The sequence below is a fragment of the Moschus berezovskii genome, chromosome 17 (assembly GCF_049115385.1).
Source record: "Moschus berezovskii isolate FMDL1 chromosome 17, NW_MosBer_1.0, whole genome shotgun sequence".
Lineage (NCBI taxonomy): Eukaryota > Metazoa > Chordata > Mammalia > Artiodactyla > Moschidae > Moschus > Moschus berezovskii.
The window spans coordinates 37,835,429-37,907,364 of NC_142476.1; the positions used below are offsets into that span (position 1 = coordinate 37,835,429).

General features: G+C 43.7%; 2 protein-coding genes, 1 long non-coding RNA gene and 1 pseudogene across 3 annotated transcripts; 1 reads left to right on the forward strand and 3 right to left on the reverse strand.

Moving 5' to 3' along the window:
- Positions 1-21,171: 21,171 nt before the first annotated feature.
- LOC148775128 (melanoma antigen preferentially expressed in tumors-like) lies at positions 21,172-24,039 on the reverse strand. The gene is made up of 3 exons (XM_088845045.1): positions 23,753-24,039; positions 22,747-23,319; positions 21,172-21,745 (listed from the first exon to the last, which is right to left on the reverse strand). Exons 1-3 carry the CDS (start codon positions 24,037-24,039, stop codon positions 21,172-21,174), a joined length of 1,434 nt encoding a protein of 477 aa, XP_088701171.1.
- Positions 24,040-33,285: 9,246 nt separating this feature from the next.
- Positions 33,286-36,061, reverse strand: LOC148775129 (PRAME family member 8-like). Its single transcript, XM_088845046.1, has 3 exons — positions 35,775-36,061; positions 34,846-35,418; positions 33,286-33,838 (listed from the first exon to the last, which is right to left on the reverse strand). Exons 1-3 carry the CDS (start codon positions 36,059-36,061, stop codon positions 33,286-33,288), a joined length of 1,413 nt encoding a protein of 470 aa, XP_088701172.1.
- Positions 36,062-41,619: 5,558 nt separating this feature from the next.
- On the reverse strand, positions 41,620-48,290 carry LOC148775130 (uncharacterized). Its single transcript, XR_016039471.1, has 3 exons — positions 47,858-48,290; positions 46,831-47,108; positions 41,620-41,718 (listed from the first exon to the last, which is right to left on the reverse strand). It is a non-coding gene; the product is annotated as an uncharacterized LOC148775130 (long non-coding RNA).
- A 15,134-nt stretch (positions 48,291-63,424) lies between these two features.
- LOC129550964 (PRAME family member 8-like) lies at positions 63,425-66,316 on the forward strand (annotated as a pseudogene).
- Positions 66,317-71,936: the final 5,620 nt, after the last annotated feature.

The window sequence follows — 71,936 nt, forward strand, 5'->3', positions numbered from 1 at the left end:
TTATATGGCAATAAAATGAATAACCTGGAAGAAATGGACAAATTCCTAGAAAAGTACAACTTTCCAAAACTGAACCAGGAAGAAATAGAAAATCTGAACAAACCCATCACAAGCACGGAAATTGAAACTGTAATCAAAAATCTCCCAGCAAACAAAAGCCCAGGTCCAGACGGCTTCACAGCTGAATTCTACCAAAAATTTAGAGAAGAGCTAACACCTATTCTACTCAAACTCTTCCAGAAAATAGCTGAGGAAGGGAAACTTCCAAACTCATTCTATGAGGCCACCATCACCCTAATCCCAAAACCTGGTAAAGACCCCACAAAAAAAGAAAACTATAGGCCAATATCACTGATGAACATAGATGCAAAAATCCTTAACAAAATTCTAGCAATCAGAATCCAACAACACATTAAGAAGATCATACATCATGACCAAGTGGGCTTTATCCCAGGAATGCAAGGATTCTTCAATATACGCAAATCAATCAACGTAATACACCACATTAACAAACTGAAAAATAAAAATCATATGATTATCTCAATAGATGCAGAGAAAGCCTTCGACAAAATTCAACATCCATTTTTGATAAAAACTCTCCAGAAAGTGGGAATTGAAGGGACATACCTCAACATAATAAAAGCTATATATGACAAACCCACAGCAAACATTATCCTCAATGGTGAAAAACTGAAAGCATTTCCCCTAAAGTCAGGAACAAGACAAGGGTGCCCACTCTCACCACTACTATTCAACATAGTTCTGGAAGTTTTGGCCACAGCAATCAGAGCAGAAAAAGACATAAAAGGAATACAAATTGGAAAAGAAGAAGTAAAGCTTTCACTGTTCGCTGATGACATGATCCTCTACACAGAAAACCCTAAAGACTCTACCAGAAAACTACTAGAGCTAATCAATGATTACAGCAAAGTTGCAGGATATAAAATCAACACACAGAAATCCCTTGCATTCCTATACACTAATAATGAGAAAATAGAAAGAGAAATTAAGGAAACTATTCCATTCACTGTTGCAATGAAAACAATTAAATACTTAGGAATATATCTACCTAAGGAAACAAAAGACTTGTACATAGAAAACTATAAAACACTAGTGAAAGTAATCAAAGAGGACACGAATAGATGGAGAAATATACCGTGTTCGTGGATTGGAAGAATAAATATTGTAAAAATGAGTATACTACCCAAAGTAATTTATACATTCAATGCAATCCCTATCAAGCTACCAACAATATTTTTCACAGAACTAGAACAAATAATCTCACAATTTGTATGGAAATACAAAAAACCTCGAATAGCCAAAGCAATCTTTAGGAAGAAGAATGGAACTGGGGGAATTAACCTGCCGGACTTCAGGCTCTATTACAAAGCCACAGTCATCAAGACAGTATGGTACTGGCATAAAGACAGAAATATAGATCAATGGAACAAAATAGAAAGCCCAGAGATAAACCCACGCTCCTATGGACACCTTATCTTCGACAAAGGAGGCAAGAATATAAAGTGGAGAAAAGACAGTCTCTTTAACAAGTGGTGCTGGGAAAACTGGTCAGCCACTTGTAAAAGAATGAAACTAGAACACTTCCTAACACCATACACCAAAATAAACTCAAAATGGATTAAAGATCTAAATGTAAGACCAGAAACTATAAAACTCCTAGAGGAGAACGTAGGCAAAACACTCTCCGACATAAATCACAGCAGGATCCTCCAAGACCCACCTCCCAGAATATTGGAAATAAAAGCAAAAATAAACAAATGGGACCTAATTAAAATCAAAAGCTTCTGCACAGCAAAGGAAACTCTAAGCAAGGTGAGAAGACAGCCTTCAGAATGGGAGAAAATAATAGCAAATGAAGCAACTGATAAAGGATTAATCTCCAAATTATACAAACAGCTCCTGCAGCTTAATTCCAGAAAACTAAGTGACCCAATCAAAAAATGGGCCAAAGAACTAAACAGACATTTCTCCAAAGAAGACATAAAGATGGCTAATAAACACATGAAAAAATGCTCAACATCCCTCATCATCAGAGAAATGCAAATCAAAACCACAATGAGATACCATTTCACACCAGTCAGAATGGCTGCTATCCAAAAGTCTACATGCAATAAGTGCTGGAGAGGGTGTGGAGAGAAGGGAACCCTCTTACACTGTTGGTGGGAATGCAAACTAGTACAGCCACTATGGAGAACAGTGTGGAGATTCCTCAGAAAACTGGAAATAGAACTGCCATATGATCCAGCGATCGCACTCCTGGGCATACACACCGAGGAAACCAGAATTGAAAGAGACACATGTACTCCAATGTTCATTGCAGCACTGTTTATAATAGCCAGGACATGGAAGCAACCTAGATGTCCATCTGCAGATGAATGGATAAGAAAGCTTTGGTACATATACACAATGGAGTATTTCTCAGCCATCAAAAAGAATGCATTTGAATCAGTTTTAATGAGGTGGATGAAATTGGAGCCAATTATACAGAGTGAAGTAAGCCAGAAGGAAGAACATCAATACCGTATATTAACGCATATATATGGAATTTAGAAAAATGGTAACCTGAACCCTGTATAAGAGACTGCAAAAGAGACATAGGCATTTAGAACAGTCTTTGGGACTCTGTGGGAGAGCGTGAGGGTGGAGTGATTGGAGAGAATGGAGTTGTGGCATGTATATTATCATAAGTGACCAGTCCAGGTTCGACGCATAAATTTTCCTCTGTTAATTTCTTTGCATTTGTGCTTTTTTAATAAAATTCTTTTTTAGAAATAAAAAAAAAAAATGGAACTGGAGGAATCAGCCTTCCTGATTTCAGATTATACTACAAAGCTACAGTCATCAAGACAGTATGGTACTGGCACAAAGACAGAAATATAGATCAATGGGACAAAATAGAAAACCCAGAGATAAATCCATGCACCTATAGCTCAACATTCAGAAAACAAAGATCATGGCATCTGGTCCCATCACTTCATGGGAAATAGATGGGGAAACAGTGGAAACAGTGTCAGACTTTATTTTGGGGGGCTCCAAAATCACTGCAGATGCTGATTGCAGCCATGAAATTAAAAGACGCTTACTCCTTGGAAGGAAAGTTATGATCAACCTAGATAGCATATTAAAAAGCAGAGACATCACTTTGCCAACCAAGGTCCATCTAGTCAAGGCTATGGTTTTTCCTGTGGTCATGTATGGATGTGAGAATTGGACTGTGAAGAAAGCTGATTGCCAAAGAATTGATGCTTTTGAACTGTGGTGCTGGAGAAGATTCTTGAGAGTCCCTTGGACTGCAAGGAGATCCAGCTAGTCCATTCTGAAGGAAATCAATCCTGGGTGTTCAATGGAAGGACTGATGCTAAAGCTGAAACTCCAATATTTTGGCCACCTCATGCGAAGAGTTGACTCACTGGAAAAGACTCTGATGCTGGGAGGGATTGGGGGCAGGAGGAGAAGGGGACAACAGAGAATGAGATGGCTGGATGGCATCACCAGCTCAATGGACGTGAGTTTGAGTGAACTCCAGGAGTTGGTGATGGACAGGGAGGCCTGGCGTGCTATGATTATGGGATTGCAAAGTCGGACATGACTGAGCGACTGAACTGAACTGATAGACACCTTATCTTTGACAAAGAAGGCAAAAAAAATACAATGGAGAAAAGACAATCTCTTTAACAAGTGGTGCTGGGAAAACTGGTCAACCACCTGTAAAAGAATGAAACTAGAACACTCTCCGATGCCATACACAAAAATAAAATAGAAATGGATTAAAGATCTAAATGTAAGACCAAAAATTATAAAACTCTTAGAGGAAAACATAGGCAGAATACTCTCTGACAATAAGTCACAGCAAAATCCTCTATGACCCACTTCACAGAATAATGGAAATAAAAGCAAAGATAAATAGGACCTAATTAAACTTAAAAGCTTTGGCACAACGAAGGAAACTATAAGCAAGGTGAAAGGCACCTTTAAGAATGGAAGAAAATAACAGCAAATGAAGCAACTGACAAATAATTAATCTCCAAAATATATAAGCAGCTCATGCAGCTCAGTACCAGAAAAATAAACGACCCAATCAAAAAGTGGACCAAAGAACTAAAGAGACATTTCTCCAAAGAAGACATACAGATGGCTTATAAACACATGAAAAGATGCTCAACATCACTCATTATCAGGGAAATGCAAATCAAAACCACAATGAGGTGCTATCACACACTCATCAGAATGGCTGCCATCAAAAGGTCTACAAACAATAAATGCTGGAGAGGTTGTGGAGAAAAGGGAACCCTCTTACTCTCTTGGTACAAATGCAAACTATTACAGCCACTATGGAGCACAGTGCGGAGATTCCTTGAAAAACTGGAAATAGAACTGCCATATGAGCCAGCAATCCCACTGCTGGACATACACACCGAGGAAACCAGAATTGAAAGAGACGTGTGTACCCCAATGTTCATCACATCACTGTTTATAATAGCTAGGACATGGAAGCAACCTAGATGTCCATTGGCAGACAGATGGATAAGGAAGTTGTGGTACATATACACAATGTAATATTGCTCAGCTATAGAAAAGAATACATGAGACCCTGGTGGCTCAGATGGTAAAGAATATGCCTGCAATGTGAGAGACCCAATTTGATCCCTGAGTCAGGAAGATAACCTGGATAAGGAAATGGCAACCCACTCCAGTATTCTTGCCTAGAGAATCCCATGGGCTGAGGATCCTGGCAGGCTACAGTCCATGGTGTTGCAAAGAGTTGGACACCACTGAGCGAGTTCACTTTCACTTTTGATGTGTTTGAGTCAGTTTTAATGAGGTGGATGAAACTGGAGCTGATTATACAGGGTGAAGTAAGTCAGAAAGAGAAACACCAATACAGTATATTAATGCATATATATGGAATTTAGAAAGATGGTAATGACAACCCTATATGCAAGACAACAAAAGAGACACAGATGTAAAAAACAGACTTTTGGATGATGTGGGAGAAGGCAAGGATGGGATGATTTGAGAGAATAGCACTGAAACATGCATATTACCATATGTAAAACATATGACCAGTGCAACTTTGATGCATGAAGCAGAACACTCAAAGTTGGTGCTCTGAGACAACCCAGAGGGATGGAGTGGGGAGGGAGGTGAAAAAGGTTTCAGGATGGGCGGACACATGTACACCCATGGCTGATTCATGTTGATGTATGGCAAAAACTACCACAATATTGTAATTACCTCCAATTAAGATAAATAAATGACTTTTAAAAATAAAAAGCAACTAAGTGAAGTGGAGATAGGCAACCTCCCAGAGAAAGAATTCAGAATAACGATAGTGAAGATGATCCAGGATCTTGGGAAAACAATGGAGGCAAAGATTGAGAAGTTGCAACAAATGTTGCTCAAAGACCAAGAACTAAAGAACAAACAGAGATGAATAACACACTAAAAGGAATCAATAGCAGAATAACCGAGGCAAAAGAACAGATAAATGACCTGGAGGACAGAATGATGGAAATCACTGCCACAGAACAGAATATTGATAAAAGAATGAAAAGAAATGAAGACAGCCTAAGAGACCTCTGGGACAACACTAAATGTACCAATGTTCTCATTATAGAAGTCCAGGAGAAGAGAAAGAGAAAGGATGTGAAAAAATATTTGAAGAGATAGTAGCTAAAATCTTCCCAAACATAGGAAAGGAAATAGTCAACCAAGTCCAGGAAGCACAGACAGTCCCAGGAAGGATAAACCCAAGGAGGAACACACCAAGACACATAGTAATCAAGCTGACAAAAATTAAAGACAAAGAAAAAAATATTAAAAGCACCAAGGGAAAGATGACAAATAACATGCAAAGTCCCATCAGGCTATCAGCTGATTTCTCAACAGAAACTCTACAAGTCAGAAGGGAGTGGTACGATATATGTAAAGTAATGAAAAGGAAGAACCTACAACCAAAAATACTCTACCCAGCAAGACTATCCTTCAGATTTGATAGAGAAATCAAAAGGTTTCCAGACAAGCAAAAGTTAAGAGAATTCAGCACCACAAACCAGTTTTACAACAAATGTTAAAGGAGTTTCTCTAGGCAGAAAACACAGGAGAAGGAAAATGCCTACAGAAAATAAACCCCCAAAAAACAAACAAACAAACAAACAAAAAAAACCCCGCCCAAAAAAAAAAAAAAAGAAAATAAACCCAAAACAATTAAGAAAATGGTAATAGGATCATACATATTGATAATTACCTTTAGTGTAAATGGATTAAATGCACCATTTAAAAGACAAAGACAGACTGGGTGGATGAAAACATATGCATGAATTTACTTCCATTTACCACATCACTTGGCTTGATCCCCGCCCCCAAATTGTACTTAATTATTTTATGAATGAACGTGAAGTCGCTCAGTCATGTCTGACTCTTTGTGACCCCATGGAATGTAGCCTGCCAAGTTCCTCCATCCATGGGATTTTCCAGGTACGAATACTGGAGTGGGTTGCTATTTTCTTCTCCAGGGAATCTTCCTGACCCAAGGGTTGAACCCAGGTCTCTGGCATCGCAGGCAGATTCTTTACTATCTGAGCCACCAGGGAATCATTAATCATGTTCGCATTATGGCTTGCAATTGTAATTATCTTTTATTTTTGTCTGGCTATTGATTGTAAAAATAATTAACATCTTTCACTATTATGATTATGTAACTGCTGCTGCTGCTGCTGCTAAGTCACGTCAGTCGTGTCCGACTCTGTGTGACCCCATAGACGGAAGCCCACCAGGCTCTCCCGTCCCTGGGATTCTCCAGGCAAGAACACTGGAGTGGGTTGCCATTTCCTTCTCCAGTGTGTGAAAGTGAAGTCGCTCAGTCGTGTCCGACCCCTAGCGACCCCACGGACTGCAGCCTACCAGGCTCCTCCATCCATGGGATTTTCTAGGCAAGAGTACTGGAGTGGCTTGCCATTGCCTTCTCCGGATTATGTAACTATTACTCACTTAATACCATTGTATCATGATTGGTCAATAGAAAAATGACTCTATTTCACCAAAACTAAGATCTAATAGAAAAACCTGTAATCACTTTTCAAAATCCAGATGCATATCAGAATTATCTTGAAACTTTTTGAAAAATGCAAATGCTCAGGTATTGATTTTATTCTCCAGAGCTCCAGACATGTCTCTAATGGGCAGTCATGTTTAAATATAACTGAACTATATGGATCTTTTACTTTTATCTAGTTTGTTCTGTTTCATATTCAGTGCTCCATTTCATTTAGTTTATGTTCTTCAATTTCTCCATCTCTTTTTTTATGTTCTTTCTCAAGTCTTTCTCAAGGGTAGTAGAAAAGCTTTTGTATACATATATATTAATATGTATATTATATTTATTTTAAATAACTTATGAATTCTTGTTTAACTAAAAAATTATGACATTTTGATTCCACTTATTTGACTTAGTATGTATAGAATGCTAGATTTCTAATTGAAAAATAGATATGCAACAATCAAGCAAATAAATAAATATGGTACATCAGATCTGCAGCTGGTTGAATCTGAAATGGATAGCTGAGGATACAGATAGCCAACTATAAGCCATGTGTTTTAAATTATAGCCTTTTTATTATACATACTGATATGCTTATGTCAAAATATGCTTTATTAGTCATTCTTGATATGAAAGATGAATAGGTGTTTTGGGAATGAAGTGAGTGTCTTACTGACATGACATAGCCTTCAGAAAATAAAATTTTGAAATGTGGCATGAAAGTGAAAGTGTTAATTGTTCAGTTGTGTCTGAATCTTTGAGGCTCCATGGATAGTAGCCCTCCAGGGTCCTCAGCTCATGAAATTCTTCAGGCAAGAATAAGGGGTGCCATTCGTTTCTCCAGGGAATCTTCCTCACAGAGGGCTAAAAACCCTGGTCTCCTGCATTGCAGACAGAAAATCATGTTTCTTGCCTGTATGATTTTAGTATTTTTCCCATAAGAATTTGCATATCAGTTACCACCTATGACAGGGATGTGTTGTTGAGGACAACTGAGCATGTTTCCTTTGTTGCTTGTATTAACCCACAGAAGTTAGTAAGGCGATCGAGAGGAAAAAAATCAGAGGAGTGATGGAGTTTCAGATCATAGACAAGAGTGCTTCTCCCCCACCATTCAATAAATGAAAATTCCAGAGATGTAAACACAGAAACCAGGATAGCATTTATTCATTTACACTGAAAGCCTCTTTATTTCGGATCATTTCCACAACTGTGTACACAGAAATAACTCAAACTGAATCCTCTTCTGGGGAAGACAGACATTAAAGGCTTTTTCTTTAGTTGATATTGAGAAAATAAACAGATGTGGCTAAGAGGAGACAGTCATCTTTGAGGGTTTTCCTCCCAGAATGTTGAGATAAGGACAGCAAACTGACCTGAAAAGCTAAATCTGAGAATGTGAGTGGAGGGAGACATGACTAGCTCTAGGAAGGGGGACATTTTCACATCTGAGTGCCACTCAAGGTGGTCAGTGTGGACTTTTTGTGAACTCAGGGTGAGGGGTGAAGTAAGTGTGGATCAGTCCCATCTAGCCTGTCCTCAATGTGGCCGCTGCTACCAGTAAACATTGTCTTTGCAGTTCTTCACACAGAGGATGCAGCTGCGATGGAAATTAACCCCAGGCATATTCTCAGGACCCTGGAAGCTGAACTATAACCATACTTGCCCCTTTTCTATGTAATTATTCATATTACCTTGATAATATTTGACTTACTTCGATACTTATTTTTTGAGTAAAGACATGACTTGCTACCCATTTCCCAGTTCCCCTAGTTGCTGCTGGACCATATTGGGAGGGTTAACAAGGAATCATGGCACCAGTAAGAGACCCTTTGCTGCTCCAGTCAGGGAGTCAGTGACAGCACTTGAGTGGCCCTCAGGACAGCTTTGAGGATGTTCTGGGGAAGAATCAGAAGCACGTTTCTCTTGCAGGGAAGTTGAAGTGGAAGGATTAAGGAGACTTCAAAGAACTTCCTAGAATTTGATTGTGCCTTAGTGAGATTGGGAAGGATGAAAAAGGAGCAGGTGTGGAAAAAGAAAGTAAAGAATCTATTCAGTTCAGGTCAGTCACTCAGTCGTGTCCAAATCTTTGTGACCCCATGGACATGCCAGCCTTCCCTGTCCATCACCAACTTCTGGAGCTTGCTCAAACTAATGTCCATTGAGTCAGTGATGCCAGCCAACCATCTCATCCTCTGTCATTCCCTTCCCTTCCTGCCTTCAATCTTTCCCAGTCTCAGGGTCTTTTCCAATGAGTCAGTTCTTCACATCAGGTGGCCAAAGTGTGGGAACCTCAGCTTCAGCATCAGTCCTTCCAATGAATATTCAGGACTGATTTCCTTTAAGACTGACTTGTTTGATCTCCTTGCAGTCCAAGGGACTCTCAAGAGTATTCTCCAACATCACAGTTCAAAAGCATCAATTCTTTTTTGCTAAGCTCTTTATGGCCCAACTCTCACATCCATACATGAGTACTGGAAAAACCATAGGTGTGACTAGATTGACTTTTGTCGGCAAAGTAATGTTTCTGCTTTTTAATATGCTGGCTAGGTTTGTCATAGCTTTTCTTCCAAGGTACAAGCATCTTTTCATTTCATGGCTGCAGTCATCATCTGCAGTGATTTTGGAGCCCCAGAAAATAAAGTCTGTCACTCTTTCCATTATTTCCCCATCCATTTGCCATGAAGCTATGGGACCAGATGCCATGATCTTATTAAGGAATCTATTATGTTACATTAGATTTAAAATGGTGGCAACATTAAGTTAAAAGAGATATCAAGTGCCAAATAGCACCTGCAACAAAAGATTATTCACATAGAATCATATACATACTCACTCAAGAGCTAATTGTAAATGTCTCTTATGAAATTCAAAATTTGTATTTGGTGTGGCAGAATCACGGGAGTGCAAAGGCAATTCCAGCCCCAGCAACATTACCACCAAGCCCACAGACCAAGAGAGGTCTCAGGTCTAGAACAACAAAGACATGCATTTTCTCTTCTGATATTATAAAGGTCATTGTGGGACAGGTTAGAGTTCCGTGCTGGACATTTTTCTTAAAGTGGAGTCTAGAGGGTGGCCAAATATATCCCCAACACTATGTTTTAAATAATATTTGTGGCCAGAGGCAAAAATTATTTTTTAATATTGCAATTTACTCTCCAATGTCCCTTAGGGGAAAAATATTTAAAGAAAAATGTAGCAACCCTGAACCCACCTTTCTAAAGGGCATCACTCAGCATTAATTCAAAAGCAGCTCACTGATGTGGGGTCTCGTGCCTTCCAGGTTTCCTTGCTCACCAGCCATCCTTCATGCACCCCCAACTTGGCCCTGGAGGTTGTGGGGTTCCTGTTTCATGTAGGAAGATGTCAAGCAATTTGGCTTGAGGCTGGAGTATTATATCAGGGAAAGAAGAATATGGTTCTTCCACAACTGCAGTGGGCAGTGGGTAGAACCCTAGGTGTGAGTTGGGGTCTTGGGTTTCAGGAACCATGTGTATCCAAGCTTCTTTCTCCAGCAGCTGTGGAACTCCAAATTAAGGATAAACAAAACTCAGCATAAAAGCCAGACTCAGGAGTAACCCAGGGAACCTAATATGTCACAAGAACCTCAAAAACAATTAATTTTTCCAAAAAGAATTTGAGGCCCAGGGCATAAAATGAGCTGTCAGAAAGTTAATGGGAGCTCCCAATGAGCCTCAAAGGGTTATAGGTCAACAGGGCTTAGCCTTCCAATTCAGGCATGAATTCTCTGAGCATCCCTACACATACAATCACCAACAGGACCCAGTTTTCCAAGGAAAAATGAAAAGTCACTGGATAGGGAAATCTAATTAAGATTTTCTTTTACCACTGATCCCTGGAGTCAGTGCTAATCAGAGAAACCTTGAGCCTGAAGCCAAAGCCAACATCAAAGAACTGTCAAATTGACCATCAAAGGATAGCCTCGTCCTAGCCAATAGGCTGAACTCCAGGCAGAGACACCCAGGGTGGCTGTTAAAGTGCTGACTTGCATCGCATCTTGGCAGAGGGAATGGCTGGCTTGTGAGGCTCTCCCTCAGGTTCTTGTCATTGCTGTGGCCTTAGTTATTTCTTGATTATTCCTGAAGACTTTGTGTCAATCAACTGCCCCACCATTTATGGAGGATTCATTCTACACCAAGCTCTGGGCTCAGTGCTTGTTTTCTGAGTTAGAGATTATATGGTAGTCATTCAATAGAGCGAGAGATAGCTGAAGCTCCAATACTTGGCCACCTTATGCAAAGAGCTGACTCACTGGAAAAGACCCTGATACTGGGAAAGTTTGAGGAGAAGAGAAAAATGGGATATATAGAATGAGATGTCTGGACAGCATCACTGATTCAATGAACATGAGTTTAAGCAAACTCTGAGATATAGTGAAAAACACGAAAGCCTGGCATGCTGCAGTCCATGGGGTAGCAAAGAGTCAGACTTGATTTAGCAATGGAACAGCAAATAACTTCTTTCAAGGCACACAGCCTATATGTGGTGGAATTGGAAGTTCTATTTGTCAGTGCTCTTGAATATTACACTGTGCTGTCCCAGAGCCCAGCATTGTGTTGCCTACTTTGAGCTTTGTAATAAAATACTGGAGTCATAGGTTCCTCTCTTCTAGTAGGAAGCATGAATGAGCATTAAATTCAGATATTTTCCAGGTTGTTTTCTCTGAAGAATTTGTTATTCCAAAAACTGGGCAAGTAAAATAAAAATGGAGTGTTTCCAAATGTCTATTCCTGGGATCAGCAGCACCAGCAGAACTTTAGAACATTTTTAAAAGTGATTTTCCACTAAAGACCAACTGATTCAAAAACTCAGAAGGTGGGACCAACATCAGTGTTTTAATAAGCACCTCCCCCAAACCTCACCACACCTGTCAAGGATGCTGATGCTCCTTACTTTGAGGGTCCAGGTGAAGCAGGGATGTGGGAAGAAAATCCTTTCTGGCTTGATTCCTCCCTCTTTTCCACTTTTTTTAGAAAAGTAGGGAAATCTTCCACCAACAAGGCCACTGCAACATTTGGGGAAGCCCAACTGTTAATCTCGGAGAAGGCAATGGCAATCCATTCCAGTACTCTTGCCTGGAAAATCCCATGGATGGAGGAGCCTGGTAGACTGCAGTCCATGGGGTCGTGAAGAGTTGGACACTACTGAGCAACTTCACTTTCACTTTCACGTTTTGGAGAAGGAAATGGCAATACACTCCAGTGTTCTTGCCTGTAGAATCCCAGGAACGGCGGAGCCTGGTGGGCTGCCCTCTATGGGGTCGCACAGAGTCGGACACGACTGAAGCGACTTAGCAGCAACTGTTAATCTGGTAGCAATGTTTTAGTCTGAGTTTTGAACCCTTAGTAAGCTGGCTCAAGTACTTCTGGTTACTGCAATGTTAACATTCACCTTTTAGACTCTATGAGTGTGTTAGTGTGTGTGTGTGTGTGTGTGTGTGTGCACGCAGAAAGGTCATGGAACACTGACCAGGTGCAGATAGTCATAGGCTCTGACATCCACTCAGTTCCACCTTCACCCTCAACACTTCCCTCCAGCTTCTCAACTGCCTGGAAAGGACTAGATGGGTTGAAAGCTAAGTGATGGAACATGTACTGGGCCCAGAGAACACCTTCTTTCCATGCTAAGAAATATCAAGTACAGAATAGCTCATGCAACAACATCCTATTCATAGAAAATCATTCATATACTCATTCAGAAGCCATTGACCAATGCCTCCCATGGAATCTGCAGTTCAAACATATTGTTACAGGATTGTGGGGGTGGAAGAGCAATTCCAGTCCCATCAATTTCAAAGTCAGTCCCACTGATCAAGGTGAGTCTTAGGTCCAGAAGATCAAAGGAAAGCAGTTTTACTTCTGATGTCATCAGGTGCCCCATCCAGCACAGTGGGTTAGAAAGACCTGAAATGGGAGCAAACGCATAATGAAAAGACAAAACACATATAATTTGTCAAGCGGGGACTCAGGGGGCCCTCCTGCTCTCCATGGCAGGAAGACAAAATGGCTCCTTTCAGCCTGCACTTTTATTGTCAGAAGTCACCTGAGATCATTAGGGAATAGCTATAATGGGGAGTTTGATTAGTTGCAAGCTCTGCCATTGATCAGGAATATCTTGTTTTGTTTCCATGTAGACAGATGCAGGGGTAGGCAGTGAAGTAGAGCAGAAAGCACGGCCTGCCCCAAGAATGTCTGATCGGCATGCATACTAGGATGATCACAAGGGCACAGTTTGCTGCACCCTCCAGTCGTGGGGCAGGTTCTGGTCTCTGTTTCACCCGGCTGCAACAATCAGGGTCATTGTGGGCCAGGTCAGAGTGCCATGATCACACCAGGCTTCCCTGTCCATCACCAACCCCCAGAGCTTGCTCAAACTCATGTCCTTAGAGTCGGTGATGCCATCCAGCCATCTCATAAAACATACTATTTTAAACAATATCTTCTAAAGTACGGTCAGCAGGGTAAATTGAACAGCTATGTGTTTCTGGCTTTTGACCTCACCTATTCAATCTTCCTGAATGCTTGGTGGCTCAGCAATAAAGAATCTACCTGCAAAGCACGACACCTGGATTCAATCTCTGAAAGATCCCCTGGAGAAGGATATGATAACACACTCCACTATTCTTGCCTGGAAAATCCCATGGACAAAGGAGCCTGAAGTGTTACAGTCCATGGGGTCACGAGTCAGACATGACTTTAGAGAGTAAACCACTACCAACTGTACATTTCAGTGACACTAATTCACATTGTTGTGCGACTCTCAACATCATTCATCTCCAGAATTTTTCACCTTCCTAAAAAATCATTGTGGATGCTGATTGCAGCCATGAAATTAAAAGACGCTTACTCCTTGGAAGGAAAGCTATGACCAATCTAGATAGCATATTAAAAAGCAGAGACATTACTTTGCCAAGAAAGGTCCGTCTAGTCAAGGCTATGGTTTTTCCTGTGGTCATGTATGGATGTGAGAGTTGGACTGTGAAGAAAGCTTATCACCGAAGAATTGATGCTTTTGAACTGTGGTGCTGGAGAAGACTCTTGAGAGTCCCTTGGACTGCAAGGAGATCCAACCAGTCCATTCTAAAGGAGATCAATCCTGGGTGTTCTTTGGAAGGACTGATTATAAAGCTGAAACTCCAATACTTTGGTCACCTCATCTGAAGAGTTGACTCACTGGAAAAGACTCTGATGCTGGGAGGGATTGGGGGCAGGAGGAGAAGGAGATGACAGAGAATGAGATGGCTGGATGGCATCACCGACTCGATGGACATGAGGTTGAGTGAACTCCGGGAGTTGGTGATGGACAGGGAGGCCTGGCATGCTGTGATTCATGGGGTCGCAAAGAGTCGGACACGACTGAGCAACTGAACTGAACTAAACTAAAACTGACTCTGTCCCCATTAAATACTAAGTCCTTCCCCACCCCCACACTCCACACCCCCAACAGTGTCCTTTCTGACTCTCTGAATTTGCCTATTCTAGGTACTTCATATAAATGAAATCAAGCAATATGAGATGGCTGGATGGCATCACCGACTCTGTGGACATGAGTTTGAGTGAACTCTGGGAGTTGGTGATGGACAGGGAGGCCTGGCGTGTTGTGATTCATGGGGTTGCAGAGAGTCAGACACAACTGAGCGACTGAACTGAGCTGAACTGTATTTTGGAATGTATTTTAAAAGTTAACTTAATATACATCCTACAGGCTGTACATTCTTTTTTATCTCCTGTGCTATACAGTAGATTCTTATTAGTTATCTATTTTATACATAGCAGTATACATATGTCAACCCAAGCCTCCCAATTTATCCTTCCCTTTTCCTTTCTTGATGTCCATAAGTTTGTTTTCTATGTCTATGTGTCTATTTCTGCTTTGAAAATAGATTCATTTGTACTATTTTTTCTAGAGTCCATATATACTTTGCTCCTGGACATATACTCAGATAAAATCATAATTCCAAAAGATAAATGTATCCCAATGTTCATTGCAGCACTATTTACAGTAGTCAGGACATGCAAGCAACATAAATGTCTATCAATAGAGGAGTGGTTAAAGACAGTGTGACATATATACACAAGGTAATATTATTCAGCCTTAAAAAGGAACAAAATTATACCACTTGTATACACATGGATGAAGCTAGAGACTGTCATACAGAATGAAGTATTTCAGAAAGAGAAATCAAGTTTTGTTGCACAACTTACTCCCAATATCCCCCGGGGAAAAACAGTAAAAGAAACGTAGCAGCACTGATGCACATCCCTAAAGGGCATCACTCAACATTAACTCAGAAGCAGCTTCCCTGATGTGGGGTACAGTGTCCTCCAGGTCTCCCTGGTCCCTGCCTACAGTCCTTCACCCACCCCCCACTTGGCCCTGGGGATGTGGGCTTACAGTCTCATGAAGGAAGAAGCCAGACAGTTTGACCTGAGACTGGGGATTTGAGTGAAGGAAACTACTCTACAACTGCAGTGGATAATGGATGAGAAGAACCCCAGGTGGCAATTGGGGGCTTGGGGTTCAGAAACTACCTGAAGCCAAGCTTCTTCTCCAGTGACTGTGGGAGTCAAATTCCAGGATAAACATGACCCAGCAGGAAAGTCAGACTCAGAGGTAAGCCTGGGTACCTAACATGTCACAGGAACATCAGAAACAATTTCTTTCTCAAACAAAGAACCTGAGATCCAGGGTATGAAGTGAGCTGAGAGCAAGATAATGTCTGGCTTGAAACTGGGGCCTCGGAATCAGTTCCAAATGTAGGGCAACAAGGCTTAGTCTTTCAATTTAAGCATCACTTCTAGCATCTGTACACCTAAAAACACCAATAGGCCTCAGATGGTTTCCAAGAAAAAAAACAGAAAGTCACTGGACGGAGAAATCTGATTCAGATTTTCTTTCACATCTGCTCCCTGGATTAGTGCCAATCAGAGAAACAATGAACCTAAGCCTTATAGGTGCCTGTGTGCTCAATCGATTCTGACTCTTTGCCACTCAAAGGACTGTAGCCCAACAAGCTGCTCTGTCCATGGAAATTTCCAGGCAAGAATACTGGAGTGAGTTGCTGTTTCATACTTCAGGGGGTGTTCACAACCCAGGGATCCAACCCCCACCTCTTGGGTCTCCTGTATTGCAGGCAGTTTCTTTACCACTGCCCCACCTGGGATCCTAAGCCATAGCCAACTATAAATAATTGTCTAATGGGCTACCAGAGGACAGCCTTGTTCCAGCCAGTGAGCTGAATTTGGCTCCCAGGGTTTTCTTTTAAGTTATTGGCTTCCAGAATCAAAGCATCATAATTTGTAAGAGGGGATGGCTGACATGTGAGACTCTGCCTCAGGTTCTGTTTGTCGCCATGGCTATTTCACCCTGTGGTCTTTGAATGTTGAACAACAGCCCTGCCATTTATGGAGGATTTATTTGGCACCAAGCTCTGGACTCTGTGTTTTTATCTGAGTTAAAGATCATATGGTGCCCATTCCATAGAGGAAGAGATAGATTCAGAGAGGAGCAGTAACTTCTTCGAAGGCACACAGCCTGTAAGTAGTGGAACCGGAAGTTCTGTTGGTTGATGTCCTTAAATACTGCTCTATGCCAGCTACGTTCTGCCCACTTTGAGCTTTGTAATTAAATACTGGAGTCATGGGCTGTTCTCTTCCAGGAGGAAGTATGAAAGAGAATAAGATTAAGATTTTTCCACATTGCTTTCTCTAAAGAACCTGTTATCCAAAAACTGCACTGATAAAATAAGTGGAGTGGCTCCATCTACTACAGGGGTTCCCAATGTCTGGTCCCCCAACTAGTAGTATCAGCATCAATTGAGAACTTATTTGAAATTTATGTTTAAAGATTTTATTTATTTTATCCATTTATTTGATTTTGGGCTGTGGTGGGTCTTCACTGCTGCTCTCAGGCTTTCTCTGGTTGCAGAGAGAGGGGCTATACACTTCTCATGTGGTGGTTTCTCTTGTGGAGCACAGGCTCTAAACAATCTGGCTTCTGTAGTTGTGGCTCTCAGGCTCTAGAGCGCTGGCTCAGTAGTTGTGGTGCAGGGGCCCACAGCTCCATGGCATGTGGGACCCTCACAGACCAGGGGTCAAACCAGTCTTCCCTGTGTTGCAAGGAGACTTCTTAAGTACTGGATCATCAGGGAAACCCTGAGAACTTTTCAAAAAGTGACTTTCCAGCCCCATCCGAGACCCACTATTCAGAATCTCAGAGGGTGAGACCAACATCAGTGTTTTAATAAGCACCACCCCCCAATACCTACCACATCTTCCAGAGATGCTGACCCTCTTCCCTTGGAGAGACCAGGTGAAGAAGAGAAGAAGGATAAAGGTCCTCTCTGGCTCAATTCCGCCCCCATTTCCACTCTTTTAGAGAGAGTAGGGAAATCCTCCACCAACCATGTTAGCATTTGCTATTGGTCAAGGAGCCCAATTATTAACCTGGTAGCAAAGTTTTAAACTTACATTGGAACCCTTAATAATCTGATTCAAGTACTTCCGGTCAATTTAGTGTTAAGAGCCAATTTTAGACTCTGTGTGTATGTGTGTGTGTGTGTGTGTAAGGTTATGGAGCCCTAGGATTCATTCAGTCCCACTTCCACTCTCAATCTCTGTCCTCTATGTTCTCAATGCCCAGAAAGGACTACATAGATCGAGGGCTAAGTGATGGAACATGTACTGAGCCAGAGGACTCCTGCATGGTTCTAGGATACAGATGAATCATGCCCTCCCTGATCAAAGTATCCACATCCTCAACCCTGGAATATGTGAATAAGATTGTTTATATTCAAGAGGAATTTTTCAGTTGTGATGAAGGATTTTGAGATGTGGAGATGATGCTCCAGGTGATTGACACTGTGCTGTGGTGGTGTGGCAGTTTACAGAAGTGTGGGACATCCTGGGAGCAAGAGCTAATATAGGAGTTCTAAATGTGGCCAGATTCCAAGTGGGCCATTCGAGGATGTGGGAACATGGAGGGTATTCGGGGGACCTTCCTTGCCTGAGCAGTAATCAGCTGTGAAGTTGTGACAGAGCAAAATCAGAGACAGACACAGGTGTCAGTGGTAAAATCACATTTTATTCAAAACTATACAATACAGGAAAATATACCCCATTATGAAAATGGACTTTATTTGTAATTCAAAAGGCACTAGTATGGATTTAGTGCCAAGAAACAAGGTTTTGCTGGGTGTAAAATTTCTAAGAGGAGACATCAGATCTGGGAGGGATTCTGGATGAACCAATTTAGAAGATTTCTTGCTGAAGGGAACACAACATTATCAGATAACAAGAGTGGGCTGTGAGGAATTTTGATCAGATTTTGGAGATGATCTGATGGTTTCTTCCTGAACCTGAAAGAGTGTGGTTTCTTCCTGAACAGAGTTACAATTCTTATTCAAAGTGAATTTTTCATGAAAACCCTCAGACCCTCTTGGAAGAAGTTCAAGAACCTGAATAATTGTTGATCAAACAAAGAATGCTTTTATTTATTTATTTTTTATTTATTTATTTTAATTGGAGGCTAATTACTTTACAATATCGTAGTGGTTTTTGCCATACATTGACATGAATCAGCCATGGGTTTACATGTGTTCCCCATCCTGAAATACATTTGAATCAGTTCTAATGAGGTGGATGAAACTGGAGCCTATTTTACGGAGTGAAGTAAGCCAGAAAGAAAAACACCAATACAGTATACTAATGCATATATATGGAATTTAGAAAGATGGTAACAATAACCCTATATGCGAGACAGCAAAAGAGACATAGATGTTGGGAGAAGGCAAGGGTGGGATGATCTGAGAGAATAGCATTGAAACATGTATATTATCATGTGTGAAACAAATAATGCTTTTAATTAAGGGGCTTTTGTTGGGTCACTGGGTGGACTGTGCAAACACTGATGTTGTGAAGTATATAGGTAACTTGGGGAAAAATGAAGGTCACTAATGCTGTGCAGGGAGGGTTCAGGCAGGTCACGTGGGGCTTGGAATAAGCTGGAAATACTTTGTAAGGTTTCCATGATCTGAGTAATATTCTCTCTCTCTCTCCAGTGGTTGCAGGCAAATGATTTTGTCAGCCAACAAAGGAGCAGGAATGGAGAGTGGGGAGAGAGCACAACCTTCAACCTGTCTTGATCATAGCAGTTGTACTGGACACACAGGAGGCACCACAGCCTTGGCTGTTTGCAGGCAGCTTGGGGGTGGATATGGCAAAAACACAGAGAGGAGGATGACCACTGAAATATTGACGGGTTCACTGTAATCTTGCTTTCTCTTCATGGTGATGGGTTTCTATGAACTGAATGTTTGTTTCTCCATCTCCTACCCCACTTCCCATACCCCTCATACCCCACAAATTCACATCTTGAAGCCTTAGTCCCCAGGGTGATAGGATTTGGAGTTACTTTAGGAGGTAACTAGCATCTTGGTGGCTCAGATGGTAAAGTGTCTGCCTGCAATGCAGGAGACCTTGGTTCGATCCCTGGGTTGGGAAGATCCCCTGGAAAAGGAAATGGCCACCCACTCCAGTACTCTTGCGTAGAAAATTCTATGGATGGAGGAGCCTGGTGGGCTACAGTCCATGGGGTTGCAAAGAGTCAGACACGATTGAGTGACTTCACTTTCACTTTAGGAGGTAACTAGGTTTGGCTGAGATCCTGGAGCTGAAGATCCTTGACCCATTTAGTGCCCTTAGAATCAAATGAAGAGACTTGAGCTCCCCTTTCCCCACGAAGTGAGGAAACTAGGAAGCTTGTTCCCTCCGTAACCCAACCTCACTACCTCTCTGATCTCAGTCTTCTAGCCTCCAGAATTGGAAGATGTAAATTTTCTTTGTTTAAGCCCCTCAGCCCACTGGATTGTTATAATGGCCTGAATTGACTCAGACACACACGAATAGGATAGAAAGATTGTACAGGAAGGTGGAAGATATTTGTGGGTTCATGATTTTCTTTTTCTTGAAAAATCACACAGCACATAATAATGTAATCCACTTTTGCAAAAATTCGCTGTGGCTATAACAATCGTTCATTATTTCAGGTCATAGGCAATTCATGTGAAAATATATACTGCCCACAAGTGTTATTTGTTTTATATCCTATGCATTTATATTATTTGTTGTTCAGTCCCTCAGTTGTGTGTCCTACTCTTTGGACTACAGCAAACCAGGCTTCCCTGTCCTTGAAAGAATATAATTTTAATGAGTTATAGATGTACTAAAACCATGCTATATGCCTCTATGATTTGTGAGTTTTGCTAAAAGATATTTATATAACTTCCCTAGCCCAGCAGATTAATTAAGAAGGATCATTATCCACCTGGGTAATGAACTGTCAAAGTCCAGAAATTCAGCTTATCTGAAGACCAGAAGTCCCCTTCTAGAATTGGTACCCATGCCTTTTGTAGGTAAACCCTTTCCTCCCACAAAGAAAGGTCAAAAACTGAAACTTATGGAGGGACCAGGAAATGATGAGGACTGCTCATGACCAGGGTCATGGCCTGTCAACTGTAAAGGTCCTGCATGGGCTTTCATGCAAGTGGCTCAATGGACACTGAATATGCTCATCTCTGTGTGTATTAACCCACTGAACAGCCCCAGAAGTAAAAATGGACGTCAGAGATGCCCCCACAGAATAAAGAACTGGTGGGAATGGTAAGGTTTTGAATCATAGACAACTCAGTGCCTTAAAAAAAAAAAAATCAGTGTCCAGAGATTCCTATGGTATAAACTGAAAAATTAAGATAATACATCATGGATGACAGCAATCCATTTACAATGAGGGTCTCTTATTTCTGACCATTTCTTTACAACTATTTACCCATGTGAGTCTCAAGCTTGAATCCACCTAAAGAAATTTAGGTTCTTAGTTCTGACACTACAGGACACGTGTCCACAAGCATTCCTTTACCAGGGAGACTACATTTCTCCCTGCAGTCCTGTTCCCCCTGCAGGATCACCTTTCCTTTTCACATTCACATTGAGCAGATGTCTGAAAATGGCTCTATTTTCTCTTCATGATGTATCTTGTCTTAGATCTCAGTTTCTAAGTGCTCAGAAGAAAGCTTTGACCAATGCACCAAACTAGGCAAGGGTGTTACCACTGTATATGATGGGCTTCGGACGATGTAATGTGTTATCTCCACAGTGTGGGCAGGGTGTGAAGCTAATCCAGATGGTCCTGGGAAGTCTCAAGTGCTTCAGAATCTCAAGCAGTTCAGTCTGACACTGGGCAAGTCTCCCAGGTCGGAGGATCCCATCAGAGCTGAAACTTTCCTGAGGGACAGGGTACAGCTCTTGACTTAACCTGGGCAGCCCAGAGGTGTGTTGCAGCAGCTTCTCCATGATAGCCAAGGAGAGGAGGTTGCCACAGAGACTGAAGCACGTGAGCTGGATGCAGTGGCTCAGGGCTGGCAGGATGGCTTCAAGGTGGGAGTCCCTGATCCCACATTGCTCTAAGTACAGTTCCTGGAGGGTAGATGCAATTTTCTCCAGCAGGGCTGAGAGGAGCTCAGAACTAGAGTAGGTCATGGTAACCCCACTCAGATCTAGGCTCCTTAGTTGACTGATATTCGGGCTCTGGGATAGATGGGTCAGGTCTGAATCTGTAAGCAGGCAGTGAGTTATCTCAAGGTTGTCCAATGGGGTCATCAGGCACCTGGGGAGAAAGAGAGGAATTAGGTATTGGAAACTGAGGTGGAAGTTGATCGCAAGTTGAGAGACAAGTGATCTGCCCAAGCCCAAGTTTGGTCTGATCATCTAATAAGATTAATACTTAGAATGGCTAATCTCATTGTAGACAGTCATTTCACCTTCTCTGTGGGACTGGGTCAAGTACACAGAGTTTTAAAAGCTCTCTATCCTCAGTACTCAAGTAGAGAAAAAGGTACCACACTTCCTTACAAAGAGGAATGAAGATAATAGAATGTACCAGGTAAACTTAGAGGAGAGCCTGACATCTTGTCTCAATAGAGTGGACATCACTGAACGTTAATAGTAAGAGATATACTTACTAGGCAGGCTACCTTCCAATCCCGCTTGGGCCCCAGACATTCATCTCAGGCAAGTGAGGCTTCTGGGTGACATGCATAGAGGACCAACCTGGGCAAAATCCCACAGCATCCACAGAGGATGCCAGTCTGCAAGGGCTCATTTACATCCCTGCTTTATCTGCAAGTCATCTACCAATTTTTATGATCCCTTTGACACCTGCCCTATTACCATCATCTCCATAATCATGCATTTCCCATATATTATTTACCATATCTGGAGCAAAAAACAACCTTTTACAGACAGGGAATTTGAGATAGGTTCGTCATGGTCACAAAACTGGAGAACACAAAGCATCAGTTTAGAAATGCTCAGGGATAGAGGAGTTCTCTGTGTTCAATGCCCCCTTTCCTTACCTATTTTCCTAAGTCATCTAGGAAAGACATCTCTTCCTAAGAAATCAAATACCCACCCCCTAGATTCTAACCCCTAGTCTAGAGCTTCCTATCATAGTGCCCCTTTCCAGAGCTTCTCTCCCAGTTTGGACCCCTAGCTAGATTTGGGTGGTTATGTGATATCACAGTTCACAATGGAGCAGCAGGGGAGACAGTGCATTTGATATTCTAGTGTTGGGTTCATTTTACCTGGTCAGTGGTGCATTACACTCACCCAAGCATCTGGTCCAGGCAGCCTTCGAGGTAGAAGGGGGATTCCAGATGGAGATCCCGGAGGCAGTGCAACCTCAGGAACTGAGAAGTAATTTTGACAACGTGCTCTTCCTCCTGCTCCTCGGGATCAGACATGTGGATGTGGGAGATGAGGAGTCTCTGCAAATTGCTCATCTGGCCCAGGAGAGGAGCAAACGTGGCCAGGGTGGACAGATGCCAGGTGCAATTCACATGTAACTCCTGGATACAGTCCAGCTGCACCATGCTCAGGACCTTCATAATATTATCCATGGAAAATGAAAGAATCCTCAGCTTCTTACAACATAAGTGTATGGAAGCTTTCCTCTGTTGCACCCATTTCATAAGGTAGGTAAGGAATCCATCCATGCTCCTTTCCTTGAGGTGAAGTTCTATGAACACCTCGAAGGGAGCCAAGGGCTGCTCGGTACTCGACCTGTCCTTAGACCCTGGTGCCATTGAAGAGCTTGAGGACACATGGACACTGGATACAGACCACATTCTCCAGAAGTCCTGGCCAGTATTCCTTAAATCCAGCACATGCAGCTTGCACCTCCTGTGGGTAAACAGCAAATTGGCAGTGATGGTTTTAAGATCCTCAGAAAATTTGGGCAACACTCTGACTTCCCACCTGAGCTTTTATTTCACATTCCAAATGTCACAAGCTGCCTTGCCCTCCTCTTCCCTCCCTGCCTCACCTTCCTCCATCTCCTTTTCCATTTCAATTTTCCCTAACTTTCTATTCTAGTGCACTTGAGCATCCCTGTGAGGAGGCTGGCACAGGTACTTTCATGTTTTGTTGCATCTTAAGTGCTCCTACACTGCTGGAAGGCATTTCCCAAAGTGAGCTCAGCAATGGCCAAGTCTCTGCGTTTCTTCATTGGCATCACCAGAAGCAACTGATCCATACATGTGCCATCTACTCTCCTGATGTCAGCTGTCTCTTCTTGACTGCTCATAACCTATCAGATTACCTGCATCAGACTCACCGGGGCTGATCCTTCTGTGCAAGCAGGACATCAAGTCCATCCAGCACTGCTTGTAAGGTTTCCAGATGAGGCGTCTGCATCAGGCCCCCCAGAGGCAGGCGAACAAAGGGCCAGGCTTGCACCAAGGCCTTTAGGGTCTTTCTGCGTCTTCCACAGAATGCTTCCATGAAGAGTGGGGGGAAGAGCTCGATGGGCAGATGCTCCAGAGCAGAAATGGACAAGGTCTCATCAGTTAGTAGGCTCTTTCCTGCCAGGTTCAGGAGTCTCGGGGGGTTCCGGACACTCATCCTGAATCTCCTCCTAAAGGAATCCTGTGAGAACTTGCAGGAAAGCAGGCATCATTCTCAGGTAAGCATGAACACCCCTTCATCTGTCTCCCCACCCTTCAAAGGAACCATCTCTGAGCAAAAGTCTCTGCTCTGATAGTTGTGGAATAGCCTCAGTTTTGCACAATTTCACTCCAGTCCAGGCTAAGTGAGGAAAAAGTGATAGCTATGCCCCACAGACACCAAAACAAGCATTTCATAAGGACTAAGGAGGAAAAAGGGCTTCCCTGGTGGCTCAGAGGTTAAAGCATCTGCCTCCAATGCGGGAGACCCGGGTTCGATCCCTGGGTCGGGAAGATCCCCTGGAGAAGGAAACGGGAACCCACTCCAGTATTCTTGCCTGGAGAATCCCATGGACAGAGAAGCCTGGTAGGCTACAGTCCACGGGGTCGCATAGAGTCGGATACGACTAAGCGACGGAACGGAAGGAGGAAAAAACCCAACCCACTAGTCCATTCATATCCGTTCACTGCTTTGTTCAATCAGGTTTCAGTGGGAAGTATTTACCATGAGCTGGAGGTTAAGTTCCATCATTTTGAGGGGAAATATTTAAACCATCACTTACAGCCTTAAAACTATGGGAATAAGAGCATCATGTAGCCCACCTCCATCCTCAGTTCCCACAGTTACTGAACTGAGAAACATGAAATAGATACTCCTTAAATAAATATCATTTGCACAAACTGGATATTTTTAATGTCAAGAAATAAAATGTCAAAAATTTAGATGTTTTCATTAAAAAATAAAATCTTATTTGTTAAGATATTTTTAAATGATATAAAGGAAAGCACATAAAAAAATGTTTGGGATTAACGCAAAGTTACACTTAGAGGTAAAACCAAAGGCTTACATGTATACATCTGAAAAGAAAGAAACCTCCCTGACATCCCCGTTGCATGCCACCAGTGGAAACCCGCTGACCATAGGAAAGAGGAGGGGTCTTTTGCTGACGTCTGTAACTTACAAGCTCTGCTGGGGTTGGCACGGTGCTCAGAGGTCAGATCTGATGAAGAAACCAGGCAGTGACTCCAGAGGAAGAAACTTCTACACCTCTTCCTGATGCCTCAGGTTTTTAGTGGCTTTTCTGATCACATCTTTCCTCTGTCCATCCAATCAGAAAGTGAGGCTTGATTAGATTTCCAAACGTCCACCAGGTAAATCCTGATTGGATCTTTGCTTATAATCAGATGATTTGACTGAATCAGATATTCATTCAGGAAGGAATACATGGCAGGAAGGGAGTCAAATATTCAACCATGGATTCACTTTATGAACGCTGACTGAGTTCTACTAATAAGGTCACTTATGGGGGCTCCCCAGGTGGCTCAGTGGCAAAGAATCCGCCTGCCAATCTTTTGATTTCCCTTTCAATTTCATCAGTAACCTGTTCATTATTTAGAAAAGTACTAGTTAATCTTCATGTATTTGTGCTTTTCAGAGTTTTTCTTGTAATTGATACCTAGTCTCATAGCATTGTGGTCAGAAAAGATGCTTGATATGATTTCAATTTCCTTAAATTTACTGAGGTTTGATTTGGGACCCAAGAGGTGGTCTATCCTGGAGAATGTTCCATGTGCACTTGAGAAGAAGGTGTATCCTTCTGCATTTGGATGGAATGTCCTGAAGATATGAATGAGAGCTATCTCGTGTAATGTATCACTTAAGACTTGTGTTTCCTTATTAAATTTCCGTTTTGATGATCTGTCCATTGGTGTAAGTCGGGTGTTAAAATCTCCTACTATTATTGTGCTACTGTCAAGTTCTCCTTTTATGTCTGTTAGTGTTTATGTCTTATGTATTGAGGTGTTCCTATGTTTTTACAATTGTTATGTCTTCCTGTTGGATTGATTGCTTCATCATTATGTAGTGTCCTTCCTTATCTCTTGCAATATTCTTTATTTTAAGGTCTATTTTGTCTGATATGAGGATTGCTGCTCCAGCTTTCTTTTGCTTCCCATTTGCATGTAATATATTTTTCCATCCTCTCACTTTCAGTCTATATATGTCTTTAGATCTGAAGTGGGTTTCTTGTAGACAGTGTATATATGGGTCATGCTCTTTTATCCATTCAGCCAGTCTGTGTCTTTTGGTTGGAGCATTTAGTCCATTTGCATTTAAAGTAATTATTGATATATATCTATTTATTTACTGCTGGCAGAGTAGAAGGACATGCACTCATCTTCTCTTTAGAGAGATCTCACATGCTAGCAAAGTAATGCTCAAAATTCTCCAAGCCCTGCTTCAACAGTACATGAACCATGAGCTTCCAGATGTTCAAGCTGGATTTTAAAAACATAGAGGAACCAGAGATCAAATTGTCAACATCCATTGGATCATCAAAAAAGCAAGAGAGTTCCAGAAAAACATCTACTTTTGCTTTATTGATTACACCAAAGCCTTGGACTGTGTGGATAACAAGAAACTATGGAAAATTCTTAACGAGATGCGAGTACTAGACCACCTTACCTGCCTTCTGAGAAATCTGTATGCAGGTCAAGAAGCAACAGTTAGAATCGGACATAGAACAGACTGATTCCAGATTGGGAAAGAAGTATGTCAGTGCTGTATATTGTCACCCTGCTTATTTAACTTCGACACAGAGTACATCATGCAAAATGCCAGGCTGGATGAAACACAAGTTGGAATCAAGATTGCCAGGAGAAATATCAATAACCTCAGATATGCAGATGACACCACCCTTATGGCAGAAAGCAAAGAAGAACTGAAAAGCCTTCTGATGAAGGTGAAGAAGGAGAGTGAAAAAGTTGGCTCAATATTCAGAAAATGAAGATCATGGCATCCCATCCCATCACTTCATGGCAAATAGATAGGAAAACAATGGAAGCAGTGACAGACTTTATTTTGGGGGGGGCTCCAAAATAACGGAAAATGGTGACTGCAGCCATGAAATTAAAAGACACTCCTTGGAAGAAAAGTTATGACCAACCTAGACAGCATATTAAAAGGTCCATCTTGTCAAAGCTATGGTTTTTCCAGTAGTCATGTTGGGATGTGAGAGTTGGACTATAAAGAAAACTGAGCACTGAAGAATTGATGTTTTTGAACTGTGGTATTGGAGAAGACTCTTGAAAGTTCCTTGGACTGCAAGGAGATCCAACCAGTCAATCCTGAAGGAAATCAGTCCTGGTTGTTCATTGGAAGGACTGATGCTGAAGCTGAAATTCCAATACTTTGGGCACCTGATGTGAAGAACTGACTCACTGGAAAAGACCCTGATACTGGGAAAGATTGAAGGCAGAAGGGGACGACCGAGGAAGAGATGGTTGATTTCAGGAGTTGGTGATGGACATGGAATCCTGGCACGCTGCAGTCCATGGGGTTGCAAAGAGTCGGACATGACCGAGTGACTAAACTGACTGACTGTGTGATATATATGTTCCTATTGCCATTTTCTTAATTGTTTGGGGTTTGTTTTTGTAGATCTTTTTCCTCTCTTGTATTTCCTGACTATATAAGTCCCTTTAATATTTGTTGTAAAGCTAGTTTGGTGGAACTGAATTTTCTTAATTTTTGCTTCTCTGTAAAGCTTTTTATTTCTCCACCAGTTTTGAATGAGATCCTTGCCGTGGAGAGTTATCTTCATTGTACATTTTTCCCTTTCAGTACTTTAAATACATCCTGCCATTCCCTTCTGGCCTACAGTTTCTGCTGAACGATAAGCTGTTAAACATATGGGGTTTCCCTTGCTGCTTTTAATAGTCTTTCTTTGTGTTTAATCTTTGTTAGTTTGACTAGAATTTGTCTTGGTGTGTTTCTCTTTGGTTTTATCCTGTATGGGACTCTTTGCATCTCTTGGACTTGATTGACTATTTCCTTTCCCATGTTGGGAAAATTTTCAACTATCAGCTCAGTTCAATCACTCATTCATGTCCGACTCTTTGTGACCCAATGGACTGCAGCACACCAGGCTTCCCTGTCCATCACCAACTCCCAGAGCCTGCTCAAACTCAACTATAATCTCTTCAAACATTCTCTCATACCCTTTCTTTTTCTCTTCTTCTTCTGGGACCCCTATAATTCAAATGTTGGTGCATTTAAGATTGTCCCAGAGATCTCTGAGACTATGCTCAGTTCTTTTCATTCTTTTTACTTTGTCCTGCTCTTCAGCAGTTATTTCCACACCATTTTATCTTCCAGCTCACTAATCCATTCTTCTGCTTCAGATGTTCGGCTATTGATTCCTTCTAGAGTATTTTTAATTTCAGTAATTTTGTTGTTTGTTTCTGCATGTTTATCCTTTAATTCTTCTAAGTGAAGTCGCTCAGTCATGTCTGATTCTTTGCGACCCCATGGACTCCTAGCTGGCTCCTCCATCCATCCACAGGATTTTCCAGGCAAGAGTACTGGAGTGGGTTGTCATTTCCTTCTCCAGGGGATCTTCCTGGCCCAAGGATTGAACCTGGGTCTCCTGCATTGTAGTCAGATGATTTTACCATCTGAGCCACAAGGGAAGTCCTTTTAATTCTTCCAGGTCTTTGTTAATTGATTCTTGCATTTTCTCCATTTTATTTTCAAGATTTTGGATCATCTTTCTATCATTATTCTGAATTCTTTTTCAGGTAGTATGCCTATTTCCTCTTCATTTATTTGGATTTGTGTGTTTCTTGTTTGTTCCTTCATTTGTGCAGTATTTCTTTGCCTTTTCATTATTTTTTTTTAACTTATTGTGTTTGAGATCTCCTTTTCCCAGGTTTCAAGGCGGAACTCTTTCTTTCTTTGGTTTCTGCCCTCTTAAGATTGGTCATTGGAAGGACTGATGCTAAAGCTGAAGCTGCAATACTTTGGCCACCTCATGCGATGAGTTGACTCACTGGAAAAGACTCTGATGCTGGGAAAGGTTGGGGGCGGGAGGAGAAGGGGACGACCGAGAGTGAGATGACTGGATGGCATCACCAACTCTGTGGACATGAGTTTGGGTGAACTCCGGGATTTGGTGATGGACAGGGAGGCCTGGCGTGCTGTGATTCATGGGGTCGCAAAGAGTCGGACACGACTGAGCGACTGAACTGAACTGAACTGAAGATTGGTCCAGTGGTTTGTGTAAACTGCATGTAGGGTATAACTTTGTGCTTACATTCTAAGGGGAGGAGGTGAGTTTTATTTTTCCCTCTGATGGACAGGGCTGAATGAGCTGATAATCCTGTCTGCTGATGATTGGGTTTGTATTTTTGTCTTGTTTGTTGTTTGGATGAGGTGGACTGCAGAGGGTGCTGCTGGTAGTTGGATGATACTCAGTCTTATATACAAGTGTTTGCCTTTGTGGGAGTTCTCACTATTTGATACTTAATAGAGTTAGTCAAGGCTATGGTTTTTCCCGTGGCCATGTATGGATATGAGAGTTGGACTGTGAACAAAGCTGATCACCGAAGAATTGATGCTTTTGAACTGTGGCGCTGGAGAAGACTCTTGAGAGTCCCTTGGACTGCAAGGAGATCCAACCAGTCCATTCTAAACGAGATCAATCCTGGGTGTTCATTGGAAGGACTTATGCTGAAGCTGAAACTGCAATACTTTGGCCACCTCATGCGACGAGTTGAATCACTGGAAAAGACTCTGATGCTGGGTAGGAGGAGACGGGGACGACAGAGAATGAGATGGCTGGATGGCATCACCGACTCGATGGACATGAGTTTGAGTGAACTCCGGGAGTTGGTGATGGACAGGGAGGCCTGGCGTGCTGTGGTTCATGGGGTCGCTAAGAGTCGGACACGACTGAGCGACTGAACTGAACTGAACTGAAGAGTTAGTCTAGGGTCTTGGAGTCAGCACTCCCACTCCAAAGGCTCGGGGCTTGATCTCTGTCCAGAAATGGAAATTTCACAGGGGGTTTGTTATGACATTGCTGCTGCTAACTCACTTCAGTCGTATCCGACTCTGTGTGACCCCATAGACAGAAGTCCACCAGGCTCCCCCATCCCTGGGATTCTCCAGACAAGAACACTGGAGTGGGTTGCCATTTCCTTCTCCAATGTGTGAAAGTGAAAAGTGAAAGTGAAGTCGCTCAGTCGTGTCCGACCCTGAGCGACCCCACAGACTGCAGCCTACCAGGCTGCTCCATCCATGGGATTTTCCAGGCAAGAGTACTGGAGTGGCTTGCCATTGCTTGGGTTTAAAACAAATACCCAAAAACGAGAAACCAAAGGCAAATCCCAGACAAATAGCAATTACAAAATCAGGCAAATAATAATTAAAATAATATACACAAAGCATATATACCCATAAGCAAAATAAAATAGTCCAACAAAAATAAAGTACAATAGATTGACCCAGTGAGCAAAGAAAACCAAAAATGATATCCGTCAATTAAGAACAAAACTAACTAAAACACAAGCTGGAAAACAAAACTAAAGCAAGGTACCAAATTGGAAATAAAAAAGCAGTGAAAGCAAAATGAACAAATACGGTGAGAAAAAGAAAGAAAAGAAAGAATAGAAATGTAAAGTTAAATAGAGGTAGATAAAGAAGATATATATATATATATATATATGATTAACTGCAAGAGGAAAAGAACAATAGGAAAAGCAAACAAAGGAATAAATGTAGAACAATATAATAAAAAAATTAAAATATATATAATAAGCTTAAAAATGTTAAAAATTTAAATTAATAAAAGGAAAAAAGTACAAAAGGAAAACTTTATAGAACTGCAAAAGGGCAGCATAGAGGCAGAAGTTTATAACAGAAACAAAAAGTGTGATTAAAAAAAATCTCAAAAGCTTAAATAGATTTCATAGTGCTAATAAGATTGACAACTACAACAGAGGGAGGAGAAAGGGGGAAAAATTCAGAAGAAACTACAGAAAAAGTCAAAATATAAGATTAATAAATGCTTTTCTTGAGCTTTTGCTGTCAGTGTCCTTTCCCTTGCTGGGAGTCACAGTCCACTTTGCCTCCCTAGGATTCCCTCCAACACTGTGCTGGACTCTGAATATGCTGTGGGGCCAGCTCAGACTCTAATCTTGTCTTACTCCTATGTGTTCTTGCCCCCACTGTCCACAGCTGTCAGAACTAGTGCATTTCCCTTTGTGGGAGCTCTCAATGTCCTTTTATATATTTCATAGACAGAGTCTGCCTAGTCGATCTTGTGGATTTAACCTGCAGCTTGTACAGCTGGTAGGAAGGTTTTGGGTCCTCTTCCTTAACCACACTGCCCCTGGGTTTCAATTGCGGTTTTATCTTCTCCTCTGTATGTGGGTCGTCCACTGGGGTTTGCTCCTGGGGCTGTCCTGGAGGACTTGGGTCTGTCCCAGTGAGTGTCAAGTGTGGAAGTGGAGTAGGTGTTTGGGTCGCCTTGGCAGCACCAGGTACTCAGGGGAGGTGGTGGCTAGAGAAGCAGGAAAAATAGTGCTCTAGAAGGGTAAGACAACCCACTCCAGTATTCTTGCCTGGAGAACCTCACTGACTGAGAAGCTTGGCAAGCCACAGTCCACAGGGTCGCAAAGAGTTGGACACAACTGAAGCAACCCCACATTTATAGAAGCAAGACTTTTCTTACTTATGGCAGCTCTGCCCCAGTGAGGGCTGAGCCTGAAGGTGGCACAGCTGCTTGGGTCATGGGAACCCTGGCGGCGCCAATTGTGCAGGGACACGGACTGCCTCAGCTGCAGGAGTTATGGCCCTAACAGAGTCTTTTGGAGCCTTTGGCAACTGGTGATCAGGCCTCTTTGGCTAGTCTTTCTCCATTGCTCCACTGGTTCAGGCACTTAGAGGGTTCTCTTGCCTGGGGTCCTTCTCTGTTGTTCGGCGCCTCAGGCACATAAAGTGGCCACCCTGGCTAGGGTCCTACCCTGTTGTTCATTGCATCAGGCACCCTGGGTGGGGTCCGACTCTATTGTTCCATGCATCAGGCGCTTGATGGGCAGCCTTTTTATTGTCCAACTGCCAATGCTGACAGGTGGGGAGAGAGGCTATGGTGATGGCCCCACCCCCTATGCATGACTCAGCAGTATTGTCTTGTTTCCGTGGCTGCCTGGCTTTCCTCCACAGGCATTTCTCACCACAATCTCCTCCGTCACATCCCCTTGGTCAGTCTCCCAGCAGTCAACAGCAGCCTGGGCTTGTTCCACAATCCCTAAGCTCCAGCTCCTAGCTATTTCACCTTCTAGGTGACCTGCGTCCCTGTCTGGAGTAAATAAGGCTATGGCAAGGATTGTCTGATTCTCATTCCATTTAGGCTGTCAAAGATCAGCTTCTTCATTCTTGGCCTCAAATATTTCCCCTCTGACCAAGACAATTGCCCTAATATAGGGATCAGACCCCTGCTTCAGTTCCCCCACCCACTGAGGGCAGGTCCAGTCCTACTAACACTCCGGTTTTTCCCCCTAGTTCCTTCATCCTACTGAGTTTTGGGTGGTTCTATATAGTCTTTTCCAGTGGTCAGGTACTCCTGCCTACTCTCAGCTGGAGTTCTGCAAGCACTTCTGTGTCTGAAGGTGTATTTCTGATGAACCTGTAGAGAAAGATGTACTCCACATCCACCTACTCCTCTGCCATCTTGTTCCCAACTGGGATGTGTTGTTGAGGACACTGAGTATGTTTCCTTTGTTGTTTGTATTAATCAATAGAAGAAAGTAAGGAAATCAAAAGGAAAAATATAATAAGGGAATGATGGAGTTTCAGATTTTAGTCTATGAAGTGCTTTTCATTCGCATCAGTAACTGGAGATTCCAGAGATGTAAACACGGAAAGCATGATGATGTCATGGACAACATTTTTTCGTTTACAATGAAGGTCTCTATTTCTGATCATTTGTACAACTGTGCATACAGAAATAACTCAAACTGAATCATCCAGAATTTCAAGTTCATATTTGACTTTATAAACATGTCTCTAAAAGTCCCCAGCAACTACCCAAAACACATCCTTCTAGAATCATTCGCCCCTGCTGGATCACATTTGCTTCTCTTAATCACACTGAGCAGATATCAGAAACCAGGGGTACATTTTCCCTTCATAATGGACCTATGTCCTAGATTTCAGTTTCCAAGTATCCAGAAGAAAGTTTTTGATAGAAGGAACCACCTAGGTAGGGTATTTGGAGAAGGAAATGGCCACCCACTCCAGTATTCTTTCCTGGAGAATCCCAGGGACAGAGGAGCCAGGTGGGCTGCTGTCTATGGGGTCGCACAGAATCAGACACGACTGAAGCGACTTAGCAGCAGTGGCAGCAGGCAGGGTATTACAGTATTATGCACTGGGACTCAGATGATCACACATGTCATCACCACAGTGAGGACAGGGGCTGGGGCTAACCCAAATCTTCCTGGGACGTCCTAAATCTGTAAGGATCTCCAAAAGCTCAGCTTTTAGCTGGGCAAGTCTCTCCTGGTGAAGAATACCTAGAGAGCTGTAACTCTCCCGAGGGGCAGGATAAAGCTCTAGACTTAAATCAGACAACCCATCAGTATGACGCAGGAGACTCTCCAGGACAGTCATGGAGATGAGGTTTCCACATATGCTGAGGACCCTGAGCTGGGAGCAGCTGCTCAGGACAGGAAGGATGGCCTTGACGTGAGAGTCCATGATCCCACACAGGTTTAAGTCCAGCTCTTCAAGAGTGCCTGCAACTTTCTCCAGCAGAACTTGGAGGAGCTCGGGATGAAAGTTGGTCAAGGTAACACCATTCAGATTCAGGCCCTTTAGCTGACAGATGTTCCAACACTGGGACAGATGAGTCAAGTCTGATTCTGTAAGCAGGCAGTTGGTTATTGAGATGTTGTACAAGGAGGTCCTCAGGCATCTGGAGGAAAAAAAAGAAAAACAAGTAATTAGATCCAGAAAACCAGAGTGATAAGCGATCTCCACTTGAGAGGTAAATGATTGGCCTGAAGCCAAGTTTGTTATTACCATCTGATAAAACTCAATACCCAGAATGTCCAGTCTCATTTTACCTAAGTCCTGCCATTTTCATTTTGTGACTGGATCAAGCTCAAAGAATCTTGAAAATTCCTTTTCCTCACATGTCAAACAGAGTAAAACATACTCCACTTCCTTAGGAGCATGAATGAAGATAATGGAATGAACTAGAAATGCTCAAAGGAGAGCCTGAGACAGTCACCATCAAGTGTGGACACCACTGAATTTTAGTACTGGGAGATGAGATGAATATGCTTTTAATTCAGATCCCTTCAGTCGATGCTTGGGCTCCAGATGCCTGTATCTCTGGCCAGGTCAAGCACCTGGAAGACGTGTAGAAACAATAAGACCCCATACATTGCTCTGGGGCTGCCAAACTTCAGCAACTTCCAACCGGGCATCATCTACAAACCTTCTACCATTGTTCACTCTCCTTTTGCTTCTGCTTCGTTACCATTAACTTCAGAATCATGCACTTCCAGAATATTACCTTATGTGCAACACGAGACCACCTTTAAGGGCTGGGACTTTAAGACAGGCTCATTGCGGTCACAGATTAGTGACCACAGAGTTTCTTTTTAGAAATGCTAAGGTCTGATGTGGTTTTTCCTTGTCAATGCCACCTTCACTAACCTGTTTACCTAACTCATCCGAACAGAGATATCTCTTCCCAAAGAAGAAATCACATATGTGTCCGCACTACATTTATGCCCCCCTAATTTGTGGATTCCTAACCTGATGTCCCTTTTCAGAGCTTCTATACTGGTTTTCTCACACTTTGATTGCTCCACTTATGTGTTACCACACTTCACAGTAAAGCAGCAAATGAGACAATGCATTTGATATTTTATTATTGTGTTCACTGTTGCTCAACCAGTGCTGATCCCCTACCTGAGCATCTGGTTCAGGCGGCCTTCAAGGAAAGATGGACCTTCCATACGGAGATCCTGGAGGTACTGCAGCCTGAAGATCTGAGAGGTAAATTGCAGAAGAGACTGATGGTCCTGTTCCTCAGCAACAGACCCATGAATCGGGGAGAGAAGGAGTCTCTGAACATTTCTCATCTTGCCCAGGAGAGAAGCAAACTTGGCCAGGGTGGACAGCTTCTGGGTGAGACACAGTTCTACCTCCTGTACACAGTTCAGTTTCACCATACTGAGAATTTTCTTAATATTTTCCTTGGACCTTGAAATAATTTTTATCTTCTTACAGCATAAGTGTATGGAGCCTTTCCGTTGCTCCACCCACCTGAAGAGGTAGGTGAGGAATTTGATCAAGGTCTTTGTCTTGAGACAAAGTTCTATGTACACCACCAAGGGCGTCAATGGGTGCTTTGTCCTTGACATGTCCTCAGCCACTGGTACCATCAGTGAGCTTGAGGACACATGGTCCATGTCTCCAGACCACATGTTCCAGAAGTCCTGGCCAGTATTTCTCAAGTCCAGCACCCGCAGTTTGCATCTCCTGTGGGGAAACAGAAGATTGAGTGGGATTCTTTAAAATATACACTGAATGAAACTACAGCCTCAGAATTTAAGCAACATTCTAACTTCCCATCTGTGCTTTTACATCACATTCCTGATATCACCTTCTGTCTTTTCTCTTTCCTCTCTTGCTCACTTTCCTCCAGCTCCTTTTCCTCTTCCATCCTTCTCATTATACTTTTGTAAGGTATTTACCAATGTGATCTCAGCAATGCTCAAAGCTTCTGAGCATTTTCAGAAGTCTCTGGTCCACCCCTTGGTCATCCACTCTCCCTGACACCAGCAGTCCCTTCCAGGACACCCAAGATCCTACCAAGCTACCTGGTTTGGACTCACCTGGGATGAACCTTCTGGGCCAACAGGACATCAAGACCATCCAGCACTGCTTGTATGGTTCCTTGGTGAGGCTTCTGCATCAGGCCTCCTAGAGGCAGGCAGGCAAAGGGCCAGGCTTGCACCATGGCCTTCAGGGTCTCACTGTGTCTGCCAAAGAAGGCAGCCATGAATAGTGGTGAGTAGAGCTCCATGGGCAGATACTCCAAAGAGGAGATGGCCAAGGCCTCATCTCTCAAGAGGCTCATTGCTGCCAAATTCACAAGTCTGGGTGGGTTGTAAGCACTCATCATGACTCTTCTCTGAATGGAATCCTGTGAAAATGCAAGGGAGCAAAGCATTCTTCTCAGGTCAATCATACCAGTAAAGGTGGTCTCTCTCCCCATCCTTCAGGGAAATCAAATCAGAGCCAAAGTCATTACCTTGGAAATGATGAACCAGAATGGAAGAAACTCAGTTTGGCTTCCAGTCTGGATTTGGTAGGCACTAAGCCATAGGTCTGCCCCTCCTGGCACTACAGCAAGAATCTCTCCAGTATGAAGAATGAAGAAAGGCAACCAGTAGCTCATTCATTTCCTTCCACTGCTTTGCTTAATGTGTTTCCCTGTTGTGCATTTGTATCAGGAGATTGAACAAGCTGACTCCCTTTTTCAAGAGAAAACATGTAAAGTATTACATAGGGCCAAAGTTATGGGGTTAGAAGTTCATGTGGAACTTGAGCTTCCATCCTCAGTTCCCAAAGTTAGCTTTGATTGGAAGGATTACGGAGATACCTTAAAAGAAATGCTATTTGTGCATAGATTAAAACTTTAAATGTCAAGAAATAGCATTTCAAATGGTTAGATGTCTTTTATTATCCAGAAAAACTGCTTGATAAGACATTTAAATGATATAAATCAAAGCTAAAATCAAAATGTTTAGGATGAAGGCAAAGCTACACTTTGAGCCAAAAAGAAAACCTAAAATTTGTTTAACCAAAAGAAAAGAAAGAGGAAAGCTCTTCCTGTCATGTCAAACTGCTTTCCATCTTTCATACATGCTGGCATTGGCAGAATATCTTCCCTGAAGTTGGTAACTTACCAGATCTGATGCGGTTGCAGGGCTGCTCAGACCAAACCTGGTGGAGAACACAGGCATAGACTCTAGAGTGCAAAGCTTCTGTGTCTCTTCTTTGGTGCTTCAGACTTTTATAGAACTTTCTAATCATATCTGCCCTCCTTCTATCTGCTAACTTCCAATCACAAGACATTACCTGATTAGATTCCAGAGTGTCCATCAGGTTAATCCTGATTGGGTTACTGTCAATCTCCTGGTGAATTGATTGAGTCAGACTCCACTCTTTTTTTTTTAATTGGAGGCTAATTACTTTACAATATTATATTGATTGGTTTTGCCATACATTGACATGAATCTGCCCCAGGTGAACATGTGTTCCCCATCTTGAGCCCCCCTCCCACCTCCCTCCCCATCCCATCCCTCTGGGTCATCCCAGTGCACCAGCCCCTAGCATCCTGTCTCATGCATCGAACCTGGACTGGCGATTCATTTCACATATGATAATATACATGTTTCAATGCCATTCTCCCAAATCATCCCACCCCCGCCCTTTCCCACAGAGTCCAAAAAACTGTTCTATACACCTGTGTCTCTTTTGCTGTCTCGTATACAGGGTTATCGTTATCATCTTTCTAAATTACATTTATATGCGTTAGTATACTGTATTGGTGTTTTTCTTTCTGGCTTACTTCAGTCTGTATAATAGGCTCCAGTTTCATCCACCTCATTAGAACTGGTTCAAATGTATTCTTTTTAATGGCTGAATAATACTCCATTGTGTATATGTACCAAAGCTTTCTTATCCATTCATCTGCTGATGGACATCTAGGTTGCTTCCATATCCTCGCTATTATAAACAGTGCTGCAATGAACATTGGAGTACATGTGTTTCTTTCAATTCTGGTTTCTTCAGTGCCCAGGAGTGCGATTGCTGGGTTGTATGTCAGTTCTATTTCCAGTTTTTTAAGGAATCTTCACGCTGTTCTCCATAGTGGCTGTACTAGTTTGCATTCCCACCAACAGTGTAAGAGGGTTCCCTTTCCTCCACACCCTCTCCAGCATTTATTGCATGTAGACTTTTGGATAGCAGCCGTTCTGACTGGTGTGAAATGGTATCTCATTGTGGTTTTGATTTGCATTTCTCTGATCATGAGGGATGTTGAGCATTTTTTCATGTGTTTGTTAGCCATCTGTATGTCTTCTTTGGAGAAATGTCTGTTTAGTTCTTTGGCCCATTTTTTGATTGGGTCCTTTATTTTTCTGGAATTGAGCTGCGGGAGCTGCTTGTATATTTTGGAGATTAATTCTTTGTCAGTTGTTTCATTTGCTATTATTTTCTCCCATTCTGAAGGCTGTCTTTTCACCTTTCTTATAGTTTCCTTTGCTGTGCAGAAGCTTTTGATTTTAATTAGGTCCCATTTGTTTAGTTTTGCTTTTATTTCCAATATTCTGGGAGGTGAGTCATGGAGGATCCTGCTGTGATTTATGTCGGAGAGTGTTTTGCCTATGTTCTCCTCTAGGAGTTTTATAGTTTCTGGTATTACATTTAGATCTTTAATCCATTTTGAGTTTATTTTGGTGTATGGTGTTAGGAAGTGTTCTAGTTTCATTCTTTTACAAGTGGCTAACCAGTTTTCCCAGCACACTTGTTAAAAAGACTATCTTTTCTCCATTTTATATTCTTGCCTCCTTTGTCGAAGATAAGGTGTCCATAGGTGCGTGGATTTATCTCTGGACTTTCTATTTTGTTCCATTGATCTATATTTCTGTCTTTATGCCAGTACCATACTGTCTTGATGACTATGGCTTTGTAGTAGAGCCTGAAGTCCGGCAGATTGATTCCCCCAGTTCCACTCTTCTTCCTCAAGATTGCTTTGGCTATTTGAGGTTTTTTGTATTTCCATACAAATTGTGAGATTATTTGTTCTAGCTCTGTGAAAAATATCGTTGGTAGCTTGAAAGAGAAAGAATGGGGTTTGGTGAGGGGTGAAGAATCCAGGACTTATTCCTTGATTCACACCATACAATTGGATTGAGTTTTGCTAAAACGGACAATTGTGTTTCTGAGCAGGAGAAAGGTTATGAGTTCCAGACATCATACAAAAAACAAAACCAAAAGCACTGTCCTGAGTACATTATTGTTGGGAGATCTTTGGCCAAATAAATTTATTAAATATAAAAATCAAACAGCTTCATGAAAGTAGGGGTGTCATTTCCAAAGGAAACAAAATTAGCTCCTTTTGCTTCCAAGTTATCTCTTGGGGATTATATGGGAAACACAGCAGATTGTGAGTGTAATCAGAGAGCAAGGAATGTGCAATTGGAGATGTGGTTGACCATTCAGACTTAAGTCCTGACTTTTCTAAAGGACATCTGGTCAAAATCTTAGTGAGAACTAAGGGTGCTTGCTGGGCAGTGTGGTAGTGGCCATTCCTAAAGGGACCCTGTGAATGACTCAAACAGCCTCATGGATGCTTTTTATTTTTTATCTGGGGAAGACAGACATTAAAGGCTTTTCTTTGGGTGATATTTAGAAAATAAACAAGTGTGGCTGAGGAGACAGTCTTCTTTGAGGGTTTTCCTCCTAGAATGTTGAGATCAGGACAAGAAACTGACTTGCAAAGACTAAATCTGAAAATGTGAGCATAGGGAGACGTGACTAGTTAGTTCTATGAAGGAGTACATTTTCACGTCTGAGAGCCAGTGAAGGTGGTCAGTGTCAACTCTTTGTGAACTTAGGGTGAGGAGTGAAATAAGCATGGATCAGTCCCATCTAACCTTGTCCCCAACGTAGCAGCTGCTACCAGTAAACACTGTCTCTGCAGTTCTTCCCACAGAGGATGCACCTGAGATGGCAATTAACCCCAGGCATATTCTCTGGACTCTTGGAGCAGAACTGTAACTACATTGGCCCCTTTTCTAAGTAATTATTGATATTACATTGATAATACTTGACTTACTTTGATACTTGTTTTTTGAGTATGGTAAAGACATGACTTGCTGTCCATTTCCCAGTTCACCTGGTTGCTGCTGAACCATGTTGGGAGGGTTAACAAGGAAACAGGACACCAGCAGGAGACCTTTTGCTGCTCCAGGCAGGAGGTGAGGGACAGCATTTGAACAGTCCTTGGGACAGCTTTGAGGATGTTCTGGGGGCAGAATCAGAAGCACCTTGCTCCTACAAGGATGTTGAAATGAAAGGATAAAGAAGGTTCCTTGGAACCCCCTACAATTTGATTGTGGCCTCCTGAGACTGGGAAGGATGAGTCAGGAGCAGGTATGGAGAAATAAAATAAGTAATCTATTAGGTCACATTAGATTTGAAATAGTGACAGCTTTAAGTAAAAAGAAATACAAAGTACTGAATAGCACCTGAAACAAAATCCTATTCATATAAAATCATACACATACTCACTCAAGAGCTAATGGTAAATGTCTCTTATGAAATTTAAATTTTGTATTTGGTGTGGCAGAATCATGGGGGTGCAAAGGCAATTTCAGCCCCAGCAACATCCCCACCAAGCCCACAGACCAAGGGAGGTCTCAGGTCTAGAACATCAAAGACATGCATTTTCTCCTCTGATATTGTAAGGGTCATTGTGGGACAGGTTAGAGTTCCAAGCTTAACAGTTTTCTCAAACCAGAGGCTACAGCGTAGCCATATATATATCACACACAAGATTTTAAATAAAATTTGTGACCAAACACCATATTTTACATCACAATTTACTCTCCAGTGTCCCTTGGGGAAAAAATATTTAAAGAAAAATGTAACAACACTGAACCCACCTTCCTGAAGACCTTCTCTCAGTATTCATTCAAAAGCAGTGCACTGATGTGAGGTCCCAGGCCCTCCAGGTCTCCCTACTCACCTGTCATCCTTCATTAACCCCACAACTGGCCCTGAAGGATGTGGGGCTCCTATCTCCTGAAGATCCCAGACAATTGGATCTGAGACTGGGGATTTGCACCAGGGAGAGAAGAATTCTGTTCTCCCACAACTTCAGTGGGAAATGGGAGCTGGGGGTGATGGTGTTAACTCCCAGGTGGGAGTCCTGGGTCTCAGGAACCACATATACCCAAGCTTTTTCTCCAGTGGCTATGGGAGTCCATATCAAGAATAAACAAAACCCAGCATTAAATCCAGATTCATGAGCAATCCAGGGCACCAACAGTGTCACAAAAACCCCAAAAACTATTTTTCAAAAAAAGAACTCACTCAAGGCCCAGGGCATGAAATGAGTTGCCAGAAATTTAATGGGATCTGACAGTGAGCCTCAAAGTGTTTGTAGGTCAACAGGGCTTAGCCTTCCAATTCAGGCATGAATTCTCTGAGCATTCCTAAACCTACAATCACCAACAGGACCCAGAAGATTTCCAAGAATAAAGAGAAAGTCATTGGATGGGGAAATCTGATTTAGATTTTCTTTCACTCCTGCTCCCTGGAGTTAGTGCCAATCAGAAAAAACCTGATTCTGAAGCCAAAGCCAATGTTAAAGAATTGTCAAATTGGCCATCAGAGGACAGACTTTTTCCAGCCAATAGATTGAACTCCAGGCAGAGATAACCAAGCTTGTTTTTATTTTTATTTTTTTAATTCATTTATTTTAATTGGAGGCTAATTACTTTACATCATTGCATTGGTTCTGCCACACATCGACATGAATCTGCCCCGGGTGTACATGTGTTCCCCGTCCTGAATCCTCCTCCCACCTCCCTCCCCATATCATCCCTCTGGGTCATCCCAGTGCACCAGTCCCAAGCATCCTGCTTGCTTTTAAAGTGTTGGCTTTCATAATCTAAGCATCGCAACTTGGCAGAGGAAATGGTTGGCATGTGAGGCTCTCCATCAGATGTGGCCTTCGATATTGTCTTGATTATGCTTGCAGCCCTATAATTTACAGAGGATTTATTCTGCACCAAGCTGTAGGCTCAGCGCTTTTTTTCTGAGTTAGAGATTATATGGTAATCATTCAATAGAGCGAGAAGATGAGTGAAGCTCCAATATTTTGACCACCTGATATGAAGACCCGATTCATTGGAAAAGACCCTGATGCTAGGAAAGATGGAGGCAGGAAGAGAAGGGTGCAACAGAGATGAGATGGTTGCATGGCATCACTGAATCAATGGACATGAGTTTGAGCAAACTGCAAGAGATGGTGAAGGATAGGGAAGTCTTTGGGGCTGCATGCAATCCATTGGTTGCATTTTTAAGGTTAATTAATATACATCCTACAAACAGACTGTACATTTTTTATCCCTTGTGTTATACAGTAGGTTCTCATCAGTTATCTACCTTATACATAGTAGTGTGTCTATGTCAATCCCAGTCCCTCAATTTATCCCTCCCATTGTCTTCCTTGTTGTCCATATGTTTGCTATATACATCTATGTCTCTATTTCTGCTTTACAAGTAAGTCCATTTGTACTATTTTTTCTAGATTCCATATATATTTGCTCCTGGACATAACCCCAAGGAAAATCATAATTCAAAAAGCTACATGCATCCCATTGTTCATTGCTATTTACAATAGCCAGGACATGGAAGTAAACTAAATATCTATCAATGAAGGAGAGGTTAAAGAAGATGTGACATATATATGACAGAATGTTGCTCAGCCTTAAAAAAAGAGCAAAATTGTACCACATGTATAGATATGGATGGAACTAGAGTCTATCATACCGAATGAAGTAATTCAGAAAGAGGAAAATCAGATTTTATTTTAAAATTTATTCCCTAATGTCCCTTGGAAAAAAATAGTATAAGAAACATGTAGCAGCACTGATGCACCTTCTTAAAGGGCATCACTCAGCATTAACTCAGAAACAGCTTCTCTGATGTGGGCTTCCCTGCCCTCCAGGTCTCCCTGGCCACCACCTACAGTCCTTCACTCATCCAACACCTGGCCCTGGTGAGAGGGTAACAGTCAGGAAGGTCAGGGGTCTCCAAACGGAGGAAATAGCCTGCAAGTGTCAGACATTTTTATCTCTCTTAAGCCACAGGAGGAAACAAACGAGCGATATTTTTTTCTTCTCTATACAAATTTAAAAGGAAGTTTCTCTTAAAATACTGTGTTGCCATAATGACACCTGGTTTCACCTGAAGTTAACTATTCTCAAATCTTGAGTTAACTAATGCATTTTTCTAATGGAAATGTTGGTCTTAATCTATGTTAATGTACTACACACTTACCCCAGACTCTGTCTTCAAGTCCCTTCTGCCAAATGGCTCAGAACCTACTTGACAAACCAGTATGTTATACTCAGATATTGTTCCCCTAATCTATGTAAAGGGCTTCCCTGGTGGCTCAGAGGTTAAAGCGTCTGCCTCCAATACGGGAGACCCGGGTTCGATCCCTGGGTCGGGAAGATCCCCTGGAGAAGGAAACAGTAATCCACTCCAGTATTCTTGCCTGGAGAATCCCATGGACGGAGAAGTCTGGTAGGCTACAGTCCACGGGGTCGCATAGAGTTGGACACGACTGAGCGACGGAACGGAACGGAATCTATGTAAACAAAACTATTTGTATGGTAATCTGCCCTTCTATAATATTCAAGTTAATCATTTTATGTCCTGGGATGAATCGTCTGGTGTCAAGGTTATCCCAAAATGCATCTTATGGGTGAGGGACCTGGTGCCATTCTGAGCTTTAAGACATCCCTTTCTTTCATTAACAGACTGCTAGTGACTATATAACATCCAGCTGAAGACTAGCAGAGGGATACTCTTTCTGCCCCTTTCTGATGCGTATGTCAGAAGCTTTCTCTATCTCCTTTATACTTTAATAAAATTTTATTACACAAAAGCTCTGAGCGATCAAGCTTCATCTTTGGCCCCGGATTGAATTCCTCTCCTCTGGAGGCCAAGAATCCCGGTGTCTTTGTGTCATTCCACAACAACCTTTCACTGGGGATATGAGATTTCTGTCTCTTTCAGGAAGATGTCAGAAAGTTTGACCTGAAACTGGAGGTTTATACCACAGAGAGAAGAAAACTGTTCTCTGAAGTGGGCAATGGGTGAGAAGACCCCCAAGTGGGGGTTGGGGGCTTGGGTTTCAGAAACCACATGCAGCCAAGCTTCTTCTCCAGTGACTGTGGGAGTCCAAATCCAGGATAAACATGACCCAGCAGGAAAGTCACACTAAGGAAACACCCAGCATACCTACTGTGTGACAGGACCCTCAGAAACAATCTCTATCTCAAACAAAGATCCTGAGGTCTAGGATGTGAGCAAGGTAATGTCTGGCAAGTCTTTCCATTTAGGCATGACTTATCCTAGCGTCTGTATACCTACATCTGTACACACAGATGGTTTCTATGAAAGAATAGAAAGTCGCTGGATGGAGAAGTCTGATTCAGATTTTCTTTCACATCTGCTCCCTGGATTAGTGCCAATCAGAGAAATCCTGAGTCTAAGTCATATAGGAGCATGTGGGCTCAGCTCTGTCCGACTCTTTGCCACTCCATGAACTGTAACCTGCCAGACTCCCTTGTCCATGGAATTTTTCAGGCAAGAACACCGGAGAAGATTGCCGTTTCCTATTCCGGGGGTCTTCCAAACCCAGGGATGGAACCTCTGCCTCTTGGGTTGTTAGGGTCCGGAGTTGCCCTTCCCTCAAAGGAACAGAGGACACTCACGATAATGTAAGACACACAGCGAGGTTTATTTCCAGCTAGCTGGGGTCCAAGTGTCTGCCCGATGCAGCGGGTTTCAACAAGGACCCCAAGCACTCTAAGCCAAGGGTTTATATAGCATTTTCAAACCATATTGGTTTCAAAGCATCCACACATAGTAATATTTTTACACACAGTAATTTCCCACACTCTACACACAGCTGTATATCTCTGGCTTGCATCACCTCCTGGTGGTTTAACGAGATAAGCCCACCCTGGCCCTTTGACCTATTTGCCTGATCTCTGTGTCACAACCGCCCACATTCTGGTGTTTAAGATTAACTTGTTCTTTAGGTTGCTGTCTTCCTAGGAATCCTCTCTCATCCTTACTCAGCAAACAATTCTAGGGATCTTTACACAGCCTTACTAAAAAAACAATTCTAGGAATCTTTACTTAAAACAACCTTATCTAAAATGGAGTAACTTTGGTTCTACAAGCAGCAAGCAAAGTACAGAAGCAAAAATGCATTACAGGAGCATTAAGTTCTACATTAGGTTCTACATTCCCCCCTTTAGTTGTTCATAATGAGGAATCCTGCTCATTTGCAGGGCAGCCGTAGGGGTCTTCGGGAATGGGTAACCTTACATATTGTTGTCTCAAGACCATGAGCTGGATGGTATTAACACGATCTTTTACAAACTTATAAGCTTATTCAGAATGCAAGGGCCAAGTGTTAAAATAAGCACAAACAACACAACTGGGCCAACTAAGGTGGAAACTAGGGTGGTAAGCCAGGGAGATTTATTAAACCAAGCCTCAAACCAGTTCTCCTGTGCCTCTCTTTCTTTCTTTCTCTTGGCCAATCCTTCTCTAACCTTAGCCATAGATTCTTTTACTACTCCCGTGTGGTCAGCATAAAAGCAGCATTCTTCTCCTAATGAGGCACATAGCCCCCCTTGTTGGAGGAATAACAAATCAAGCCCTCTTCTATTTTGGAGTACTACCTCGGACAGGGAGGTGAGAGATTTTTCTAGATGACTAATAGAGGTCTCTATCCTTTCTAAATCTTCATCTATGGCCGCCCTCAGGGAAGTCATACCTGTATGTTGAGTAGCCAGGGAGGCTATGCCGGTCCCGGCTCCAGCCATTCCTAAACTGAACAGGGTGGCAATGGTTAATGCAGTGATGGCCTCTCTCTTACTTTTCTCGCTTGTGCCTTTGCTCCAAAGAGAATACATGCTTTCCTCGGGGCGGTAAAGAATGCTAGGCATCACAGTTACCAGGACACAGAATTCTCTAGATGCGTCAAAGACCGAGGTTTCTCAACCTCACGGGGTGAGGCCAGTCCTGGTACATATCCACCACCTGTCACTCTTTGGAATTAGCCACTTTGAGTTACTTTTCCAACTGGGGCGCTGTTTATGGAAGCACATAAACCTTGTTTATTCTGTGGTACTTTTCCTAGACAGGTCCCGCTACCGCTCACGTGCTGCAGGGTCAAGCCAATTTTGCAGTCCCCCCAAGAACACTGAGAGGGGCTTGTATCAGATGATACATCATAGGTGATATTTAATCCCATAGCTTCATAAAATGGTGGCTTTACATCATAACATAGCCAGCATGAGGCTGTGAGGTTAGGGCTGGTAGCATTAAGGGTCTCATACATAGTGTGCATCAACTTCCACAAGGGGTCCTCGGTGGCCTGCGACCTTTGGAGTTGGGAGGGACTCTCAGCAGGCGTTTCCGCCTTGGGCGGTTGGGTGGGTCCGGTGACCTCCCCAGGGCTTTGGGGTTTTATAGTCTTTTTTGAGGTGTCCTTGCTACCTGGGCTTTTGGTGGGGGTGGGAGGAGAGGGAGGAGCTAACACTTTATTTGGGCCCACTGGAGCACCGCTTGTCTGGGGTGTCTCAACCTTTAATCTGATAACAATAGTGGATCCCACACGCCCTCCGTATTTATAGAACACTATTCCCCACTGTTTTCCTTGAATCCAACCCTGAATCCCCTCCTGCCTTCCTTCGTCAGTGAACCGAGCCCGGATCCTGTCTGAATCTCGGGGGGAACAGGGGCCTCGAGGGAGAGGGACGGTCGCCCCTCTAGGCGCCCCTTAGTTAACAAAAGCAAATTTTAGGAAGTCTGGTCGTGAAACTGCCCACCTCCAATCCCCGTCATTAGAGGTGACACAGGCCCAACTCTTACAAAAGGAATACTGGACCCCCCAACATTGCTGGCCCTTGGAGTGTCCCAGGCAGGCATAAAATCCATAGTTACGGGCTAGATTGGACGCCGTGGACTGGTAAGCAGGGTTAATGTCTCTGAAACAGAAGGTTAAGTCTGGCCACCATGTGGATAGTGGGGCTACGTGGGAGGTCTCGTAGAGAATCTTACCAGTTTCTCCATCAGTCAGGATCCACGTCTGCTTGTAAGGTTGATGAGGATTGGTTTCTGCGCAGTTCCTTCTCCAGTCGTTGAGCAGGGTCAGGACCAGTAGCCATTTCATCATCGGGCCGGGCAGGAGACTCGATGTGTCCCTGGGGTCTGGACAGCTGTAGCTTCAGGGGGTTATCAGGATGTTGTCGCACAGTCCACTCCCTGGCTTATCTCTGCTCCAGCTGGGTGGCTCAGCATACATTAGAGTGATGGACCCAAGGCCCAATGCCGTCAACCTTTAGGGCGGTTGGGGTGACCAGAATAAGCACATAAGGACCCTTCCATCTTTTTTTTAAGGTTCGGGTCTTGTGTCTCCTTACCCACACCCAATCCCCTGGGATGATGCCATGTTCCGGGTTCGGTGTGTCCTTTGTCTCATACAAAGAGCGCACCAGGGGCCAGATCTCAAGTTGGACCTCCTGTAGGGCCTTTAGACTGGCCAGATAATTTGGGGCCACATTAGGGTCTCAGTCCGGTAGAGTACAGACAATAATGGGGGGTGGTCCCCCATACATAATTTCAAATGGAGTCAATCCGTGCACATATGAGGAGTTTCGAACCCGGAAGATGGCATAGGGTAGGAGGGTCACCCAGTCCCCTCCAGTCTCGATGGCCAATTTAGATAAGGTCTCCTTCAGGGTCCAATTCATCCTCTCTACCTGGCCTGAGCTCTGGGGATTATATTCACAATGTAGCTTCCAATCAGTCCCCACCACTTGGGCCAGTCCCTGTAGGACCTTGCTGATGAAAGCCGGGCCTTTATCAGACCCTAAACTCTTGGGTACACCATATTGGGGTATGATTTCTTCTAGTAATGTCTTAGCAACAATCTGAGCAGTATCTCGTTTTGTGGGGAAAGCCTCTACCCAGCCTGAGAAAGTGTCAACGAATACCAGCAAATACTTATACCCATACCTCCCGGGTCTTACCTCAGTAAAATCTACCTCCCAACTCCGTCCCGGTGCCCTCCCCCATACCCTTGTACCTGTGTGTAGGGGTCCCTTTTTACTGGGTCTCATAGCCTGGCACCCAACACATTGGTTCACGATTTCCTGGATCTGGGTAGTTTGTCAGGGGAACCTGAGGCGCGCAGACTCGAGAACTGTCAGCAACTTCCTTTTTCCTAAATGGGTGGCCTGGTGCAGGTTAGAAAGGAGGAACAGTCCTAGTTTTTCCGGCAGTAGCAGTCTTCCTTCTAGGTCCTGGTGCCACCCATGCTGATCAGGTTTTGTGCAATGGTGGTTCTGGATCCATTGTAAATCCCCTGGGGTGTAGTCAGGTCACCGGGGCAGGTGCGGAAGCTCGGGTGCCGGCAAGGCGAGTGCCAAAGCTGGTGAGGCTGCTGCTGCCTTTTTGGCGGCCTCATCTGCTCGTCGGTTTCCCTCAGCCTCCGAGGTTCGGGCGGACTGGTGTCCAGGGATGTGGACAACTGCAACTGCCCGGGGCTTTTGCACAGCCGCCAGCAACCTCCTTACTTCTGGGAGATTGCGTAGTTCCTTTCCTTCCGCCGTAACAAAGCCCCTCTCCCAGTAGATGGCGCCATGTACGTGGACAGTGCCGAAAGCATAGCGGCTATCGGTATAGACAGTCACCGTTTCCCTTCAGCCCTTTCCAGCAACTCCGCCAGCGCAATCAGTTCAGCTTTTTGGGCCGAGGTCCCCGGGGGAAGCGAGGCACTCCAAACAACATTCCCGCCTTGGTCCACTACCGCCGCGCCCGCCCTTCGCACCCCGTCCATAATAAAGCTGCTTCTGTCCGTGTACCATACCATCTCACTGTTGGGAAGAGCGGTGTCCTGGAGGTTGGAGCGTACCTGGGTGATTTCTGCCACGATTTCCTGGCAATTATGCAGGGGGGCTTCTAGATCTGGGGTCGGCAGCAGGGTGGCTGGATTTAGAGCGGCTGGTTCAGCAAAGGTGATCTGGGACGCATCTAACAAAAGTCCTTGGTAATGGGTCAGATGGGTGTTGATCATCCACTTACCCGGGGGATGCTTTAGGACCCCCTCGATCGCATGAGGGGTCACCACCTTCAGATTTTGCCCAAAAGTGAGTTTGTCTGCGTCCTTCACCATTAGGGCCACTGCCGCGATGATCCTTAGGCATGGGGGCCATCCTGCTGCGACTGGGTCTAGTCTCTTGGATAAATAGGCAACCGGATGCTTCCATGGCCCCAGGCCCTGCATTAGCACCCCTTTTGCTATTCCCTTCCTCTCACTGACAAAGAGGGTGAAGGGCTTCAGGAGGTCTGGCAATGCCAGGGCTGGTGCTCTTAGGAGGGCGGTCTTGAGTTCGTCAAAGGCCCTCTGTTGTTCTGGTCCCCAGGCCCAGGGAGCCTTATTCTTGGTTGCCTCATACAGAGGCCTCGCTATCTCAGCATACCCCAAGATCCATAGCTGGCAGTAGCCCGCCATTCCTAGAAACTCACGGACCTCTCGGGCTGAGGTTGGGACTGGAAACCTAAGAATAGTCTCTTTCATGGCCTTGGTTAGCCACCTGGTCCCTCCCTTCAGTTCATACCCTAAGTAGGTGACTGTCTGCCTGCATATCTGGACCTTCTTTGCACTGGCCCGATAGCCCAATTGCCCCAGCTCCTGGAGGAGGTCTCCAGTGGCCTGTCGGCATTCAGCCTCGGTGGGGGCGGCTAGAAGCAAGTCATCTACGTACTGCAGGAGTGTAACTGAGTCATGGTTCTGGTGAAACAAGTCCAGATCCTGATTTAAGTCTTCATTAAACAGGGTAGGAGAGTTTTTGAACCCTTGTGGTAGTCTAGTCCAGGTCAACTGTCCAGGGGTTCCAGTGTCGCCATCATGCCATTCGAAGGCAAAAATGTGTTGGCTGCTGGGTGCCAGGGCTATGCTAAAAAAAGCATCCTTTAGGTCTAGGGTGGTATACCAAACATGTGAGGGGGGTAAGTGACTTAGTAAGGTATAAGGGTTGGGGACTGTGGGGTGGATGTCCTCAGTCCTTTTATTTACTTCCTTCAAGTCCTGGACTGGCCTGTATTCCTTTCCCCCTGGTTTCTTTACGGGAAGGAGCAGGGTGTTCCAGGCGGAGTGGCAGGATTTCAGTATTCCAGCTTCTAAGAGGAGATTAATGTGTGGGGCAATCCCCTTTCGCGCCTCAGTGGACATGGGGTACTGGCGGACCCAGATAGGCTGGGCTGAGGCCTTAATTTCGACCACTACTGGTGCTCTGTGGGCCACCAGACCCATGCCCACTATTTCTGCCTATGCCTGAGGGTATGTTCTAAGCCAGTAGTCCATCTCATGGGGCCACTCTGGGGTGGAGGAGGAGCCCTGCAGGGCAAATAGGCGATGCTCATCTGCGAGGGACAGGGTCAAGATATGAAGGGGCTGTCCTTGGCCGTCCATCACCTTGATGCTGTCCGGCTCAAAGTGGATACGGTCCTGGACCTTGGTTAGGAGATCACACCCCAGCAAGGGAGCCGGGCATTCAGGGTCTTTTGCATTGCAGGCAGATTCTTTACCACTGCGCCACCTGGGAGCCTGAGCCGTAGCCAACTATAGGTAATTGTCCAATTGGCCACCAGGCTTGTCCCAGTCAACGGGCTGAACTTGATTCCCAGGGTTTTCTCTTAAGGTACTGGTTTCTAGAATCAAAACAACACAGTTTGGAAGAGGGAATGGCTGGCATGTGAGACTCTGCTTCAGGTTCTGGTTGTCCCTGTAGCCTTGGCTATTTCAAGGCTTGTGGTCTTTGAATGTCAGATAACCATGCCATTTATGGAGGATTTATTCTGCACCAAACTCTGGGCTTAGTGTTTTTCTCTGAGTCCAGTATGGTACCTATTCAATAGAGGAGAGAGATTCAGAAAGGGGCAGTAACTTCTTCCAAGGCACACAACCTGCAAATCATGGAACTGGAAGTTCTTTTTGTTGATGCTCTTAAATACTGCACAGTGCCCACTCTGAGCTTTGTAATAAAATCCTGGAGTCACAGGCTTTTCACTTCCAGGAGGGAGTTTGAAGGAACATGAGATTCAGATGTTTTCCACATTGTTTTCTCTGAAGAATCTATTATTCCAAAAACTGTACAGATAAAATAACAATGGAGTAGCTCCACCTACCACAGTGGCTCTCAATATCTTGTCCCCCAACCAGCAGCATCAACACCAATTGAAAACTTTTTAAAATTTTATTTTTAAAGATTTCATTTATTTTACCATTTATTTTCTTTTTGACTGTGGTGGGTCTTCACTGCTGCTCTCAGGCTTTTTCTAGCTGCAGAGAGTGGGGCTACACTCTAGGTTTTGATGTGCTTGCCATTTATGTGGTGGCATTCCTTGCTGTGGGGTACAGGCTCTAAGCAATCCGGCTTCAGTTGTTGTGATTCGTTGGCTCTAGATCACTGGCTCAGTAGTAGTCAAGGAAAGGTGGGACCTTCTCAGACTAGGGGTCTAATTAGTGTCCCCTGCATTGGAAAGCAGGTTCTTAACCATTGGACCATCAGGGAAGCCCTGAGAACTTTTTAGAAAGTGACTTTTGAGCCCCACAACAAACCTACTGATCCAGAAACTCAGAGGATGAAACCAACATCAGTGCTTGAATAAGCACTTCCCCTAATCCCCACCACATCTGCCAAAGAGGCTGAGCTTCCTCACTCTGAGAGTCCAGGGGAAACAGGGATGTAGGATGAAGGTCCTCTCTGGCTCAGTTCCAGCCTCATTTCCACTCTTTTCGAACTATTGGTCAGGTAGCCCAATTGTTAACCTGGTAGCAAACTTTTAGTCTTATGTCTGAATGCTTACTTATCTGACTCACATACTTACAGTTAGTGCAGGGTTAGCAGTCAACGTTAGACTCTGTGTGTGTGTGAGTGTGTGTGTGTAAGTTCATAGAGCACTGGGATCCATTCAGTCCCACCTCAACCCCCAACCATTGTCCTCCACCTTCTCAACTGCCCAGAAAGTAATAGATGAGTTGAGGTCTAAGTGTTGGAACAGGTCCTAAGCCAGAGGACTCCTGCCTGGTTCCAGGATGCAGACTGATCATGCCCATCCCCTAAATATCCACATCCTTATCCCTGCAATGTGTGAATTAGGTCGTTTGTGTTGAGGGAGAACTTTGAAGTTGGGATGAACTTTTTTGAGATGTGGAGATGAGGCTGATTATCCAGTGAGCCAGATGTAATCACAGTGTCCTTACAGAGAGGGAGACAGGAAGGAAAGAAGATGCTATACTGCTGACTTTGGAAATGGAGGAAGAGGCCAGGAGACAATGAATGCAGGTGTTTCCTGGAAGACAAGCAAACAACTCACTTCTAGAACCTCCAGAGGGAGCACAGAATGTCCTGTGGACTTTTCATTTCTAGAGCTCTAAGGGAAAAACCCTGTGTTGCTTTAAGACCCTGGAGCTTTTGTTTTTTGTTACAGCTGCAATTGGACTTAATACACCATCTTTCTGGGACTTCAGCAAACATTTGAAGCTTCTTCCCAACTCTGCCAACACATGCCATTTCTACAGTCTGCATCACCCAGTCCTCCCTCCTAACTGTCCCTGCACCTGGATGGTCCCTCTCAGCATTCTAGTCTCAACATAAATGTTTCCTCTTCAAGGAAGCTGTCCTGGATTAGGTCATGTTCTTATAACCCCATTGCTGCTATCATGTGCCCTTCATTCAGCACACCCCCAGGGAACTCCCTTGGGACCCACTGACCTACAAAGTGCCCACTTCTGTAAACCTGACCCCTGACATCACGCTTTCACATCAGTATTTACTTAACATCCCTTTCCTTCTGGGCTGAAGGCCAGAGTCTGGCTTGACCATGGCTCAGTAGATGTTTGTGGAATGAATGGATGATGCAGGAGGTGTGAGGAGGTCAGCTGACTCCAGCTCAGCTGTCACTGTGTCTTCACCTTAACCTTTCTCTTTCTTATTCTCCCATCAGTCATTCATTCAATGAACATTACTCATTGAGGGTCTGTAACAAGTTTTGAGAACTTGGAGTCATGTTATATCTCTGGGTCTAAGTTTTCTCTTGTGTGAAATGGGGGTAAAGCAGGTCCCTCCACTTTCTCCTGACATTCAAGCTTGTCTTCTGCAAACTCATGATACTCCTTGTTTGACACTTCTTTATTGGTGGGCTGGTAAAGAAAGGAACCTGTAGGTTTGAAGGAAGTGGGTGCATGCATGCATGTTCAGTCATGCCTGAGGGGTGTAGCCCAACAGGCTCCTCTGTCTATCAATTTTCCAGCAAGAATACTGGAGTAGGTTGCCATTTCCTCTTCTAGGGGAATTTCATGACTTAGGGATCAAACCCAAGTCTCTTGGGTCTCCTGTATTGTCAGGCAGCTTCCTTACCACTGCATCAACTGAGAAGATTTGGAGGAGGGGCAGGAACAATACAACACAGACCATGATTCCAAGACTTCAAAGATGGTCCTCTTTAAAAATGGGAGTGTATCTGCAGCCAATTGCTCTCTGACAGTGTGATAGCCCTCCAGGTGATTCACACTGTGCTGCGATGTGGCAGTTTTTAGAAGTGTGGGACATGCTAGAAGCAGGGACTGATAGTGAAAAATGAAAGTCATTCCATTGTGTCTGACTCTTTGTGACCCCATGGACTATACAATCCTTGGAATTCTCCAGACCAGAATACTGGAGTGGGTAGCCTTTCCCTTTTCCAGGGGATCTTCCCAACCCAGGGATCGAACCCAGGTCTCCCACATGGCAGGCAGATTCTTTACCAGCTGAGCCACAAGCGAAGCCCAAGAATACTGGAGTGGGTAGCCTATCCCTTCTCCAGCAGATCTCCCCAACCCGGGAATTGAACTGGGGTCTCCTGCATTGCAGGTGGATTCTTTACCAACGAGCTATCAGGGAAGTCCCGCATGGACTGATATGGAAGATCTAAATGTAGCCAGATTCCAAGTAGGCCATTCAAGGAATTGGGAACATGGAGGGTATTCAGGGGACCTTTCCTGCCTGAGAAGCAATCACCTGTGAAGTTGTGACAGAGAAACTCAGACACAGGTGTCAGTGGTAAAGTCAACTTTTATTCAAAACTATACAATACAGGAAAATATACCCCATTATGTAAATGGACTTCATTCACAATTCAACAGGTACAAGTATGGATTCAATACCAAGAAGCAGGGTTTTGCTGGCTGGTAAATTCCAAAGAGATGATATCACTTCTGGAAGGAATTCTAGCTAAACCAATCTTCTTGTTGAACACCCTATCAGATAACAAGAGTGGACAGTGAGGAATTTTGATAACATTTTGGGGGTGATCTGATATTAAGAGTGTGGTTTCTTCCTAAACAGAGTTACAATTCTTATTCAAAGGGAATTTTATGTGAAAACCTTCAGACACTCATGGGAGAAGTTCAGGAACCTGAATAATTGTTGATCAAACAGAGAATGGTTTTAGTTAAGAGGATTTTATTGGGGCACTGTGTGGACTGAGCAAACACTGATGTAGTGAAGTGTGTGGCCAACTTGGGAACAGGTGAAGGTCACTGATGCTGGGCAGGGAGGGCTCAGGCAGGTCACATGGGGCTTAGAATAAAGAGGAAACACTTTGTAAGATTTCCATGATCTGAGTAATATTCTCTCAATCTCTGCAATGGTTGTTGGGAAATGATTTTGTTGGTAGACAGAGAAGCAGGAATGGAGAGAAAGGAAAGGGCACAACCTGCATCCTGGCTTGATCAGAGCAGTCGTGTTGGACACACATAGGTGGACAGACACAGGAGATGCCATGGCCTTGGCTGTTTGCAGGCAGCTTGGGTGTGGATGTGGCAAAAACCTAAAGAGGAGGATGACCACCGGAATATTGATGGCTACACTGTAATCTTGCCTTTTCTTCATGGTGATGGGTTTCTATGAACTGAACATTTGTTCCCTATCTCCTACTCTACCTCACACACACACACACACCCACAGACACACCCCACAAATTCATACCTTGAAGCTTCACTCCCCAGGGTGATGGAAGTTGAAGTTACCTTAGGATACAACTAGGTTTGAATGAGATCATGGAGCTGGAGATCCTTGAGCCATTTAGTGCCCTTTGAATCGGAGCCTGGTGGGCTTCCGTCTATGGGGTCACACAGAGTTGGACATGACTGAAGTGACTTAGCAGCAGCAGCAGCAGCAGAATCAAATGAAGAGACTTGTGCTCCCCTTCCCACACCAAATGAGGAAACTAGGAAGCTTGTTCCCTCTACAACCTAACTTCACTGCCTCTCTGATCTCAGACTTTCAACCTCCAGAATTGGAAGATGTAAATTTTCTTTGTTTAAGCCCCTCAGTGCTTATGGTTATAATGGCATGAATTGACTCAGACACACATAAATGAGATAGAAAGAGTGCACAGGAAGGTAGGAGATACTTTTGGGCACATAGTTGTTGTTTTTTTTCTTGAAATATCACACAGCATACAATAAGAAGCTGGAAAAGGTGGAAATCAAACAGCCCATATTACACTGTCAGCTCAGGGGCACAAAGCGATACCTCTTTCCCTACTGGATTTGGCACAAGCATCTCACAAGTACTGATGAGGAAAAATGCAACCACTAGCCCACTCAGGTAATCCACTGCTTTGCCTAATTCACGTCTCACCTGGAAGTCAGTACCAAGGAGCCTGAAAGCTCACTCCAAACTTTATTTACGGAAAATATTCCAACTATGACTTAGAGCCCTAAATCTATGGGAAGAGGAGGGTCATGTGGGTCAACACAGCCTCCATCCTCAGTTACTCCCATTAAAGTGGTTGGTAAAATGAAGGATATACACCTAACTTGAATTATATTTGTGTATAAAAATCATTTTAAGTTTGAATAAATAAAATTCCAAACTGATGGTTTTCATTTAAAATATCTAATTAGTCAGGTCATCTAAAAACAGTATCAGGTTTTTCATAACGAAGGAAACTATAAGCAAGGTGAAAAGACAGCCTTCAGAATGGGAGAAAATAATAGTAAATGAAGCAACTGACAAAGAATTAATCTCCAAAATATACAAGCAGCTTCTGCAGCTCAATAGCAGAAAAATAAACGACCCAATCAAAAAATGGGCCAAAGAACTAAACAGACATTTCTCCAAAGAAGACATACAGATGGCTAACAAACACATGAAAAGATGTTCAACATCACTCATTATCAGAGAAATGCAAATCAAAACCACAATGAGGTACCATCTCATGCCGGTCAGAATGGCTGCTATCAAAAAGTCTACAAACAATAAATGCTGGAAAGGGTGCAAAGAAAAGGGGACCCTCTAATACTGTTGGTGAGAATGCAAACTAGTACAGCCATTATGGAGAATACTGTGGAGATTCCTTAAAAAACTGGAAATAGAACTGCCATATGACCCAGCAATCTGACTGCTGGGCATACACACCAAGCAAACCAGAATTGAAAGAGACATGTGTACCCCAATGTTCATCACAGCACTGTTTACAGTAGCCAGGACATGGAAGCAACCTAGATGTCCATCAGCAGACGAATGGATAAGAAAGTTGTGGTACATATTCACAATGGAGTATTACTAAGCTATTAAAAAGAATGCATTTGAATCAGTTCTAATGAGGTGGATGAAACTGGAACCTATTATACAGAGTGAAGTAAGTCAGAAAGAAAACCACCAATATAGTATATTAACGCATATATATGAAATTTAGAAAGATGGTAATGATGACCCTGTATGTGAGACAGAAGAAGAAACACAGATGTAAAGCGCAGTCTTTTGGACTCTGTGGGAGAAGGCGAGGGTGAGATGATTTGAGAGAATAGCTTTGAAACATGTATATTACCATATGTGAAATAGACTGTCAGTCCAGGTTCCATGCATGAGACAGGGTGCTCAGGGCCAGTGCACTGGGATGACCCTTAGGGATGGGGTGGCATGGGAGGTGGGAGGAGGGTTCAGGATGGGGAACATATGAACACCCATGGCTGATTCATGTGAATGTATGGCAAAAATCACTACAATATTGTAAAGTAATTAACCTGCAGTTAAAATAAATTAATTTACACACACACACAAATGGTATCAGGCAAAGCACAAATTAAAATGTTTGGGATTCAGGCAAAACTACACTGTGATGCAAAACAATACGTAAATGTGGTCATGTGAAAAATAATTTTTTTAAAAACTTACCTTGCCATCTAGAGATACATGTTACTCTTTAAGATTAGCTAAGTTGGCTTGAAGCTCAACATTCAGAAAACTAAGATCATGGCATCTGGTCCCATCACTTCATGGGAAATAGATGGAAAAACAGTGGAAACAGTGTCAGACTTTATTTTTTTGGGCTCCAAAATCACTGTGGATGCTGATTGCAGCCATGAAATTAAAAGATGTTTACTTCTTTGAAGGAAAGTTATGACCAACCTAGACAGTATATTAAAAAGCAGAGACATTACTTTGCCAACAAAGGTCCGTCTAGTCAAGGCTATGGTTTTTCCTGTGGTCATGTATGGATGTGAGAGTTGGACTGTGAAGAAAGCTGATCGCTGAAGAACTGATGCTTTTGAACTGTGGTGTTGGAGAAGACTCTTGAGAGTCCTTGGACTGCAAGGAGATCCAACCTGTCCAACCTAAAGAAAATCAGTCCTGAATACTTGTTGGAAGTTCTGATGCTGAAGCTCCAAAAATTTGACCACCTGATGCAAAGAGCTGACTCATAGGACACTACTGAGTGATTGAACTGAAAAAGAAACAGCTCCTTGTTTACAGCAAGATGGTAATGGATCTAAAGTGGGACCAGAGCCTGTTGAGCACTGCAGGGGGCAAGGACCACCAACCCAGACACCTGGCCTTTTAAAAAAGCACAAAGGGCAAGACATTTCAGGGCAAGAAGAGATCTGAGTTGGGAGAGTAAATGACTTATTGGACCTGAGAATTGTCAACTCCAGCACTGGAACAAGAGAGCCACAGAGGAGAGGGCCTCTGCAAGGAACTGGTCCCAAGGGTCTCCTAAAAGCTGTCAACTCTAGGAAGAGCAGAGGAGTGAGGGTCCTCCTCTGTAACCCAGGTGGAGTTGCCTCCAGCCTTCCTGGGTTCTAATGGATCCAGAAGAGCAGTGCAAACCGTTCACACAGCAGTGCAAACTGACTATGCCTTGGGGTTAGTCATAAAACTCCAAATAACTCAGAGGAATTTGAGATGATTTCCTTGATTACTGCTGGTTTCAGTGGAAGGGTGTCTCAACATTGTAGCCATGCTCCAGGTTCTAGGAGAGGAGATGTTGGTAGGTGGCAGAGAGAGAGGGCTCTGAGCTGGCTTATGCTGGGAGAGGGAACTGGATGCACAGAAAGAAACATTCTAAACGCCAGAGCAGGGAGCCAGAAGCAGATGTTTTGGACTCTCATTTGGGATTCTGTGACTGGAGAATCAGGACAGAACAACTCCCTGGTGGGCTCAAGGGGCTGCTCTGACCTGTGTGGCAAATAAGGCCATGAGGAGAAGCAAGCAAGATGGCAGAAATGCTAAACCTAGGCTCCTCACCAGACTCTGGGAGTCCTACTGGCCCAGAACTGGGGGAGGAAGGATGGTGCCTCTGTACACATAGGCTCCCTTCTCCTTGACACAGAGTGTGTCTCCTGAGCAAACAGGCTCTGTGTGGAGGTGAACAGAGGATGTTACACTCTACTCAGGGGGAAGGGAGAGGGCTGGGCTTTTATAGTTTCTAGAATGCTTCAACACTTGGACTACTTCTACCTCCTTGGATCTCACAGAAGCTGGACTCTCATACAAACATCCTCAGCTTGGACTCTGCTATTTCCTCATTTTCACTGACATCACGTGAAGTTTGTCAGCCAGTCCATCCTAACAACTTCGATTGTCTGACAACTCAGGGGGCCTTCTGAACCTTTCAGCTGAGGGAATCTACCAATTATTCACAGCATGGATGTCGCAACTTCCTCGCCCAAGCCCAGCCCTGAATCCACCATGCTAAAAATTTGGAAAAGAGCAGTGAACTTTACATTTCCTATGAAGCTTACTTGCGGTAGTGGGTAAAAAGTGCCGACACTCTTGCTCATCCAGTCTGTGTTCAGTAAACAGAGATGTTCGTGATTATCATTGTTACTAAGTCACTCTATGGAAGGTCACTAATAAAGGCTTTTGGTAGCCTGGGAGTTAAAATGTCTAATGAGTACAATCCAACTTAAGCTTACTTATGCAAAGGCCACTTATATCCGTGGTAGAAATATGGTGAAAGGAATCCTTTGGAAGGTTACCAAGGTAGAGAACACAATTCAGAACTCCTAGTCTTGGATTTCCCTGATATTTCAGTAGACAAGTGTCTGTCTGCCAAGGCAGGTGACATGGATTTGATCCCTGGTTGGGGAGATTCCACATGCTGCCAGGCAACTAAGCCCATGCGCCACAACTACTGAAACCTTTATGCCTTAGACCCGGTGCTCTGAAACAAGAGCAGCCACTGCAATGAGAAGCCAGAGCACCCCAACAAAGAGCAGCCCCTGCTCACCGCAACTAGAGTGGTGCAGCAACAAAGACCCAGGGAAGCCAAAAATAAATTAATGAATGAATAAAATAAAACCCCTAGCTTTCACTGGTTGTTTTAAAACTGAATTATTTGGACATCTCAATGAATGGAGGAAAGAAAGGCATGGAGATTTCTTGGGGGTAGAGAGAGAGTCTTGTTTTCTCTGCATTCTGAAACTGCGAAAAATCTCTGCGAGATGCAGCCTGGGGTGGGAGTCTTCCCTGTACATAGCAGATCCTTAATATACATATATGGTGAGAGAGCGTCTGAATTTTGTAGCGAAAGGTGTTGGTATTTGTGAACAATGCATACTATGAGAGAAGAACAGAATTTTATTTTGCAGGGAATAGCATCACTTTGGTCAGAATTTTTGTTAAGCTTCTCTAATTTTGAAGAAATAGAATTATCAAAATATACTTGGAAAAAAGCCTATAGGATTATGGTTAGGCTACCAAGCCCCAAGGAAAATGGCTGGAGCAAATTGCCACCTAAGAGTAACTTCTGTGTGTGCTGACCTGAGTGTGTGTGCTACATCGTTTCAGTCATGTCCAGCTCTTTGCGACCCTATGGGCTGTAGCCCACCAGGCTCCTCTGTCTGTGAGATTCTCCAGGCAAGAATACTGGAGTGGGTTGCTATGCACTCCAGGGATCTTCTCGACACAGGATCAAAACCGGGTCTCTTTCATCTCCTATATTGACAAGCAGGTTCTTTGCCACTAGTGCCATGTGGGAAGAACCTAAAAGAAAATGCATATGGGTAGCAGCTGCCACCCTGTATATAATATATTGTCACCCTGATTATTTAACTTCTAAGCAGAGTACCTCATGGGAAATGCCAGGTTGGATGAAGCACAAACTGGAATTAAGATTGCTGGGAGAAATATCAATAACCTCAGATGTGCAGATGACACCACCCTTATGGTAGAAAGCAAAGAGGAAATAATGAGCCTCTTGATGAAGGTGAAAGAAGAGAGTGAAAAAGTTTAAAACTCAACATTCAAAAAATGAAGATCATGGCATCTAGTCCCATCACTTCATGGCAAATAGATGGGGAAACAATGGAAACAGTGATGGTGGTTCAGTCAATAAGTCATGTCTGACTCTTGCTACCCCATGCACTGTAGCCTGCCAGGCTCCTCTGCCCGTGGGATTCTCCAGGCAAGAATACTGGAGTGGGTTACCATTTCCTTTTTCAGGGGATCTTCCTGACCGAGGAATGGAACCCATGTCTCCTGCACAGCAGGCAGATTCTTTACTTGCCTGCAGCTATGAGGGAATCCCAGCTACAAGGGAAACCCAGACTTTATTTCCTTGGGCTGCAAAATCACTGAGATGGTGACTGCAGCTATGAAAGTAAAAGAGCTTGCTTGCTCCTTAGAAGATAAGCTGTGACCAACCTAGACAGCATACTAAAAAGCAGAGACATTACTTTGAGGACAAAGGTCCCTATAGTCAAAGCTATAGTTTTTCCAGTAGTCATGTATGAATGTTAAGAGTTGGATCATAAAGAAGGCTGAGTGCTAAAGAATTGATGCTTTCAAACTGCGGTGTTGGAAAAGATGTTTGAGAGTCCCCTTAGACTGCAAGGAGATCAAACCAGTCAATCCTGAAGGAAATGAACCCTGAATATTCATTGGAAAGACTGATGCTGGAGTTGAAGCTCCAATATTTTGGCCACCTGATGGGAAGAGCAGACTCCTTGGAAAAGACCCTACTGCTTGGAAAGAATGAAGGCAGGAGGAGAAGGGGATAACAGAGAATAAGATGGTTGGGTGGCATCACCGATTGACTGGACATGCATTTGAGCAAGCTCCGGGAGTTGGTGATGGACAGGGAAGCCTGGCATGCTGCAGTCCATTGGGTGGCAAAGAGTTGGACACAACTGACCAAATGAACAACAATAGCAAAAGCAAGCAGTTGCCACAAGAAGGACGTGGTTAGGTGCAAGTTAACTAGTTCATGTACCTCCTCTCGGTAAGTTCTCAAACAGCCTGTAGGGCCCACCATCAGTGCCTCTCAGTCTTGGAAATGTCTGGCTTCCCAGGGCTCACAACTCTCCCTACGCTCACATTCTCGGATTTAATCTTTTCATGTCAGTTTTCTCTGCTGATCCCATCTTTATGGCAAGAAATGCTCTCAAAGTTAACAATTTCCTTTTTAATTTCTAAACCCCACCAAAAGTCTTTTAGTCTCCCTCCTCCCCAAGAGGAAAAAAAAAAAAACAAAACCCAGACAAAATGTATTTTATTTTGTTTGAGTCATTCACAGGGTCCCTTTAGGAATGACCCCCTCCACACTGCCTAGTCCCCACCCTTGCTCCTTACTGTGATTTTGAGCTAGCTATTACAGAGAAGCCCTGACTTAAGCCCAGAAGACCAACCACATTTCCAATTGCATTCCCCTTTAATAGGTTCATGATCTGCTGTTTCCAATGTAAAACAAAAGTCACAACTTGATGTTGTTGTTGCTTAGTTGCTAAGCTGTGTCTGACTCTTTTGTGACCCCATGGACTATAGCCCACCAGGCTACTCTGTCCACGGGATTTTCCAGGCAAGAATACTGGGTTGCCATTTCCTTCTTCAGGGAATCTTCCCAACCCAGGGATGGAACCCGAATCTCCTGCTTGGATTCTTTGCCACTGAGGCATCTGGGAAACCCCAATCAGTGACCCATTAGAAGAACTCAATCAGTGTTCATAGAGTGAATCCATGGTTGAGGCTTTGACTCTCCTCCAGCCATGTATCCCTCCTGAGTGAATATCTGATTCAATCAATTCATCTGATTATAAGCAAAGATCCAATCAGGATTTACCTAATGGACATTTGAAAATCTAATCAGGCATCACTTTCTAATTGGATAGCAGCAGTTGGACAGTCAGAAGATGTGATTGGAAAGGCCTATAAAAACCAGAGAAATCAAAGAAGAGGTGCAGAAACTTCTTTCTCTGGATTCACTGCCTGTCTTCTCCAAGCTACTTGGTGGCTTCTGCATCAGATCTGACCCCTGACCCCTGAGCACTGTGCCAACCCCAGCAGAGCTGGTAAGTTACAGAACTTAGCAAAAGACCCCTCATCTTACCTATGGTCAGCAGGTTTCCAACTGGTGGCAGGCAACAGTGGTGTCAGGGAGATTTCTTTATTTTCAAATGTATACATGTAAGCCTTTGGTTTTACCTCTAAGTGTAATTTTGCCTCAATCCCAAACATTTTGATATGTGCTTGCCTTTATATCATTTAAAAATCTCTTAACCAACAAGGTTTTATTTTTAATGAAAACGTCTAATTTTTTAATTAAATTGTTTTAATTGGAGGATAAAAACATCTGTATTTTTGAAAGTTTATTTCTTGACATTAAAAATATTCAGTTTGTGCAAATGGCATTCATTTAAGGAGTCTGTTTCATCTTTCTCAGCCTGTTAACTGTGGGAACTAAGGATGGAGGCTGTATCGGGCTACATGATGTTCTTATCCCATAGTTTTAAGGCTCTAAGTGATGATTTAAATATTTTCTCCCTAAAAGATGGATCTTAACCTTCAGTTCTTGGTACCACTTCCCACTGAAACATGATTAAGCAAAGAGTGAATGGAAATGGATGGATCAGTGGTTGGGTTTCTTCCTTCTTGGTCCTTAAATGCTTGTTCTGGTGCCCCTAGGGGCAGAGCTATGCCACTGTTCCCACTAAACCCAGAGTGAAATTTTGGAAAACTAAGGGCTTCCCTGGTGGCTCAGAGGTTAAAGGGTCTGCCTCCAATGCGGGAGACCCGGGTTCGATTCCTGGGTCGGGAAGATCCCCTGGAGAAGGAAACGGTAACCCACTCCAGTATTCTTGCCTGGAGAATCCCATGGACAGAGAAGCCTGGTAGGCTACAGTCCACAGGGTCGCAAAGAGTCGGACACGACTGAGCGACAGAACGGAACAGAAGGCCCTTCTCAATTGTCAGAGCAGAGACTTAGCTCTGAATTGGTTCCTCTGAAGGGTGGGGAGACAGATGAAGTGATGTTCATGCTTACCTGAGAAAGATGCCTCCTTCTCTGCAAGTTCTTACAGGATTCCTTTAGGAGCAGATTCAGGATGAGTGTCCAGAACCCCCTGAGACTCCTGAACCTGGCAGGAAAGAGCCTAATAACCTATGAGGCCTTGGCCATTTCTGCTCTGGAGTATCTGCCCATAGAACTCTTCCCCCCACTCTTCATGGAAGCATTCTGCGGAAGACACAGAAAGGCATTAAAGGCCTTGGTTCAAGCCTGGCCCTTTGTCCGCCTGCCTCTGGGGGGCCTGATGCAGACACCTCATCTGGTAACATTACAAGCAGTGCTTGATGGACTTGATGTCCTGCTCACACAGAAGGATCGTCCAAGGTGAGTCAGATGCAGGTAATCTGGTAGGATGTGGGCAATCCCAAACAGACAGCTGAAGGCAGAAAAGTAGATGGCACATGGATGGGCCAATGACTTCTGATGATGCCAATGAAGAAGCAGAGACTTGGCCATTGCTGAGTTCACTTTGGGAAATGCCTTCCAGCAGTGTAGGAGTGCCTAAGACGCAAGGAAATCTGAAAGTACAAGCCCCAGCCTCCCCCCAGGGATGTTTAAGGCCACTAGAAGTAAAAAACTAAGGAAAATGGAAGGGGAAAAGGAGATGGAGGAAGGTGAAGCAGAGAGGGGAGAGGAGAACAAGGCAGCACATGATGTTGGGAATTTGAAGTAAAAACTCATGTGGGAAGTTAGAGTGTTGCCTACATTTTGTGTGGATATTATTAAAACCATCACTGCCAATCTGTTGCTTCCCCACAGGAGGTGCAAACTGCGTGTGCTGGATTTAAGGAATACTGGACAGGACTTCTGGAGAATGTGGTCTGGATCCAGCATCCATGTGCCCTCAAGCTTTTCAATGGCACCAGAGGTTGAGGACAGGCCGAGGACCAAGAAACTCTTGGCTCCCTTCGAGGTGTTCATAGAACTTCACCTCAAGGAAAGGAGCATGGATGGATTTCTCACCTGCCTTATGAGATGGGTGGAACAGAGGAAAGCATCCATACACCTGTGCTGTAAGAAGCTGAGGATTCTTTCATTTTCCATGGATAAAATTATGAAGGTCCTGAGCATGGTGCAGCTGGACTGTATCCAGGAGGTATTCGTGAATCACACCTGGCATCTGCCCACCCTGGCCACGTTTGCTCCTCTCCTGGGCCAGATGAGCAATTTGCAGAGACTCCTCATCTCCCACATCCACATGTCTGATCCCGAGGAGCAGGAGGAAGAGCACGTTGTCAAAATTACTTCTCAGTTCCTGAGGTTGCACCGCCTCCGGGATCTCCATCTGGAATCCCCCTTCTACCTCGAAGGCTGCCTGGACCAGATGCTCGGGTGAGTGTACACCACTGACCAGGTAAAATGAACCCAACACTAGAATATCAAATGCACTGTCCCCCTTGCTGCTGCATTGTGAACTGTGATATCACATAACCACCCAGACCTAGGTAGGGGTCCAAACTGGGAGAGAGGCTCTGGAAAGGGGCACTGTGCTGAAAACTATAGACTAGGGGTTAGAATCTAGGGGGTGGGTATTTGATTTCTTAAGAAGAGATATATTTTCTAGGTGACTTAGGAAAATAGGTAAAGGAAGAGGGCATCGAACAAGGATAACTCCACCAGGCCTGAGCATTTCTAAACTGAAGCTCTGTGTTCTCCAGCCTTCTGACCAGGATGAGCTTATCTCAAGTCCCCTGTCTGTAAAAGTATGTTTTATGCTCCAGATATGGTAAATAATATATAGGAAATGCATAATTCTAGAGATGATGGTAATAGGGCAGGTGTCAAAGGGATCATAAACATTGGAAGACGGTTTGAAGATAAAGCAGGGAAAAAAGTGAGCCCCACAGGCTGGCATCCTCTGTAGATGCTGTGGAATTTTGCCCAGGTTTGTCCTCTATGCAAGTCACCCAGAAGCCTCACTTGCCTGAGATGGATGTCTGTGGCCAAAGCGTGTTCAGAAGGAAGACTGGGTAGGAAGCATTTTAAATATATCTCTTACTATTAACTTTCAGCAATGTCCAATCTTGATTGAGACAAAAAAAAAAAAGAGACAAGATGTCAATCTCTCCTCTGAGTTTGTTCTAGTCCATTCCATTATCTTCATTCCTCTTCATAAGGAAGCAGAGAACATTTTTCTCTGCTTGAATAATGAGGAGAGGTTTTAAGACTCTATGTACTTGACCCAGTCACACAGAAAAGGTGAAATGACTGGTTGCAATGAGATTGGCCATTCTGGGTATTAATCCTTATCAGATGATCAGTTCAAGCCTGGGCTTGGGCAGATCACTTGTCTCTCAACTTGCAATCAACTTCCACCTCCGTTTCCAATACCTAATTCCTCTCTTTCTCCCCAGGTGCCTGATGACCCCCTTGGACAACCTTGGGATTACTCGCTGCCTGCTTACAGATTCAGACCTGACCCATCTGTCTCAGAGCCCAAACATCAGTCAGCTAAAGGGCCTGGATCTGAGTGGGGTCACCATGACCTACTCTAGTTCTGAGCTCCTCCCAGCTCTGCTGGAGAAAGTTTCAGCCACCCTCCAGGAGCTGTACTTAGAGCAATGTGGGATCAGGGACTCCCACTTGGAATCCTTTCTCCATATCTTGAGCCACTGTTTCCAGCTTATGTCCTTCAGTCTGCGTGGGAACCTCCTCTCCATGGCCATCATGGAAAAGCTGCTGCGACATACCTCCGGGCTGCCCAGGTTAAGTCAAGAGCTGTACCCTGTCCCTCAGGAAGCTTTCAGCTCTGATGGGATCCTCCAACCCAGGAGAGTTGCCCAGTGTCAGACTGAACTGCTTGAGATCCTGGAGGACTTGGGACATCCCAGGACCATCTGTATTAGCTTCATGCCCCTGTCCACCCTGTGAAGATAACACATTCTATCGTCCTGAGCCCATCATATATGGTGGTAACACCCTTGCTTAGTCTGTAGCATTGATGAAAAGCTTTCTTCTGAGCACTTGGAAACTGAAATCTAGGACAAGATACATTGTGAAAGGAAAATAGAGCCATGGTTTCAGACATCTGCTCAATGTGAATGTGAAAAGGAAAGGTGATCCTGCAGGGAAGAAGGATTGCAGAGGGAAATACTGTCTCCCTGGAATAGGAATGCTTGTAGAGTCAGAACTAAGAACCTACATTTCTTTAGGTGAGTTTGAGCTTGAGACTCACATGTTGGAGTTATCCCTGGGTAGATGGCTGTAAAGAAATGGTCAGAAATAAAGAGTCCCTCATTGTAAATGGATTGCTGCTCATGATGTATTTTTCCTGATTTTTCAGTTCATATCAAGGAAATCTCCAGATACTGAATTTTTTTTAAAGCACTCAGTTGTCTATGATCCAAAACCTTACCATTCCCACCAGGTCTTTATTCAACCTGGTGCATCTCTTACCTCCTTGCTTACTTCTGGAGCTGTTCAGTGTAATATATACAGAGAGAAACATACTCAGTGGCCAGTGAGCCACTCCAGTGAAGACCCAAGGCAGGTCTCTCACTGCTGACTCAGGCCATGATCCTGGACATGAGCAGTCCTCTTGGTTTTCTGGTCCCTCCATAACTCTCAATCATTGACCTTTTTGTGGCGGGTGGAAAGGGTTTTACCGAAAAAGGCATGGCTCCCAATTCCGGAAGGGGTCATCCACACTGCAGATAAGCGAAACTTCTGAGCCTTGCTGACCTATTACCCATGGTGGATAATGACCCTTCTTGAATTAATCTATTGACCAGGGAAGTTACATAATTTCCTTTAGCAAAATACTAAAATCATAGAGGCATGTAAAATGGTTTCAGTGCTTCTATACCTCATCAAAAAGTGTATTCTTTCAAGGGTTACATTATATTAATGAGAAATTGTCTTTATTTCCATAAAATCCCCTGTCTCTATTACGGAAGACTATAATAGCATGTTTTGACATCAGATGTCAGGTTGTGTAACAAAACACCTGTGGGTTTATGTGACCTCCTTGCCCGTGGTAAGATACTGTATTTGTCAGGGTTTTCCTGAGTAACCCCTAGGGTACAGCTGATTGTTGAGCAATGTGTCCATTAGAGGCACTACCCCCTGTTCAGTTGAATTCCCTGTATCATTTATTCTCTGCCTTCCTTTTCTTCTTTTCCATATCCTTGGATTCCACCAACTAGATCCTATAAAACAATATATACTGTGGGAAAACATCTGTGTGTAAGTGAATCCGAGCATCTCAAACCAGTGTTTTCCAGGGTCACCTGTATATATACTAGAGAAGATTTCCTATGGGAATGGGCTTGCCTAGAGGCTGAGAAGTCTCTCAGTCTGCTGTCTATAAACTAGAGAACCAGCAAAGACAGAGGTTTATCTCAGACTGAGGATTAAGGCTGAGAACCAGGTAAACTGATGATGTTACTCTAAGTCTGGGGCCAATGACCTGAGAACTAGGGGAACTACAGGGAGATCAAACCAGTCAATCCTAAAGGAAAGCAGTCCTAAATATTCATTGGAAGGACTGATGCTGAAGCTGAAGCTCCAATACTCTGGCCACCTGATGAGAAGAACTGACTCATTGGAAAAGACCCTGATGCTGGAAAAGATTGAAGGCAGGAGGAGAAGGGGATGACAGAGGATGAGATGGTTGGATGGCATCACCGACTTGATGGACATGAGTTTGAGCAAGCTCAGGGAGTTGGTGATGGACAGGGAGGCCTGGTGTGCTGCACACCATGGGGTCGCAAAGAGTGGTACATGACTGAGCGAATGAACTGAACTGAGTGGCGGTAATGGTGACCTCCTCCAAAGGGACTTATGCCAGGACTGTTTAATTCAGTGCCCATAACCCCATGGCAGCCACTGTCGACCCATACCTCCACTGGAGATTGCTGGACACTCACAAGCAGGTCTGGGTCAGTCTCTTATCGAGTCACTGCTCCTTTCTCCTGAATCTGGGTGGGCACAAGGTTTTGTTTGTGCCTTCCAGGCAGTAGATTGTCTGTTTGGTGGCTCTGTGGTGGGGCTCATATACCCTGTCTCCCAGGTCTGCTGCAGACAGAGCCCCTGTCCCCATGACAGGTCACTGCTGACCCATGCTGCTGCAGGAGGCATTCAGACACTCAAAGGCAGGTCTGTCTCAGTTTCTAGTGGGATCCCTGGGTCCTGGTGCACAGGTTTTGTTTGAACCCTCCTAGCGTCTCTGGTCAAGGCAATGGTTTCTCCCGTGGTCATGTATGGATGTGAGAGTTGGACTGTGAAGAAGGCTGATTGCCGAAGAATCGATGCTTTTGAACTGTGGTGTTGGAGAAGACTCTTGAGAGTCCCTTATACTGCAAGGAGATCCAACAAGTCCATTCTAAGGGAGATCAATCCTGGATGTTCATTGGAGGGACTGATGCTAAAGCTGAAACTGCAATACTTTGGCCACCTCATGCGACGAATTGACTCACTGGAAAAGACTCTGATGCTGGGAAAGGTTGGGGGTGGGAGGAGAAGGGGACGACGGAGAATGAGATGGCTGGATGGCATCACCAACTCTGTGGACATGAGTTTGAGTGTACTCCAGGAGTTGGTGATGGACAGGGAGGCCTGGTGTGCTGTGATTCATGGGGTCGCGGAGAGTCGGACACGACTGAGTGACTGAACTGAACTGAACTGACTGAGCATCTCTGGTGGGTATGGGGTTTGATTCTAAGTGTGTTTTCACCTCTCTGGGCTTAAGTCAGGACTTTTCTGAAAAAGTGCTCAAAATCACAGTAAGGAGTAAGAGTGGAGGGCTTCCCTGATGGCTCAGTGGTAAAGAATCCACCTGCCAAAGCAGAGACCCTGGTTTAATCTCTGATCTGGGAGGTTCGAACATGCCCCAGAGTGACTAAGCCTGAACTTGTGCTCAAGAGCCTGGAAACCTCAACTATTTAAGTCTGTGCAAACATTATTGTGGTTTTGAACCATGAATTCTAGATCATTATGTGCTGTGCCATGCTTAGTTTCTCAGTGGTATCTGACTCTTTGCAACCCCATGGACTTTAGCTTGCCAGGCAAGAATACTGGAATGGGTTGCCTTGCTCTTCTCTAGGGGATCTTCCCAAACCAGGGATCACACCAGGTCTCTCACATTGTAGGTGGATTCTTTTCCTTTTACTCTGAGCCACTAGATCATTATATATAGGCTCGAACACATCTTTATTAATCAAGATAGAAACCATTACAATCAAGACATTTTTGCCAATGAGTAATAAGTTTGTTTATTCTTGAAGTGTAAAAATCCATGCTTCAGAATTCAGTGAACTCTTACAAAGCATTTTCTGCCTCCTGCCAGTTGTGGAAGAATTTTCCCTGAAAAATATTGTCAAGATACTTGAAGAAGTGGTATTTGGTTGGCGACAGGTCAGGTAAATATGGTGGATGAGGCAAAATTTTGTAGCCCAATACGTTCAGTTTTTTAAGTGTTGGTTGTGTGATCTGCAGTCAAATATCATCGTGGAGAAGAATTAGGCCCATTCTGTTGATGAATGCCAGCTGCAATCATTGCAGTTTTCAGTTCATTTCATTGATTTATTGAGCATACCTCTTAGATGTAATGATTTCCCCAGGATTCAGAAAGCTGTAGTGGACCAGACGGGAAGCACACCTCCAAACAGTGATCAAGACCTTTTTGGGTGCAAGTGTGACTTTGGGGAGTGCTTTAGAGCTTCTTCTTGATCTGACCACTGACCTGGTCATTGTTGGTTGTTGTATAAAATCCACTTTCATCACAGGTCACAATCTGATTGAGAAATAATTCATTGTTGTGGCATAGAATAAGAGAAGAAGACACTTCAAAAAGACAACTTTTTAATTTTTCTGTCAGCTCATAAAGCACCCACTTATGGAGCTTATTCACCTTTCCAATTTGCTTTAGATATCCAATGACAATAGAATGGTGGACACTGAGTTCCTTGGCAACTTTTCCTTTCATTGAACCAAACTGAACTGAAGCCCAGAGGACCAAGCACATCCCCAGTTGCATTTGCTTCCTCCCTTTAATAGACACATAATCTGCTATATTTCTGATGTACAACCTAAGTAACAGTTTGATACAGATAGTTTATGTTGTTTCCTTTAGGAATGACACCATGGTGTTTTTGCAACTGCTTTAATTGTGGGGCATTTTGATTACACTGATCTGTCAAAAGATTCCAAAACAATGGTGCTTTCAATTTTTGTTTTAATTTTCCAATCTCAGGAAATATTAATGGCTTCCCTGTCTCACACCCATGGTTATAACTGACCCTATTGTGTGTGGAGGGAGTATGTGTGCCATGCTTAGTCATGTCTGACTCTTTGTGACCTCAAGGAGAGTAGCCCACCAGGTTCCATTTTCCTTGGGATTTCCGAGGCAAGAATACTGGAGTGGGTTCTCATTTTCTTCTCCAGGAGATCTTCCCAACCCAGGGATGGAACCCGGGTATCTAGGATCTCCTGCTTGGCAAATTCTTTACCACTGCACCACCTGGGAAGCCTCCATAAATGACCCTATTAGTTAAATCCAATCAGTGTTCCCAGAATGAATCAATGATTGAGTTTTTGACCCCTTCCCACCATGTATCCCTCTTGAATGAATATTTGATTCAATCAATTCATCTGATTATAGGCAAAGATCCAATCAGGAGTTACCTGATGGACATTCAAAAATCTAATCAGGCATCACTTTCCCTATTGGATGGTAGTGATTGGATGGGGGAAGATGTAATTAGAAAGGCCTATAAAAACCTGAAGCATAAAAGAGGTGCAGAAACTTCTTCCTCTGGAGTCACTGCCTGGCTTCCCCACCAGATCTCACCTCTGAGTACCCTGCCAACTACAGCAGAGCTGGTAAGTTACAGACCTCAGCAAAGGACGTGCGTGCTAACTCACTTCCGACTAAGTCAGTGTCCACCAACTTTTTGAGATGCTATGGATTGTAGCCCACCAGGCATCTCTGATCATGGAATTCTCCAGGCAAGAATACTGGAGTGGCTTGCCATGCCCTCCTTCAGGTGATCTTCCCAACCAAGGGATCAAACCTCAGTCTCTTATGTTTCCTCATTGACAGGCGAGTTGTTTACTGCTAGCGCCACTTGGGAAGCCCTCAGCAAAGGACACCCTCATCTTGATGGTGAGGTTTCCATTGGTAGCAAGCAGCAATGGATGTCAGGGAGACTTTCCTCTCTCTTTCTTTTCAGATGTATTGTTTAGTCTCTAAGTGTAATTTTTCCTTAGCCCCAAGTATCTTGATCTGTGCTTTCCTTTATGTTATTTAAAAATATCTTAACCAACTAGGTTTTATGTAATGAAAATATCTAATTATTTGGAATTTTATTTCTTGACATTAAAAATTGTTTGTGCAAATGGCATTCACTTTTAGGGGTATCTACTGCCTTTTTCCAAGGCTGTTAACTGTGGAAGCTGAAGTTGGAGACTGCAGTGGGTTTCATGATGCTCTATTCCCATAGGTTTAAGGCCCAAAAGTGAAAGTCATTCAGTCGTGTCCAACTCTCTGCAACCCCATGGACTGTACAGTCCATGGAATTCTCCAGGCCAGAATACTGGAGTAGGTAGCC

Coding starts and splice junctions, on each gene's coding strand:
- LOC148775128 (XM_088845045.1), bottom strand. CDS start 24,039: ATGAGTGTCCGGAACCCCCCGAGACTCCTGAACCTGGCAGGAAAGAGC. Junction 23,320..23,752: donor GCACAGAAGGATCAGCCCCG/GTGAGTCTGATG, acceptor GTTTACCCACAG/GAGGTGCAAGCTGCATGTGC. Junction 21,746..22,746: donor TGCCTGGACCAGATGCTTGG/GTGAGTGTAATG, acceptor CTTTCTCCCCAG/GTGCCTGATGACCCCATTGG.
- LOC148775129 (XM_088845046.1), bottom strand. CDS start 36,061: ATGAGTGCTTACAACCCACCCAGACTTGTGAATTTGGCAGCAATGAGC. Junction 35,419..35,774: donor GCCCAGAAGGTTCATCCCAG/GTGAGTCCAAAC, acceptor GTTTCCCCACAG/GAGATGCAAACTGCGGGTGC. Junction 33,839..34,845: donor CGCCTGAACCAGATGCTCAG/GTAGGGGATCAG, acceptor TTTTTCCTCCAG/ATGCCTGAGGACCTCCTTGT.